General features: G+C 45.0%; 3 protein-coding genes and 1 long non-coding RNA gene across 4 annotated transcripts; 2 read left to right on the plus strand and 2 right to left on the minus strand.

Annotated features, from left to right (window-relative positions):
- The first annotated feature begins 1817 nt into the window (after positions 1-1817).
- Positions 1818-5247, plus strand: LOC127340809 (uncharacterized). The gene is made up of 3 exons (XR_007874906.2): positions 1818-2532; positions 3987-4487; positions 4643-5247. It is a non-coding gene; the product is annotated as an uncharacterized lncRNA (long non-coding RNA).
- A 25485-nt stretch (positions 5248-30732) lies between these two features.
- LOC127338073 (xyloglucan galactosyltransferase KATAMARI1 homolog) lies at positions 30733-32343 on the plus strand. The gene has a single exon (XM_051364332.2). The coding sequence runs from the start codon at positions 30802-30804 to the stop codon at positions 32224-32226; it is 1425 nt and encodes a 474-aa protein (XP_051220292.1). The 5' UTR covers positions 30733-30801; the 3' UTR covers positions 32227-32343.
- Positions 32344-37509: 5166 nt separating this feature from the next.
- On the minus strand, positions 37510-38471 carry LOC127340808 (probable glutathione S-transferase GSTU6). The gene has a single exon (XM_051366558.2). It carries the CDS (start codon positions 38469-38471, stop codon positions 37734-37736), a length of 738 nt encoding a protein of 245 aa, XP_051222518.1. The 3' UTR covers positions 37510-37733.
- A 29707-nt stretch (positions 38472-68178) lies between these two features.
- Positions 68179-68805, minus strand: LOC139837837 (xyloglucan galactosyltransferase KATAMARI1 homolog). Its single transcript, XM_071827138.1, has one exon. The coding sequence runs from the start codon at positions 68803-68805 to the stop codon at positions 68179-68181; it is 627 nt and encodes a 208-aa protein (XP_071683239.1).
- Between the last annotated feature and the right edge of the window lie 3284 nt (positions 68806-72089).

A 72089-nucleotide genomic window follows, 5' to 3' on the forward strand; every position in this document is an offset into this window, starting at 1 on the left:
TGTTTGGTAATTGGCTAAACAAGATTCATAGAAAACTTTAGCTCGCAGTCGGGTTGGCAGATGTGCTTTAGTTTGGGAAGTTTAGTGCCGAAATGATGTAGTTTTTAATAGGATTGCAAAACCAAACTTTCTGCAGGTTACCATAGGGTGGTTTTGTCAATTCACATGTGGTATTACCTACTCCCCGCGGATCAGCCGGTGCCTATGGATACTGGATTTTAATCGGCTGATGGTAGTTGCACAAGATATCTTTAGCCAGGTGGTTGAATGCATTCTAAAAGTCTACAAGATGCATAGAGAGTTCTTTTGTTTATCTTATTTAGATGGTTGATTTTTGTCGCCACTTTACGTGAACCATGAGTTGTAATACTTGAGACTTGATATTTGATACTATGCAAGGTTACCCATAGGTCTGGTCGGTGTCCCGACCACTCGCCTTTTGAGACGGGCTGGGCAAGCGAGTCCTTGTTGTATGCTTTAGTGGTTGTCTGTCTTAAACCGAAGGGTGTCACCGTATGATTTTTATATCTGATTTTCCTCGTAAACTAAATTAATGTTCTACCGATTCATTAAATTTATCAGTTCTTTTGCTAATATTAAAAGCTTGTGATCTCGCAGAAGATATTTTTCCCATGTTTAGCTTTCTGACTGACTTTGAATGTAATTAAGTAAGAGCATATGCACCGACGACCCTAATAGCACCCCCAAACAAAATTAGGCTCCAAATAAAAAAATATGCTCACACCTGCAACCCCCATACATAATCCACGTGATCACAAGCCCAATAAAAACTCCAGCGACCCCAAGAGAACCCTATGCCAAGGCATGCTATCGGCGCGTCGGCACAAGCGGAGCAACAACTCGACGCCAGATAAGGACAAACATGCCCATGCGTCAGAGTCCAATTCCCACATACCCCTCTCTCGCCTCTCCTCTCTCTCTTATTTTCCTCACCAACCACACCAAATCCTCTCTCCGCATGAGCCGCATCGGACGCCTCTATCGCGCCGCTCCGACACGCTGCTCCTCTCCCTAGCTTGGTGTCCGACGCCCTGGAGGTCGCCTCCATCCTCGAGCTCGTGTAGAGGCGCAGGTTCCCGAGGTCGAGGTTCTACTTCGGGCGCGCTGCTCCTGCCTCCTCCGTCGCCGCTCCAGATGCCTCCAACGTGCCGCTCCTCTAAGTTGCCGTCCAATTCTTCCATTTTTTCTCTTGAAAGTTGATTTGGGGACAACCGGTGTGGACAATCGAAAAAAATTACCAGCATGTGTGATCGGTGACCTCAATAAGTAACCAACATGTGTGCTGCTAGCTACAATATGGGGGACAACCACTTGAGTAGGATTCCATTTGCCTACCGTGGTAAGAGCCCGTGTTAGTTTAGGATACGTATATAACTACTATATTATGCGTGAACAGCTTCGTGTTTTGAGAGAGTTTTGGGGAGGGATGAGAATTAATTGTAGACTGACACGTTAGCGTTTTATTTGTGTCTATATGTTAGTGTGGATTTGTTTTGGTGCCTCTGAGAATTTTGGATGAGATCAGGATTTATGTGATACACGCCTACAATTTTGGTGTTCTCTTTCGTCATGCAGGGTTGCTGGTGGTCGAGCCGTGTGCCTTTAGCTGCAAAGGCGTGGGAATCCAGGCGTTGGTCTATCCTTGTGTGTTGACCCAACATCCTGGCCCACATCTGTCTAGAGCTTGCGTTTATCTTTTGTTTTGCTTGACGTGCCGGTTTAGTTTGTCGGATAGAAAGCGGTGCTATGTACCACGCGTTCACGCCTGAGGAGTTCCACCTCACCAAAGCAGACGAACCGACTAGCTCTCTCAACTCTCATCTTCTTTCTGTATCCACATCGCCGCCCACTCCGTTCGTTCATGGCCCATCCTGCACAAACCCAATCCCGGATCCAATCGATGCGAGAAGCGAGAGGAGGCAGTGCGTGCGCGATGCATCCAACCGCTCAGCCCAATCTCCTTATCCCCTTCTCTCTCTAAATCGCAGCGGGACATGGGAGCAAGGAATCTGGGAGGAGGCGAGGGTTGAGCGCGTCGCGGGAGCCTTCGCTAGGCCGCCGCCGACGAGCGCGTCATGGGGGCCTTCGCCAGGGCACGTCCGACGGCGCGAGGTGGCGCTTCGCGAAGCAGGCTCCGCCAGTCCGCCGACGACAAGTGCGATGAGGCCCGTCGCTGGAGGCTCCGCAATGACGCCTCCGAGGAGCACCTGGGGGCGCGTCGCGGGGAGCGTGGCGCCAGGCCGCCGTCGAATCCGGCACCTTGCCGCCAACAAACATGAGTCGTGAGGAGGAGGCGTGTCACGGGGAGGACTTCGCCACGACGCCGTCTACTCCGCCACAATGTCGTCGGCAAGCTCGACGAGGAGGCGCAACGCGGGGAGGGTCGCACAAGGCCCCCCTCCACTTCGCCATGCCGTGAAAAGAGGTCCGTGGAACCCGATCGCCTCGGCATATCCTCCACGAGCTGAGCGCTCCGACCACGGCGCCATCTCGATGGCGGCTCTCCTACAGGTGTGTAGCCTCTCTCTCCCCTAAAATTCTCCATACCGTCAAGATCCTTGAAAGAATTACGACCGGGAGCGCCTCGATGGCGATTTTGTGACCGGATCTCATCGCATCACCGCCCAAGTGCAGTGACCATCCATCGTATGCTGCTGCATCCACTGCGCGGTGACCACAGATGCGAACCTAAGTATCACAGATGGCAACTACATCACTGTAGTGACGGCCTCACTGACAGCACTAGAGCTACCGCACTGTGCCGTGGTGCGTGCTTTTTTGTTTTTGTTTGCTGCCCCACGATCGTCTATGCCCTCTGTTCTTCCTGCAAAAAGCCTAGCCAGGCCTGTTCTTGCTACAGGGTAAGCCAACTACACTTTCTCGTGCTCCTGGAAGCGGCATTCGAAGAGGCAATCAGAGTAGGACGGTGGTTGTTGCTTTTGCTAGGATTCTAGAGAGCCGCCTGATATGTTCTTGCTGCTTCTTCTTTCATGTTTGAGAGAGTTGCAGATCTTCGTGGATAAACATATCCGTGATGGTGATTTTAGTTCATGTATTTTGCCCTGATATGCTCCTCCGTTTAGTTGCTAGAATGCTATTTCTTCATAGTTCTTGTTTTGATGTGCAAGCATTTTTCCTGTTCCAAGTTCAGACCCCCGACAGGCCAACACCAACAACACATGTGTATTTGGCCATTGGGCTTTGCTTTGCAGTTATCCCTTCAAGTTATTTATTTATATATGATGGAAAGTGGAAATATATTTTTCGTGCAAAATGGTCAGATACTTGTTTTTGAATCTTACATAGAAGAACTGAATGGAACTATATGAAATGGAAGAACTCCAACTAATTTATATGTTCATCCTACAGCCTAAATTAGATACAGAATAAATGATTATTCTAAAATAAATCATGAGTTTGTTGGTAATTCGAGTTACAAATCTTTCAAAAGACAGAATAAAAGATTGATTACAGTTTTAGTAATAAAATGTTCCAGTTCATGCACTGATGGTGAAAAACGTTACTTTTATCTTAAACGGATTATGTAAAAATATAAATGAATTTGAGAACTGGCAATATTTGCTGTACAAAAAAACATTGAAAAGCGGAGTTTAAAAGTATGAGGTGAGAAAAATAGAAGACACAATGTTGTTAGTTAGTTCCTATTATATTGTATTTTTCTATCTGAATTTTAATTTTAAGTTGATGATTTCTTAACAACATATAGCTGCTTCCAATGGGAGTGAGCAAAGTGTTAGGATACTGCTAGAGAATAATTGTGCTGATCCATGTCCTAGATGTATGCTTTGCAAATTTGAATTCAGATACAAATTTGTTACATGATATTAAGTTCATGTTTTTTTCATATTCAGAATTTCGTATCACTGTTTGTGATTTTTCTTTAATAATTTGAATTCTAAGTATTATAGTCAGTCTCATTTGGATATCTTGCAATGTAAATGCAGATCCAGGAGGAAAAGTTCCTTTATGGAGGCCTTAAGCAGGAGCCACAAGCCTGTGGTGCATCTTCAAGCGGAGGATGGAAACGGCCTGCCTGTGGGTGACACGGCCATGTATGCACACATCGCCGTCAAGGAGGATGATGTCGCATTGCTTGAGGAGATCATCCGGCGGGGATGTGACCGCTGCGTGTTGCGGCGATAGCTGCACAACGTAGTCCAGGATGACAACATCCGGATTATTAGAGAAGATTGGTTGCGACATCTAGCTTAGTCCAAGGATGAGGGCTGCCATTGTACTCAGCAGTGGTCAAGGGGCACACCTGAATTGGCCATGCTGCACCGAGCTGAATGCCATGACCTGGCCATGATGGTGAACCAAGTTGTCTGCCTTCCAGAACTGTGGATTTGGCGTCAAGGAAATCTCTTGAAGAACAACATGGTACATAATGTGAGCATCCCAACTGCATTTGCCATCCTCATATCAGTTTGGCTGGTCTAATGGAGGTAAGGGAGTTTGATAGAATAGTCCATTTGAGCAAAAAAAAAAAAAACTTTTTATTTAATACACAATATAAATATAATACCATGATGTTATGTACAAAACTAGAAGAATGACAATAGTACATTGTGTTACTATGCTGATGCTTAACTTGATGTAGGAAGAGTCAAGAGTATGTGTGCTTCTTCACTGGCAGAATGGTGTATCAACTGTGTTGATCTTCTACTTCATTGAGTGCCTTTTTAGACATCTGATATGTAAATTATGGTTCTCCCATCATAAGCTTCTGCTAGAGTAAGGATACAGTTTATCAGTTCCTACGTAGAAACAAATTCTGGCCTACCGATTATATATTTCGTACCATACAAACATACTATACAAAAGATGGAAGTACATAATTCTTTGGCTGAAGATTGTTCACTGTTTTATCCTGAAGACCGAGATATGGCTTTCATGAGACTCTTGCCAATCCTTTGAGGCCTTATTGAGGTAGTTGACTGCCAACAGTCTGTGGGATTGAGAAATTCTATGGTCCTTAGCCTCTGGTTTGTATTTTGTAGTAAATCATTCGCTCACAGAGTTGGAAGCCATACTTAGAATGTAGATAAATAAGACAGTTCATCCATTTATAGTAGCAGGTCTTGAGCTCTGTTTTCGGTATGTTCATTCTTTTATCAGCAAAGGTGGGATAATCATCCCATTTCCTATGCTTGGCATCAAATACAGAATCTCTGAAATGCCTCTTTTAACAAACATTGTTGTTTACTTCATGTTGGCCAGCTATTTCATCAAGATACATAGATAGATATATAAATTCATTCATGTGCACAAAGTAAGAGTTCACTGTTTTAGGGCCACCTGCACTGTCGTGGAGCAGCTACGACAACTAGGTGGCCTAGATGTCCGACGAGTATGGCACCGCGTACCATCCATAGAAGCTCTGCGCCTCTGCTCCCGTTGATCCGTGGCCGACCATATTCCCCTCACGTGCGGCAAAGGCTAGATGACCAAATCAAACATTTATTCATCCTCGATGGTTTGCCCCAAAAGATCAGATCCCCCGTGGTTTGGCTCCACGCCTACCAGAGCAAAGCCTCTTATATTTCTCTTGCCCCTTTGTTCTACGCATTGTTTTGGTTAGATTAAGATGAAATTCTGAGGTTTCCTTTGGAAAACAAGTAATGGTCAATGTTCGAATGGAAGTGCAGGCCGCTAAGATGGTTAAACGGGCGCCTACCCCTTTTTACCCTGGCAAAACAAGATCACCTTGTGTCCTTAAACCTATGATAATCTTTCGGCTAACTTAGCCTCCTCCGTCCCTCCGAACCAACAAGGGGTAGTACAGGAAACCTATGATAATCTTTCGGCTAACTTAGCCTCCTCCGTCCCTCCGAACCAACAAGGGGTAGTACGGGAATATTGACCTGTTGTGCATCGACTACGCCTTTCGGCCTGATCTTAGGCCTTGACTTATCCTCCGTGGACAAACCTTGTGGAGGAAACCTTGGGTTTTCGGGGCATTGGATTCTCACCAATGTTTTCGTTACTCAAGCCGAAATTCTCACTTCCGTTTCGTCGACCCCCACTTTCGTGGTTACTTCCATCTAAGCGGAACACTCCCCTACCGATGCATTTTGACATCTCACAGCTTCGGCCTATCGCTTAGCCCCGTTCGAATCATATCTAAGCATACAAAACTACTAGATTATAGAGCTACCACATAAAGAAAAACAATACAACCGAGTCTTAAAAAAAATCAGACAACACAAATTCTGATGGGATAAAAACAATCAACTACAACCCACAAAACATTTACCACCACCAAAAAGTACAGTAAACAACCACCATATGGTGCGGCGTGCCGCCGCGCCGGTCATTGCTAGTGTTATTTATAACTAGAGGCTGGAGCGCCCCATGGGGCGCTTCCTAGCCGGTCCTCTGCGTCCTAATTATGGCACAAACCAATAATGCATTGTTTGGTGTTAACTATCAACACAACAACCGATTGGGTTTAGGAAGTTGGTATACTGCAAAACACTGAGCATGCGAACTCAAACCATAGATCTTGTATTTCCTTCAGGACCAACACGTTCAAGTTTATTAACTCCAACAACATATATTGGAATAAAGAAAAAAGAATACAGGAAGTAACAGCATCAAATTATTTGACGTCAGTGTACATTTCTTCTAGATAAGTCGAAAGTAAAAAAAAAACATGTTTATCCAGTAGAAACTCAGGTATCAAGAATATTTCAGAAGACAAACATGCCCATTCTCCAGAGGAAATTCACATATGCAGCCAAAAGCTCCCTAGGTCTTCACGCAATCTTGTCCGAAGTTCCAAATGGCAGCAGCATGCTCATGAAATGTGAAAATTTGTGCACAACCTTTTGGCCTTTCTCGCTCTGATAAATGACACTTCTTAAAGCCCGATGCAACCCATGGTTCGGATTGTATAAAAGCAAAATGGCACTGAGCTGTCTATCAACACTAGTGGAAAACAGGCCTTTTGATCCGGGTGGTTAGGGCCTTTTGTCGCGGGCGGCCAGCCGCGACAAGCAAGGCGCGATAAAAGGGTGGCCTTTTATCCCGGGTCACTTACGACCCGCGACATAAGGTCCACCACGTGGCAGCCGCGGGGCGCGCAGGGCACAGGCCCTTTTGTCGCGGGCGGTATTACCACCCGCGACAAAAGGCCTTCTACGTGGCGCGCGCACAACGCTTCTGCTTTAGGGTTTGAGGGGTGCAGCACCCCTCCCCCCCCCGCCACCGACCGCCTGTTATTTCATTTTTTTCGTTCGAAAATGAAAGTTGCATATATTTGTACGCTACTAGAAGTTGTACACATTCATTCATTATATATATATATAGATCGATCAAACAAATATTGGAAGCAGAAGTCGATTCCCCTTACACATATTCGTAGGTTCCCTACATATATACATGGAGCTCACGATCGACAAACGGTACTAACCACCGTCTATTTGGAGGTAGAACAACTATCTGGACTAAACAAGCCTTTGTTGTTTATTACTTCTCTAACCAAAAGTCCCGCCACTTCCTCCGCGATTCCTAGTGCGTGTTCCTTTGGTTGGAGTCTGTCCCGCATGAAGTCGACCTATATACGAAAATGAGATGAGTATGACTATATCAGTCTTGATAACGAAATATTGATGATAATAAATAAAGTTGTGAATGTTATTGCTTACGTCGAATTTATTTCTGTTCTGCTTCTCAGTGGTTAACATGCGAATGGACTCGCAAACGTAGTATCCACATAGATTCGTCCCTTGTGGCTGCTGGGGGCACGCTACAGGAGTAAATGTTAGCTTCTTTGCAAAGGTAATGTCCTTATGAACATTCTTCAAAGCTTGCCAAGCCCTGCCAGGCAAAAGAATGATTGAATGAGTGGATAATTAATTGATATCTCACGAAAGATAAAGCGCGGCGATGAAGGAAATTACACTTGGAGCAACTCTCTGCAAGTCCTGGAACCCGTCCAGGCCTCTACTCGATGGGTCTCTTACTTCAACTATTCCCTTATCAGGTTGAATGTCTAGTAGAATCCAGTGGAAGCTGCACATGTTATGCATATACGTCAGGAATTACACTTAACATCGAGTAAGAAAAATTGAATGTGCATAAAAGATCATTAAGACTCTCACTCGTAGTTGTAAGGAAACAATATTGAATCACAGTAAATATTGCTGCCCCAAAAACCTTAGTAGGTTTCCCCGTTTCTTCGCGTTTATGCTTCACCGTTTCAACATGTATTTTATCTGGGTCAACAAACCCAACATTGATAATATTATTACTTTTGCACTCACCGATCTTCGATCTGCAAAAGAGAACCCATAAGATATAATGAGTATATATATGCAATGAAAACGAACATGAACTGAATGAAAATGAACTTATATGTAGTTAACAACTTACAAGCAATAGCAACTCATGAGAGATTTGTCGAGGGCTTCTAGATTGAATAACTGCCAGAGTTCATTCATCTCAATATGGATCTCCTCGTTTCGGTAGTAATATTCCCATGGTATACTCGCCACGATGTACATTTTTTTCTCCTTGCATGCATCAAGGTACCACTGATGCAAATTCCGCATATGTGTTGGCAGTTTATGCAGCCGCTCTCTCGCTGACCAAGTCGGCCCCGTAGACAAATTTAGGAGCTATATCAGCGTGGGTAGTGCAGCATCTGCGGCACCAAACAATTCCTCCACGATAACTCCACATTGAGCCGCTAGAGATGCAGCTTCTTCCATATTGACATCACCACCAAGTTCCTCGTACACCTAGGGAACATTAAACACTTAGAGTGCAGGGATCGATTGTTTGGGCTGAGCACCGAGGAGGGGAACTTCCTTTCTCTTTTTGCCTTTTGTCGTTTGCTTGGCCTTGAGGGGTGCACTTGTTGAACTTGACCTTTTCTCATCTGCACTTCTAGCTGATGATTTGCTCGTGCCAGCAATGTCCTTCTCCTTGGCCTTTTCATCCTTTTTTTGGTCAATTACCTTCGCAAGAGTGCGTGTATAGTCATCCTTCTTCTCGTGTAACTCATACTGCGATGGTGTGTTCAGAAAACTAGTAGCATATTCTATTTGCTTCTCTGTGTATGGCTCGGCGCTGGAGGTTTTGGCTTATGGAAATGATCATAGTTGTGTTTCGCAACAGCTGCCGCATTTTCCTCGACAAGTAAGATCCCAAGGACGGGGGAGGAACCTTTGGTACTTTTGGGAGGGGCGACCTCTTGGGGACAGGACTCTTGAAACGCTTCCGGCTGGGTGCATTCCGAGTCTTAGTGGGCGGAGGCGGCGGCGCTGGAGATGGAGATGGACTACCGATGTCGTGGTCGACGTCGTACCCACGGGGTGATGGTGGCGACATGTGATCAGTAGGAGGAGGTGATGGTGGCCTGCGATCACCTGGAGGAGGTGATGGTGACCTGCTGGGACGATCGGTACTAGGTGCTACCCAGCCTGGCAGCCTGATGTTCTTCTTTTCCCAGAGAATGATTTCTCCCAGCACCTCTCTGAGTGTAAGCCCCCCATCACCTCCAGGGATATGGAGCTCCAATGTCTCCCACTGCGGGACAACTGAATCCACCCCGACACGAGCATAGCCAGCTGGAATCGGATTGCCATGCCATGTTGCCGGCTCACCTTCAGGTCCAAATGCCGGTAAGACATAGCCGGCCGCCACCTTAACAGAAACCTTCCTGAACACCTCATGGAGATCACAAGGTGTTGTCTCCTTGATTCCATCCAAGGGGTCGCCAGGACCGGCATCTATCATCATCCGTGTAGGAGGGGCCTCCGAGTCGGCCACGCTGCTGTCTCGTCGCTGAGATATTTCAGCGGTATTATCTGGCGGGCGCTGTCCTTTTAGTTCATTTATCTCCCGCTGCTGCTGCTGAAGCTCCCGCTGCTGCTGGTCAAGTCGGCGTTGGAACTCGGCCATCCGGTCATTCTGCACCTCCAGTGGCGTTGTTTAGCTCTCGCTCGGCTTCTATAAGTCTCCGCGTCGGCCGGAAACCCAAGCGACCACGGAACACTAGGGCCGAAGCCTCTTGTTCGTCCTCCCTTCTCAGGATTACCGAGGACAAGCGTCAGCAAGTCTTTCTCTCTATCGGGAGCAAACTTTAGTTTTCCCGCCTTTATATCTGTCGTCACTTCAATCCATTTTTGCCTAGGTACCCTAACCCTGGTGTCACTTTCAACAATGTTCCATGTCTTCATGTCATACTCACAGCCATGCGCGAGGAACCAATTTCGAGCCCTTATGTCCCATCCTTCTCGCGTGGGTTCTGGAGTGATCCCGTTCAGCTCCATCTCAGCCTCTTGTGCATCCCACTTAGGCATGGCTCTTCCGTAGCCCCCTCGCCCCGTATGATGGTGATATTTCTTCTCGCTTGCATTCTTCTTGTTTTTCACGACAGGTTCACAGCCTCCTCTGATTCTTTGTACCTCACAAATTCTTCCCAGTTATGCTCCTGCTTCGCTAGGTAGTTCTCGAATAATGGAGGCTTCTTGTCTTTCTTATAATTTTTCCATAACCGGTTCTTATACGCCCGGAAAAGTTCCCCCATCTTCTTAAGAGCCCATTTCTTCACTAGCGCTCGCTGCTTAGCATTCTCAGACTCCGATCCCAAATCTGGCAAAGTGAAATGTGCCATCAGGTCTCTGAAAAGTGTGTCCTTGTACCTATCGGCAACCTGATTTTCGGACACATTCTTCGTCTTGTTCCATTCTCTGACAGTGATCGGGACACGATCTCTAACCACAACTCCGCACTGATTTTTGAACTTCACTCCGACATTCTCGGGTACCACCGGTTGGCCTTCCGGTGATATAACTTCAATTGTGAAGTGGTCTTTCTTGGTCAACTTCTTTGCCGGGCCTCATTTCTCTATCTTATCTTCGGAGGCCTAAGAGAATACATATAGAATTGCATTAATGCCTCTATACTAATGCCTCAATACATATGTACATATAGAATTCCATTAATACCTCGTCACCGGAGCCGTCGTCGGCTTCTCCGTCACCGGAGCCGTCGGCTTCTCCGTCACCGGAGCCGTCGGCTTCTCCATGACCGGAGCCGTCGGGTTCTCCATGACCGGAGCCGTCGGCTTCTCCATCACCGGAGCCGGCTCGGTCGGCTTCTGTACCATCGCGGATTATGTCCGCGAATATGTCTTCCTGTTCCAAGTCCCGTTCGAATTGATCCATTGTTTCTGCAAAAGATTTAAATCGATAAGTAAATGTTCAAACACAAACCAAACCCTAACCCTAATCAAACACAAACCAAACCCTAACCCTAATCGGCGACACGTGTTTGCGAGAGGGAGAGGGTGTCGGCGACGCGTGTTTGCGAGAGGGAGAGGGTGTCGGCGACGCGTGTTTGCGAGAGGGAGAGGGTGTCGGCGACGCGTGTTTGCGAGAGAGAGAGAGGGTGTCGGCGTCGGTTGTTCGCGAGAAGGGAGAGAAGAGGGGAGTTGCGGCGTCGATGGTTTTCGTGAGAGGGAGAGGGGTGTCGGCTAGTGTTCGCGAGATGGAGAGGGGTGTCGGCGAGTGTTGTTCGCGAGAAGGGAGAGAAGAGGGGAGTTGCGGCGTCGATGGTTTTCGCGAGAGGGAGAGGGGTGTCGGCTAGTGTTCGCGAGATGGAGAGGGGTGTCGGCGAGTGTTGTTCGCGAGAGGGAGAGCGGTGTTCGCGAGAGTGTTTGCGTCGGTTTAATCTACGAAATTTGAACTAAGTAACTACGAAATTTGAATTAAGTAACTACGAAATTTGAATTAACTATCTACAAAAATTTAAACTAACTAACTAATACTAAATTTAATCTAAATACTAATACTAATACTAACTAACTAATACTAATTAAAACTAAATACTAATACTAATACTAACTAACTAATACTAATTAAAACTAAATACTAATACTAACTAAACTAAACTAACTAACTTAATTAAAAAACTTAATGAAAAAAGGCCGGGGCATGGGCGCCGGCCGGCACCGGCGGCCGCGCGGGGCGGCGGAGGGTGGCGGCTACCTGCTTCTCGAGGGTGGCGCAGAGGGGGCGGCGGCGGCCGGGGTGTCCCGAGGAGGCGGCGGCGGAGGAGGCGGCGGCCGGAGGTGGCGCGCGCGGGAGATCTCGTCGAGGTGGCGCGCAGAGGCGGCCCACGATGGCGGAGGTGGCGCAGAGGGCGGGGGCGGCGAAGAGGCGGCTCGAAGTGGCAGGCGGCGGCCGGAGGCGAGGAAGATGGCCGGCGGCGGCGGCGGTGGATTTCGGCAGCCTGACGGCGCGATTTCTGCTAAGGAAAATGGCCTCCGGTGTCGCGGGTGGGGGCTCCGCCCGCGGCGGTAGATATTTATACCTAGGGCCTTTTGTCGCGGGTGGGGGCTTGACCCGCGACAAAGACCCCCTTTTGTCGCGGGTCAAGCCCCACCCGCGACAAAAGGGGTCTTTATCGCGGGCCGTGGCTCGACCCGCGACAAAAGGGGGTGGGAGGGGGGAGGCGGCCGATCCGCGTGAAGCGCATCCAACGGCTCCGGCCGGTTGAATCCAACGGCCTGGAGCCGTTGGACGCGGATCAGGCCTGGACCGTTTTTGTGGTTCTGTTTTTTGTTTTTCTGTTTTTTGTTTTTCTGTTTTTTTAAATAAAAACTATTATTTCAATAACTTTTAAATGGTAACTCAAAAAGAAAAGTGTTATATATGAAAATTGATCAGAAAAATCCAATGAACATGAATATGACATCCATAGAACTATTTGCATCTCGCATATATAAATGCTGACACGTGCCTCGCCCCGCTCATTCATCTCCGGGATGCCTCCATGTCGTCGAGGGGCGTCCGGTTTCCGTGGCGTTCGAGTGCATCCGAGCGGTAGGTTCACCGCCGAGATACGCGCCGGTGGCTTCCGCCTCACCCTCGGCACGTACAACACGCCGGAAGAGGCGGCGCGCGCTTACGACGCGGCGGCGTGGCGCTTTCGGCGGCCAGGGCACGACATGAACTTCCCGGATGTTGAATCGCTAGAGGAGGCGGAGTTCCTCGCGCCACCGCCGTGCCTCGTCACCGACGAGGACCGTCACCGGCATCGCCAGGTGCAGCGCCGGATCGCCATCGCCGAGCGCGACGAGCAGTTGATGCGCCAGTGGAGGGCGCGGTCCCCCGACGCGTTCTTTGCTAACCTTAGGGCACAACGCAGGTCCAACAGGCGCCACCGTCGGGCCGTCGCCGCCTTCGAGCTCGAGAACTCGAATACAACTTGGACCGAAAACGACCCTCGGTGGGATGACCTTTGGACGGAGACAACCTCCGACGACGAGTAGAGACTAGACTAGTAATTTATCTATTTTATTGTAATTTCAATAAAGTCGTTGTCGGTTCTATTAGTTTAAATTTAGTTTATAAAGTCGTTGTCGGTTGTTTTTGTTCAATAAAGTGGTTGACACGAAATTTATTACGATTGAACTGAAATTAAAGTACAGAGCTCAACTGAAAAATAAGATACATGGCCAGATTCGAATGTTGGAGCCATTCAATCATAGTCGTGCCTAGTCCTATACACGTCGCCACTGTAGTCATCAAAGTCGCCGACGTCATCGTCGCTAGCATCGGGGTCGCGGTTGTCGAACCTCGGCGGATGACCACGCGTGGGCTGGGATTGAGGGTAGCGCAGGCGGGGCCACGATAGGCCAGGACGCTCGGAGAGTCCGGCCGCGCCACCACATCCGACGGCCGGCCTCGTTGAAGTTCGAAGGAGGCGGGCCGTCCTCCTCGTACTGCAACCGCCCTCTCACGCCGATTGATGAAGAAGCTGTCCCAAGTCGGGCTGTAGTCGGGATGCCACCGGGATTCCTCCGCTGCTCGGCGTGAGCTCGAAATAGTAGTGGTTCGTGATGGCCATCTCGCGTGGCACACCTACAGGGGATAGGAGGGACCGGTCCGCCTCCGACGCTCAGCAACCAGCCGGTCGGGACGCGGTAGCCGGGCGGGCAGGGGTAGTTCGAGGCGCAAAGCGCCTCCGCCTCCCGGGGTGTTAGACATACGATGGAAGCCATGGGAGAGAGTGATGAGGTTTGCAGATATGAGAGTCCAAGCCTACATATATATAGTGGAAAAATGGCGGGAATGCGGGAAGAAAATAGGCGGGAACGAAGTGGCGCGCGAAACTTTCATCCCGGGTGGAGGCTCAAACCGCGACAAAAGACGGGGGGAGGCTTATCTAGGAGGGCCTTTTGTCACGGTTGGTGGCTGCAACCGCGACTAAAGATGTCGGCAGGATAATAAGGATGTGTCGGTAACCTTTTGTCACGGTTGGTGGCTGCAACCGCGACTAAAGCTGTCGGCAGGATAAGGATGTGTCGGTAACCTTTTGTCACGGTTGGTGGCTGCAACCGCGACTAAAGGTGTCGGCAGGATAAGGACGCGTGGGTGGACGCACTGCTCGATGAGATAAAGCATGTAGCGCACGACGGCCTGTCGAAGGAATAAGACAAAGTAGAAGCGGTGCCGTGCCTATAAAAGGAGCATCGATACGCCTTGCCAAGCAGATCAACAAGCCAAGCACAGTTTAATCTTCATTATTACATAAATGTAGAGATTGTCTTGGGAACTATATATGAAGAATACATTATTACATCGCCATCTAGTGTTGTGATCTTCTACGCCGTAGCCATGGAGAATCTTCATCATTTAGCAAGATGCTTGGGTCAATTTTCACCGTGAAGGGCGGAATTTCTTTAAACTTATTATAATCTTCTGACATGTCTGTCTTGTCATCCACTCCCACGATGTTTCTTTTCCCGAAAGAACTATGTGGCGCTTTGGCTCCTCGATTGATGTATTCTTTTGTTGATTTCTTTTTCTTGATTTGCTAGACATGTCCTTCACGTAGAAAACTTGAGCCACCTCGCTGGCTAGGACAAAAGGCTCGTCCAGTGCACGCAAGATTGTTGGGATCCACTTGTTATCATACCGTACTTATCGTCAATATGTATAGCGCTGAGCTTCACCCATTTGCACCGAAACAAAGGGACCTTAAAAGTGGGACCATAGTCAAGTTCCCATATCTCCTCTATGTATCCATAATATGTGGTGGTCTGCCCATTCTCGTCTGTTGCATCGAAGCGGACACCGCTGTTTTGGTTGGTGCTCTTTTTATCTTGGTCGATCGTGTAAAATGTATTCCCATTTATCTCGTACCCTTGGAATGTACATATGTTTGAAGATGGTAACCTGGCCAACAAGTACAGCTGCTCCACCGCAGATGGGTCATTAATGAGATGTCTTTGCAACCAAGCCGAAGGTATTCATGTGTTGACGTGTAATCAAGGACTCGGGCTGGCCGGGTTTATTTCTCGTAAAACATTCTTATGTTTCTCGATGTACGGAGCCACCAAGCTGGAATTGTATAGAACTGTGTAGTGCGCTTGATTGAAAGAAATCTTGTCCCTCCACACCGTTGCTTTCCTTCCTAGTGTGCCTTTTCCAGTCAGCCTCCCCTCATACCGAGATTCAGGAACACCAATCGGCTTAAGGTCAGGAAGAAAGTCAACACAAAACTCAATGACCTCCTCAGTTCCGTAGCCCTTTGAGATACTTCCTTCCGGCCTAGCTCGGTTATGAACATATTTCTTTAAGACTCCCATGAACCTCTCGAAGGGGAACATATTGTGTAGAAATACAGGGCCGAGAATTCTAATCTCTTCAACTAGGTGAACGAGGAGGTGCGTCATAATATTGAAGAAAGATGGTGGGAACAACAACTCGAAGCTGACAAGACATTGGACCACATCTTCACGTAATCCCGACAAAGTTTCGGATCCATTACCTTCGAGAAATTGCGTTCAGCATATCTTCACAATGGCTAGTCGAACATTTTCTGGTAGAAGTCCCCTCAATGCAATCGGAAGCAATTGTGTCATAAGCACGTGATGATCATGGGACTTCGTGTTCTGGAATTTTTCTCCTTCATATTTACTATCCCCTTTATATTCGACGAGAAACCAGACGGAACCTTGATACTGAATAGGGCTTCAAAAAAGATCTCCTTCTCTTGTTTGGTAAGAGCATAGCTGGCAGGCCCTACAAACTGCCCTGGATGATTGCCGTTTCGTCCTTTATGAAGTTCCTGGTCCTCCCGTGCTTCTGTTGTATCTTTTGTCTTTCCATACACGCCTAGAAAACCTAGAATATTCACACAAAGATTCTTGGTCAGGTGCATCACGTCGATTGCAGAGCGGACTTCCAGGACTTTCCAATATTCTAGCTCCCAGAAAATAGATTTCTTCTTCCACATGGGCGCGTGTCCGTCATCGTCTTTCGGAACAGGTCGACTGCCTGGACCCTTTCCAAAGATAACATTTAAATCCTTGACCATGTCAAATATATCAGCACCACTACGGGGACAGGCTTCGGACGGCGGTCTGCCTCGCCATCGAAATGCTTGCCTTTTTCCTTAAGGGATGCTTGCGCGGAAGGAAACGACGATTGAACGGGTACACAACTTTTCTGCTTTTTCCCAAATATTTACTTTCAGTCTCATCTAAACAGTGTGTGCATGCATTGTATCCTTTGTTCGTCTGTCCTGAAATGTTACTGAGAGCAGGCCAATCATTGATGGTTACGAATAGCAACGCTCGTAGGTCAAATTCTTGCTCCGTGTGCTCATCCCACACACGTACACCTGGTTTGGCCCACAACTCCAAAAGTTCATCGACTAATGGCCTTAGGTACACATCAATGTCGTTGCCCGGTTGCTTTGGGCCTTGGATAAGCACTGGCATCATAATGAACTTCCGCTTCATGCACAACCAAGGAGGAAGGTTGTAGATACATAGAGTCACGGGCCAGGTGCTGTGACTGCAGCTCTGCTCCCCAAAAGGATTCATGCCATCTGTACTTAGACCAAAGTATAAGTTCCTTGCCTCGCCTGCAAAATCCGGGAACTCTCTCCCGATGTTTCTCCACTGCCGACCATCAGCGGGGTGCCTCAACATCGCGTCTTTCTTACGTTCTTCCATGTGCCATCGCAACAACTTGGCATGCTCTTTGTTTCTGAACAAACGTTTCAACCGTGGTATTATTGGAGCATACCACATCACCTTCGCAGAACCCTCTTCCGGGGTGGCTCGCCCTCAACATCACCAGGGTCATCTTTTCTGATCTTATACCGCAATGCACCACATATCGGGCATTTATTCAAATTCTCGTACTTCTCACCGCGGTAGAGGATACAGTCATTAATGCATGCATGTATCTTCTGCACATCTAATCCTAGAGGGCAGACAAGCTTCTTTGCTTCATATGTACTGACGGGCAATTCATTATTTCTTGGAAACAGCTTCTTTAATATTATCATCAATTTCTCAAATCCCGAGTCAGTCACACCGACCTCTGCCTTCCATTTCAGCAATTCCAATATGCTACCCAGCTTTCTATGCCCATCTTCACAACCTGGGTACAACAATTTGTGGTGGTCCTCTAACATCTTGTCGAACCGCAACCTCTCCTTAACCGTGTCACAGTCTCTTCTTGCATCAGAAATGGCCCGACGAAGATCATCATCAACAGGATCATCGATGCCTGTTCTTCACCTCCTTCTTCTTCATTGTCGTCCATTGCGGTATCAAAGCATTCAGAGAACATAGATCGATAATACTTCTCATCATTATCTTCTTCCTCATCGCCGTCTTCCATCATAACCCCTTCTTCTCCGTGCTTGGTCCAAACATTATAACTGGACATGAACCCAAACCGAAGCAGGTGGCTCTTAATATCTCTTGAGCAAGAGTAATCCTTCTCGTTCTTACATTTTAGACATGGACAGCACATAAAACCTTGCTTCGACTTGTTGGCCTCGGCCACAAGCAGGAAAGAATTCACGCCCTCTCTGAAAGCGGGAGCACATCGGTTACCGTACATCCATGGATGACTCATCTGCATCATAAGTACAATTATATATGTATCAGATGCAATCACCTTGCTAAAATTAGTATTGTACGGACTATGCATATATATATAGTCGAGAAAATAGTTGCTAACCTTTTTGGATCAAAAAGAGGAGAAATCTTATCAAATAAACCAAGTGGCATCCCTCTCACAAGCATTCCATCAAACACCTCTTGTGCACATGTAGAAAAAATGAGCTAGCATACACCTCCACCTTCACCACCAAGGAAAAAATGAGGTGGGGGGGGTGGCTGGCTGCTTCTATATATAGGGCGGGGACATTTTGTCGCGGGCCGTATTACGACCCGCGACAAAAGGGGTGGCCACGTCGCTCCTACCCCTTTTGTCGCGGGTCGTAATACGGCCCGCGACAAAAGGCCGCGACAAAAGCCTCCGCGCGCTCCACATGGTTTCGGGGCGACGTGGCCAGGCCATTTGTCGCGGGTGCAGGCGCGCCCGCGACAAAAGGCTCCCACGGAAGCCCTGTTTTCCACTAGTGCAAGTTTTCAGTAGCAATCCGTTATTGAATAATGGGATAGAAAATGGGTGCTACTGTTTGTTCTAAAATAATATTACTGAGCTGGCTGTCAAGTTTTCAGTAGAAATCCGTTATTGAATAATGGGATAGAAAATGGGTGCTACTGTTAGCTCTAAAATAATATTTCGGTTGTAAAACAGGAAGTATGCTTTGCTTACTTTGCTATTCTAGAAGGTATATAACTTGGAAGGCAAATCTTACCTTACAATGCCTTACCAGTAAAAGTAAACATGGGAAAATCTAAGACATGCATTTTCTATACATGCATAGTATAAAAGTAAAAGCTATAATTTGCTCAATTCTTGCACTATAATGGATTCTATCAAAAGTTAGAGCAGAAGTTGGCATATGCACATCTGAATCCGTTGAATGCATTGAAACAATATACTTGGTCAGACATATATCACTTAGTATTCAGCCTTGTCTCGGATTGGACAAATCAGGCCAAACCAGCATATATCAACAACAAAAAAACAAGCATAGTGAAAAGGAGTAACTGTGCCGAGAACGGCCATAAAGATACACATCACAAATTATGTTTCAGTATTGTTGAACCATATCTCAAGTTTGGTGATAGATATGTAAGTTATGCTCATCTTAAAAACTAATTCCGGTTGCAAAAGATAACCATTCATATTGTTTTAGCAATCTCCAGTTGCATGTCAGAAGCAAAAGTGCAGAGATAAAAAAACTATATATCCGACAAACTAAAAACAAAGATATCATCTATTTTCTATATGAGATGGTTGATAAACACCTGACCAGTTCAGCCTAAACCTCCAGATTCTTGGCACACAGCCAAATACACATTTGTATTTCTTGAAATTTCTTTGGCACTGCACAGGGGTACAAAGACTTCGAATAGAGAATAACATGGTAGAAAATAAGATGCGGACGATACAAGTCGATTCTTTTTTGCACACATGACTATTATTGACAGTTTGACTAATGCAAGACAGAACTATCAAGCTTCTTTGAATCCCCGTTGTAAGCAAGAATTTCTAATTAGTAGGCAAGTAAAAATAAACAAGATAAAATAGAAATCCTCAGGAGGACTTTGCTCATTTACCTAAGTGGATTGGCTAACATGAAAATCACGCTCATTTACAAGCAGAAATATCTATAGATTTAAAGGGACATATGTGCACATAATCGTTTTGTCGTTTAACTCATATACCACTAAAAAACCGTAAACAAAACTGAGAGGCAGAGGATGCAAAATTTCTAGAAAGTAGCAATCATGACACATATATATATCTGTAAAGAAACGAGAGAAACGTATGTGGAGAAGCCTACCCCGATGTGCCTCATCGGGTAGGGGTCTTGTTATATTTATAGTGTACAAAGTACAGTTACAATACGTATAGGAATACGTATAAAAATATAATTCTAACACCCTCCCTTAATCTCAACTAGGAAAAGATTGAGATTGCGCTTACAATGATCATACAAAGGTAAAGGGAGAGGCTTAGTAAAAATATCAGCAACTTGATCCTTCGATGAGATGAACCGAATCTGTAGTTGCTTCCGAGACACGCGCTCGCGGACAAAGTGAAAATCAACTTCAATATGCTTTGTCCTTGCATGAAAAACTGGATTAGATGACAAATAGGTAGCACCAATATTGTCACACCAGAGTATCGGATGCCGAATTTGAGCAACACCAAGCTCCTTCAGTAATGACTGTACCCAAATAAGCTCAGCTGTGGCATTACCAAGAACCTTGTATTCTGACTCTGTACTAGACCGAGAGACAGTAGACTGCTTGCAAGCACTCCAGACGATCAAATTACCTCCATAGAAGATAGCATACCCTCCCGTGGATCGCCTGTCATCCGTATTGCCAGCCCAATCTGCATCTGAGAAGGCTAAAAGCAGTGTAGAGGAGGATGATCGAAACAACAAGCCAGTGTCAACTGTGTAACGAATATAGCTGAGAATACGCTTAACTTAACGGCTGACCAATGTGGTGTGCGAGGCTCATGAAGATATTGACACACCTTGTTCACCACAAAAGACAAATCAGGTCGTGTCATAGTCAGATACTGAAGTCCACCAACAAGACTGCGGTACTGAGTAGCCTCCTCAGCAGAGAGCAAATCACCATCAGTACTGCAAAGGCGCTCAGAAGATGCCATGGGTGTAGTCACATGAGTGCACTTCAACATGCCCGCACGAGTAAGAAGCTCAAGTGCATACTTACGATGTCGAAGGAGAAGACTGCATGATGAGGGCGAGGACACCTCAATACCCAGAAAATAATGCAGTACCCCAAGATCGTTGACAGAGAACTCAGAGCGAAGCTGACTGATCAACTTGGGAATAGCAGCAGCTGTAGAACTGAGAACTATGATATCATCAACATAAATCAACAGATAGACTGTAATACCAGAATGCCGAAGGACAAACAGCGACATATCAGTCACAGAAGGAGAGAATCCCAATGACCCAAGAACAAAGCTGAGACGAGCATGCCATGCACGAGGTGCTTGCTTCAGTTCATATAATGATCTGATAAACTTGCAGTAATGAGCAGGTTTATCAGGATCAACAAAACCAGGCGGTTGACGCATATATACCTCTTCATCCAAATAACCATTAAGAAAGGCGTTCTGAATATCAAGCTGACGAAGATGCCATTTGTGAGAAAGAGCCATGGCAAGCAACAGACGAATAGTAGCTGGCTTGACTACAGGACTGAAAGTATCATCATAGTCTAGGCCATAACGCTGCTTGTGCCCTTTTGCAACAAGACGTGCCTTGTACCTCTCAATAGAACCATCTGCATGAAGTTTCACCTTGAACACCCATTGAGAGTCAATTAAATTCACACCAGAGACAGGAGGAACCAAGCGCCAAGTCTGATTAGCCTGAAGAGCAGAGAACTCAGTCTCCATAGCAGCACGCCAGTGGGAATTGTGAAGAGCTTCTTTGTAATCACGGGGCTCCTGAGTATGCTTCAATGTTGCATGAGCTGCAAGTACACAAGTCCAGGCAACTGTCCCATCAGTACGCTTTTTAGGCTGATGAATGCCGTGCCGCCGACGTATCATGGGTCCAGTCGGCGGAGGAGGAGCTGATGATGTGACTACAGGCGTTGCTGTATCTGATGTTGTAGAGAAAGGAACTGCTGTATCTGCTGCTGAAGAAGGTTCCTCGTTAGGCGTGTCAGGCGAAGGTGCGGCCTCTGCTTCTGCGTCAGGCATGGCAGGCCCGGAGGGTGCGCATGCACGCGGCTGCTGAGGCAGTGCCGGCAGCACGGATGGGCGCGCCATGCCAGTGGTCGTGGACGAGACGGGTGATACGTCTCCAACGTATCTATAATTTCTTATGTTCCATGCTAGTTTTATGACAATACCTACATGTTTTATTCACACTTTATAATGTTTTTATGCATTTTCTGGGACTAACCTATTAACAAGATTCCACAGTGTCAGTTCCTGTTTTCTGTTGTTTTTGATTTCAGAAAAGTTGTTTTACAAATATTCTCGGAATTGGACGAAACAAAAGCCCACGGCCCTATTTTCCACGGAGTGTTCCAGAAGACCGAAGAGGAGTCGAGGAAGACCAGCAGGGAAACCTCCCCATATGGCGGCGCGGGGGGCCCCACTGCCGCGCCGTGACGTTGTGAGGGAGCCCCCTGGCTCCCCCGACGCTGCCCCTTCTCCTATTTATTCCTTCATCCCCGAAAACACTAATACCGAGAGCCAAAATACCAGAACAGTTTCAGAGACGCCGCCGCCGTCTACCCTAACTCAGGGGGTTCAGAAGATCTCCTCCGGCACCCTGCCGGAGAGGGGAATCATCACCGGAGGGCTCTACATCACCATGCCCGCCTCCGGACTGATGCGTGAGTAGTTCATCCTTGGACTACGGGTCCATAGCAGTAGCTAGATGGTTGTCTTCTCCTATTGTGCCATCATGTTTAGATCTTGTGAGCTGCCTATCATGATCAAGATCATCTATTTGTAATGCTACATGTTGTGTTTGTTGGGATCCGATGAATATGGAATATTATGTCAAGTTGATTGTAGATCTATCTTATATGTGTTGTTTATGATCTTGCATGCTCTCCATTGCTAGTAGAGGCTCTGGCCAAGTTGATACTTGTAACTCCAAGAGGGGGTATTTATGCTAGATAGTGGGTTCACATCTCCATTGAATCTGGGGTAGTGACAGCAACCCCTAAGGTTGTGGATGTGCTGTTGCCACTAGAGATAAAACATCAATGCTTTGTCTAAGGATATTTGTATTGTTTACATTACGCACAGTACTTAATGCAATTGTCTGTTGCTTGCAACTTAATACTGGAAGGGGTGCGGATGCTAACCCGAAGGTGGACTTTCTAGGCATAGATGCATGCTGGATGGTGGTCTATGTTCTTTGTCGTGATGCCCTAAGTAAATCTCATAGTAGTCATCATGATATGTATGTGCATTGTTATGCCCTCTCTATTTGTCGATTGCCCAACTGTAATTTGTTTACCCAACATGTTATTTATCTTATTGGAGAGACACCACTAGTGAACTGTGGACCCCGGTCCATTCTTTTACATCTGAAATACAACCTACTGCAATCATTGTTCTCTTTTATTTTCTGCAAGCAAACATCATTTTCCACACCATACGTTTAATCATTTGTTTTCAGCAAGCCGGTGAGATTGACAACCTCACTGTTAAGTTGGGGCAAAGTAGTTTGATTGTGTTGTGCAGGTTCCACGTTGGTACTGGAATCCCTGGTGTTGCGCCGCACTACACTCCTTCACCAACAACCTTCACGTGATCTTCATCTCCTACTGGTTCGATAACCTTGGTTTCTTACTGAGGGAAAACTCGCTGCTGTACTCATTATACCTTCCTCTTGGGGTTCCCAATGGACGTGTGATTTACCATCACAAGCAGCTACTTTTCTGGCGCCGTTGCCGGGGAGGTCAAGACACGCTGCAAGGGGAGTCTCTCACACCCAATCTCTTTACTTTGTTTATTGTCTTGCTTTATTTTATTTTCTATCTTGTTTGCTTTCTTTATATCAAAAACACAAAAAAATTAGTTACTTGTTTTACTTTATTTAATTCGGTTTTGCTTTATTTATTTTTATTATTGCTAAAATGAGTACTCCCGAGAACACTAAGTTGTGTGACTTCACTGGCACAAATAATAATGATTTCATATGCACTCCTATTGCTCCACCTGCTTCTACAGCAGAATTTTATGAAATTAAACCTGCTTGACTAAATCTTGTTATGAGAGAGCAATTTTCTGGTGTTAGTACTGATGATGCTGCTGCCCATCTTAATAATTTTGTTGAACTTTGTGAAATGCAAAAGTATAAGTATATAGATGGGGATATTATAAAACTGAAATTGTTTCCTTTCTCCTTGAGAGGGAGAGCTAAAGATTGGTTGCTCTCTTTGCCTAAAAATAGTATTAGTTCATGGACTAAATGTAAAGATGCTTTCATTGGAAAATATTATCCTCCTGCTAAAATTATATCTTTGAGAAGTAGCATTATGAACTTTAAGCAATTGCATTATGAACATGTTGCCTAAGCATGGGAGAGAATGAAATCTTTGGTAAAGAATTGCCCTACCCATGGACTAACTAGTTGGATGATCATCCAAACCTTTTCTGCATGATTAATTTTTCTTCAAGGAACCTATTGGATTCAGCTGCTGGAGGTACTTTTATGTCCATCACTTTGGGTGCTGCAACAAAGCTTCTTGATGATATGATGATCAACTACTCTGAATGGCACACTGAAAGGACTCCACAAGGTAAGAAGGTAAATTCTGTTGAAGAAACCTCTTCCTTGAGTGATAAGATTGATGTTATTATGTTTATGCTTGTTAATGGTAAATCTCATGTTGATCCTAATAATGTTCCTTTAGCTTCATTGGTTGCTCAAGAAGAGCATGTTGATGTGAACTTCATTAAAAATAATAATTTCAACAACAATGCTTATAGGAATAATTTTGGTAACAACAACTATAGGCCATATCCTTCTAATAGTGGTAGTGGTTATGGTAATTCTTATGGTAGATCTGTTTTGCCTAGTGAGAAAAAGATGCTGGAAATTGAAAGAGCTACTAAGAGCTATATGCAATCACAATATGAGCAAAATCCATTGTTTACTAAAACTATGAATGAACAATCTACCTTGTTGAAAAATATAGGGAATCAACTTGAGAATTTGAATATGGAAATTTCTGGTTTGCAAACTAAGCTTTCAAATGCTGAAAACCAAATTTCATACATGTCTGAGTCACAAGCTTCTTTAATTAATAAAATGGCTACTAAACCTGTGGATAATGATAACAAAATTCTTGCTACAGCAAATGCTATTCAAGTTCGAATTGATGACAATATTAGAATGATGGCTGAATTGCATGCTAGGTGGGAAAGAGAAGAAAAACTTGCTAAAGAGAATATATAGCTAGAGTTTGGACTATTACCACCACTAGTAATGTTGATGCTTCACATGTTGCTAAGAGCATCTCCAACAGGCGCTCTATCCCGCGCTGTATCCAAAAAAGCGGCTGGTTTAGCGCGCGGGCGTAAAATTATGCTCCAACAGGTGCTCTATCCCGCGCTGTAAAATACAGCTTGGGGCAAAAGCGCTATGTCGTGCACTATATCTACCGCGCCGGAAAGAGCGCGCTGTATCCGTCGCGCGCAGAAACAGGTACAAATTTTTACAGCTCCAAGATTTAAAGCTTCTGCTGGAGGTGAATATGCCCTCACGCACAAAACATGGATAGAGCGCGCTGTAAAGTGCTTTTACAGCGCCAAGATTTAGCACGTCTGTTGGAGATGCTCTAAACCCCCTACTATCAATGGTAAAATAATTGGTGTTGGCAATGTTTCTACTTCTACTACAAAGCGTGCAAAATTGCCTGAAACTGCTTAAACTGTTTGTGATAAAAGTGCTGAAATTTTTCAAAGTGTTGGGGACAATGGTCCCATTGCTTTAGATCATAATGTTTTTGATTTTGATAAAAAAATTGAGTTTTAATTTGATGCATGTGAGCTCTACCATGTTGTTGAAGCAGCCAATTTTCATAATTCACTTCAAGGATATTTACATGATACAAAATCATTATTAGAACTATACAAGGCTTCAAATGCTAGCATATCAAAAAAACTGAAATGATCCTAGATAACATAGGTGCCTGGTCAGGCAGCTTATTGATGGAACAACAGCGTTCATATGGTGTGCAGAAAGTGCCGATCATATGACAGTTTGAAGGGTTGGGGTTGGGGCAAAGACTAGAACCCTCAAACCCAACCCTTATAATGGGTTTGAGGGTTCTAGTCTTTGCCCCAGTTTTTCAACCTCTAAAAGTGCCAAAAAATACCCATTCTCAACCCTTAAAATGGTTTGAGGGTTTAGGGGTACTACTAGTGATGCTCTAAGCCCTTAATTTAACCAGCCGCGTTGTTGTCGTGGATAACTAATTAACAACATGTATGATCAAATAGGATCTAAAGAAGTCTTTAGTTCCATTTGTTTTGATTCCAAGGAGGCATGATTATTTGAGTTTCAAAATCCTCGTAGTTAATTTATTTAAGTTATTTTATCTATTCAATGTGATGCAAATTGTCTTAGTTTTATTGGATTCTATATATTTATCAAGTTAGGGATGGATTAACAATGCATGATTATTATTCACTTTAGACCATATGATTTTTCATATTTTTGTATAAGGTGTTAAGATATATATTTGATATGAAATAATAGAGGTGATCAAAATTTGATTAGAGGACTTGATGATTTCCTATGCACAAGACAATTGTCCAGTACAAGCGGCAATATATAGGATGAGATAAGATAAGTTAAGAATATGTTTTATCTTTATTCTTCTAATGATTTTTTGTGTGTATTGGTTCACTTCTATTTATGAGTGTCACTTATACCATCCTAAAACAGAGTTTTAACAAAGATTATTTCAAAGTTTTAGCACTCAACTTGCTGAATTAATTTTAAATCATCAACTTGGGTGTAATGTCGCTCAAAATTTGTATGCATGAATACAAGCACACTTATGTTTTTTACCAATTCGAGTCTCTCAAACTAATGGATATTACACTTAATCAACCTAAACTAATATAAGAATATTTTTTAACAAGTGAACCAAAACAGGTCGAAGGTTGATGTGACACGTTGGTTTCGTGGCCACCTGTTGCCTTTCTATGGATTACTAATTAACAACATGGATGATCAAATAGGATCTAAAGGTTTCTTTAGTTCCAATAGTTTTTATTTCATCCAGGCATGACCATTTAAGTTTCAAACCCTCGTAGTTAATTTTATTCAAGTTATTTGATCTATTTAGTGTCATGTAAATGGGCTTACTTTTATTGGATTGAATATATTTATTTAAGTTAGGGATAGATTAACAATGCATGGTTATTATGCACTTTAGACCTTATAGATTTTCATATTTTTGTATAAGGTGTTAATATATCTTTTTGAGTGGTTTAGAATTTAGATAAGAAGTTTGGCCGGCATGCAAACATACACCTAATCCAATGCGAGATGGTTCATCGCTTGGGCTCGGTGAGACGCCACCACGGAGTCAAACAGGATGACTAGAGGAGGGCGTGACACCCCATGTCCGCATGACCAACTTCTTTTTCGAGAAGGGAAACATTTGAGCCTCTACATGGATCGACGTATATAGCCACATCGTAGGATGAACTACATGGTTCCTAGCTCACTATGTTCGTCGATTGGTGACATCGGTTTTGTTGAACTTCTAGGCAAGGCCGCCGTCTATGAATTGGTTTTTTTTAAATGAAAAGCCATCATAGTGGTTTATATTTATTTTGAAAACACCAATACATTATTTGAAATTACATGAACCAAAAAACCTTGAAGATCTTCCATGCAAACAATTGAAACAAGATCCTCCGCTTTGCTAGCTTAAGTATGAGCAGCCATGTTTGTCTTGTATTTGAATTGTTGAAAGACTTAACTGCAACGACTTAATTGCAACTTAACCTTGGAAAGATTTTATAATTACAACAGGGTAGTATACTGCTAACTGTTAAGAGTTGTACTGTACTATACTGCACGATATGCACATGACGCTACATGCATGGATCAAACAGAGGTCGCCACCTCATCATGTGTGTGTGAGCGCGGGACAGTCGTACGTACGGCGAAATCAGCCGCATAGAGGTTGCACGTTCGTGCCCCATATTCTCGACATGCTAAGAGCATCACTAGTAGTACCCCTAAACCCTCAAATCTGTAAAAATAACAGCTTTTTTTACAGTTTTCGGCGAGAAAAAGGCGTAGACTAGAACCCCTAAACCCCTAAAAAAAATTAGAGGTCCAACCCCTACTCCCCCTTTCAACCTGTAGAAGTAGGGGTTGGAGAGGCAAAACTGGCCCAACCCCTACTCCTCTCGTTTCGGCCGGTTGCAAAACGCGGGAGGGAAGTTTCAGCCCCACGCCCCGCCCGTCGCCCCCACCGCCGCCGGCCGCCTCCGCCCTCCCGCTCGCATCCTCCGTCGCCGGCCCCGTCGCCCGCGCCCGTGCCCTCGCCGCCGCCGCCGCCCGCGCCATGGACCCGGCTGCTCTCCGCCCTCCCGCCCGCCTCCTCTCGTCGCCGGCCCCGTCGCCGCCCGCTCCGCCTCAATTCCGCCCGGCCCCAACCTCGCCGTCCACCTCCGCTTCCTCCGCCCCGGCGCCCTCGCCCGCCTCCGCGACGCCAGGCTCCGCCGCGGCCGGAGGGCCGCATCCCGCCCGGCCCCGCCCTCGCCGTCCACATCCACTTCCTCCGCCCGCATACTCGGGCGGGGCGCCGCGTACGCATACGCCGGACCCGAGCACTCACCAGGTGACCAGCGCCTCCTCCTCCTTCCTCCCCTCCCTCTCGGATTGCTGCTCCTATAGGCTTCAATATTACTTTTCCTAGTATGGTTACAGCAAGATGAGGAAATCATGCTGGATGTAGCAACATGTGCAATGGCGTTTCGTATTTTACGAATGAATGGATATGATGTTTCCTTCGGTATTTACCCACGATGGAATTCCCTGTGTTACTACCAGTTGCATATTTTGTCTCAATTTAAATTTTGAGTTTTAATTTGACGCAGGTGAGCTCTACCATGTTGCTGAAGCCGCCAATTTTCATAATTCACTTCAAGGATATTTACATGATACAAAATCATTATTGGAACTATACAAGGTTTCAAATCCTAGCATATCAAAAACTTAAATGATCCTAGATAACATAGGTACCTGGTCCGGCAGCTTATTGATGGAACAACAGCGTTCATATGGTGTGCAGAAAGTGCCGATCATATGACAGTTTGAAGGGTTGGGGTTGGGGCAAAGACTGCCCAGTTTTTCAACCTCTAAAAATGCAAAAAAATGCCCATTCTCAACCCTTAAAATGGTTTGAGGGTTTAGGGGTACTACTAGTGATGCTCTAAGCCCTTAATTTAACCAGCCGCGTTGTTGTCGTGGATAACTAATTAACAACATGTATGATCAAATAGGATCTAAAGAAGTCTTTAGTTCCATTTGTTTTGATTCCAAGGAGGCATGATTATTTGAGTTTCAAAATCCTCGTAGTTAATTTATTTAAGTTATTTTATCTATTCAATGTGATGCAAATTGTCTTAGTTTTATTGGATTCTATATATTTATTAAGTTAGTGATGGATTAACAATGCATGATTATTATTCACTTTAGACCATATGATTTTTCATATTTTTGTATAAGGTGTTAAGATATATTTTTGAGTGGTTTATATTTTTGATATGAAATAATAGAGGTGATCAAAATTTGATTAGAGGACTTGATGATTTCCTATGCACAAGACATTTGTCCAGTACAAGCGGCAATATATAGGATGATATAAGATAAGTTAAGAATATGTTTTATCTTTATTCTTCTAATGATTTTTTGTGTGTATTGGTTCACTTCTATTTACGAGTGTCACTTATACCATCCTAAAACAGAGTTTTAACAAAGATTATTTCAAAGTTCTAGCACTCAACTTGCTGAATTAATTTTAAATCATCACCTTAGGTGTAATGTCGCTCAAAATTTGTATGCATGAATACAAGCACACTTATGTTTTCTACCACGAGTCTCTCAAACTAATGGATATTACACTTAATCAACCTAAACTAATATAAGAATTTTTTTAACAAGTGAACCAAAACAGGTCGAAGGTTTATTTGACACGTTGGTTTTGTGGCCACCTGTTGCCTTTCTATGGATTACTAATTAACAACATGGATGATCAAATAGGATCTAAAGGTTTCTTTAGTTCCAATAGTTTTTATTTCATCGAGGCATGACCATTTAAGTTTCAAACCCTCATAGTTAATTTTATTCAAGTTATTTGATCTATTTAGTGTCATGTAAATGGGCTTACTTTTATTGGATTGAATATATTTATTTAAGTTAGGGATAGATTAACAATGCATGGTTATTATGCACTTTAGACCTTATAATTTTTCATATTTTTGTATAAGGTGTTAATATATCTTTGAGTGGTTTAGAATTTAGATAAGGAAGAATAGATGTGATCAAAATTTGATTAGAAGACTTGATGATTTCCTAGGCACAAGACAATTGCCCAGCACAAGTGAAAATAAATAGTATAAGATAAGAAAAGTTAAGAATATAATTTATCTTTATTATTTTAATTATGTATTTGTGTAGTGGTTCACTTTTATTTACGAGTGTTACTTCTACCCTCCCGAAATAGAGTTTTATAAAAAGATTATATCAAAGTTTTAACACTCAAGTTGATGAACTAATTGTAAATTATCAACTTGAATGTAACGTCGCCAAAATTTGTTTGCCCGAATACAATGCACACATCTATTTTCTACCCAGTTAGAATTTGGGATGTTACATTTTATCAACCTAAACTATTATAAGAATACATTTTATAACAAGTGAAAACCAAAACAGGTCGAAGGTTCCGTAGTTGGCTTTGTTTACGGTGGCATCTAAGTTCTGATTAATTATATATATGTTGTGATAGTCTATCCAACGATCAAATTGTTGTGCATATATGCCATCGATGATGGCCTGGTGGTGGAGCGCAAGTACTAGCAGGTGCTCCTATGATTGAGGAGAAAATGTAATACCTGGACAAATATACCTGGCTGGACATTTTGACTTCGATTAGTATACAAAGCTGCAGAGCGCGATTCGTCTTGTTGCAGATCGCCTCTGCAGACTGCAGCACCAGCCGTAGAGATGATGAAGCCATTCTCGCGAAGCACGACGAAGAGAGGCGGCGTCCGGCCGTCGCCGACATTCTACGTCGTGGTGCTCTGCATGTTCTTGTGGGCCCTCATATTCTCCCTCCACTGCTCCACCAGCTTGCAATCCGGCGAAGCAATAATCAAGCCGCCAGCCATCTTCTCGTTCCGCTTCGGCCGCCCGGACCAGTGCGCCGGCCGGTACGTGTACATGTACGACCTGCCGCCCCGGTTCAACGCCGACCTCGCCCGCGACTGCCGCAGGCTCTCCGCCTCCACGGACATGTGCAAACACGTGGCCAACGACGGGTTCGGACCGCCGATCACGGGCGGCGGCGACGGCGGCTCGCTCCCGGAGAGGGGAGCCTACGACACCGACCAGTTCATGCTGGGCATGATCTTCCATGCCCGGATGAGGCAACACGAGTGCCTCACCGCCGACCCCGCAGTCGCCGCCGTGGTGTACGTCCCGTTCTACGCCGGGTTCGACGCGGCGATGAACCAGGACAACAGCGACCTGACGGTGCGGGATGCGCTGCCGCAGGACATGGCGGACTGGCTGGTGCGGCGGCCGGAGTGGCGCGCCATGGGGGGCCGCGACCACTTCATGCTAGTCGGGCGGTGCACGTGGGACTTCCTCCGCGGCCCCGACGGAGGCTGGGGCAACGCGCTGATGACCTACCCTGCCATCCGCAACATGACGGTGCTCTCCGTCGAGGCCAGCCCGTGGCACGGCAACGACTTCGCCGTGCCGTTCCCGTCCCACTTCCACCCCTCCTCCGACGCGGAAGTCATCGCCTGGCAACACCGCATGCGCCGGCAGGAACGCCAGCGGCTATGGTGCTTCGCCGGATACTCCCGGCCCAGCAGCAAGAGAACCGTGCGCGCGCAGATCATGGAGCAGTGCGGCAGGTCGAGCCGCTGCGCCATGCTCGGCGAAGCAGCGGCGACGCCGACGCCGGGGAACTACTCGCCGGGCCATGCCATGCGGCTGCTGGAGAGCGCCGAGTTCTGCCTGCAACCGCGCGGAGACGGGTTCACGCGTAAGTCCACCTTCGACGCCATCCTGGCCGGCTGCATCCCGGTCTTCTTCCACCCGGTGTCGGCATACCTCCAGTACATGTGGCACCTGCCCAGGGATTATAGGAGCTACTCGGTGTTCATCCCCCGGGACGACTTGGTCGGCCGGAACTTGAGCATCGAGGAGGTGCTGAGGAAGATCCCGCCGGAAAAGGTGGCGCGGATGCGTGAGGAAGTCATCCGGCTCATACCCACCGTGATGTACAGGGACCTGGCGGCGAAGGGCATGCATTTCAAGGACGCGTTTGATGTTGCCATCGAACGGGTCATCGACCGGGTGGCAAAGCGCCGCCGCGCCGTTGCCGAGGGACGGGAGTATCAGGACAGCGTCGATGGTGACTACAGCTGGAAGTACGACTTGCTTGAGGATGGCCAGAAGGATATAGGTCCGCACGAGTTTGATCGATATGTGGCCACGTAAGCTTGTGGAGGGATGCAGGGTGGCGATAAGGAGGCAAATGATGACGGCGCCATTCGGGTAATATCGGTTTTGTTAGTTCCGGATCGACTGAGAAATAACCAAGAGCTGGGTTAATTCTAGGCTCGTTGTATTTGCATCCTAATTACTGACTTCGAGCTTGTAATCGCACATAAGTTTGCAACCCCAACCGAAATTTCCTAATTGCACATTAATTGCAAATGAGTTGAATTAAAATTAGATGATGCCATATGACAACAAATTAAGTTAATTCTCCGTGGATCAACAATTAGTTATGCCTCAAACAATTAATCCGTTAATGATATGTTTCATGATAGGTTTATTTCGACGAGATTTCTCAAACCAATATCATGTTGGTATGTTTCACAACTTTTTGTTTCAAAAAGTTGCCAGTTGCCACCCAAAGATTTATAAAAAAAATCTCGTATTGATAATAAAATCACCGGGTGGTAACTTGTTACATAATAGGTTGTCAATTTATGTGTTAGTAATAACAAAACCTTATTTTATTTTTCAAAACAACCTAAACCGGTATGCATATACAAAACAAAGTTAAAAGAAAAGTTCACCACTGCCCGAGATTATCAGGAGGGCAGAGGAAGAGTGAGACCATGGTTTCAGTCATTGCAATAATATTCTAAAAACAATTTGAACTTCTATGTTAAAATCATAGATCACTAGATAGAAAAGGGTTTACCCTTGGCTGAATACGTGATACTATGGTGTATGGCCAACGTTCACTAGTGTAGTTTGAATAGTCATGACAGAACATCCACCACTGTAGCTTGCAGTTGACTTCTAAAATGTAGTGGTGACGTGCAATTGAATAAGACAAGGCCAATACAACCAAATTTTTGCTAGGATATGTGATGGAGAGTGATAAGCAAAGTTTGTCATTTTCCCAATGGGGACGCAATGAAGAGTGGCAACTAAATCAGAGAAGACTGGTATTACAACTAAACCCGTCTTATAGAAATGCCATGGAGAATAAATTTCGTTTTTTCGAATTTGGAGTGACAGCAAAGAACTGGAATAACGGTACAACCAATCATTGCCCTAGCAATATGTGATGGAGAGTGTCAATGAACACTATAAAAAAGTCATTACAAGCAATTAATCATGTTATATACAAATGTGATAGAGTGCCAATTTAGAAGATCATACAACTAAATTCGACGTACAAAATTACGATGGAGGATGGTGCCTATTAAAATCAGAGAGTGATCATGAGCTTGTCTTGTGTTGTACTATTGATACATGATATGCTTGGTTGCATGATCCTTCTTGCAATGTTGTGAGTCGGTGGTGTGCATACTGCCGCCCTACATTAGTGCATGCACTACTATGCAAAATACGTGCATGTGCTCACTACTAATGCATGTGGTGTATTGTTGTCACCTAGCTAGTTACATATATATCTAATCTAATACTTCCTCCATGTCGTAATATAAGATTTTGTTACAATCAATATACTTATCTATTATGTTGGAACTTAACCAAATATATCACGTTGCGAGGTCGAATACTGCCAAGTATTTAGAAACTATAAGACACGTTGAGCTAAGTGAATGGGATTTCTTGGTAGACCGACTAGGTCCCAAGTTATATCTGCATATGGGCATCCTTTCGTAGCAACTTCTTTGATAGCTTCTAGAAGTGACACGTCATAGCTGGTCTAAGGAAGGCCTCCAAGCATAACTACATGATGGAGGGCGAGCATCTACCTGACTTAGCCCTTGGTTCAAAATCAAACTTAGCTCGGTGCCAAACATAACACCCCATGAGGTTATTAAGATCTTCAAAGCGGTTTTGTCCAACAACATGTGCGTCACCAAAACTAGCACGGAACAATGCTATGAGTACGGGTAAAATCTCTTTTCGACAACAGAAGTAGGGTCCATTTTGGGATCTACTCACTGATGTCGAGGGTGCATCCATAATAGAGGCTAGACCATTTTCGATGTAACCTCATCGGAAACGGAATTCTACCAACCAACATTGTCAACGTGAGGCCGCGTTGGTGACAATAGTTTAGTTTAGACCGTGTGCATTGCATTGGGGTCACAATGTACACATTTTTTTTTTATCTAATTAGGTCCATTTGATCAGCACAAATGCACGTGTATGCCATGTGCTCACACAATAGTCAAAATATACATTAAGATACACGTCCATAACAAGCATACACATATAGCTCATGGCATTCATATACCCTAGAGAACACAATTCATATCTTCATACTAACATACGGGACTCTAATTCACCATATGTGTAAACATACATGATACCTGATATTATTGTTCACCATTCTTACAAAAATAGCTCTAAAATTCTAGATTACAAATGTAAATAAAACTATTGATTTCTAGGTCATATCAATATTACTGCAAGACGAAAGTTGCCGAGAACAGATGCAATATTGTCACCATGCAAGATTAAAGTTCCAAACTAATTGCTAAACTTCGACTTGGGTGCAAATGAGACTGGAGACCGTGACAACTCTCTAGTTGTGGTAAGAGTGAAGGACTACCCTTCTTAGGTTCGATAATACCTAGAAATGCTTGCACGAATGATAATATAGCGACCGGTGCGCTTGCGATCATCAACTACCAACAAGTAGTTTAGCCAAAATCAACTAAGATATGATTTTTCACAACCATGTTTTGAATTCCCTAAAAAAAATCACCTTCTGCATGTCTATGAGAAGCTCAGTGTGATAATACATTACCTGGTAGTAGGGAATATATTCAACACAAACTGTATAGTGATTGACATAAGTACGATACAACATAAGAAAATACACAGGTGCACCACTACACTAGCAAACGGAGTAGCATATAAGGGCATTGACATGGTACTCAGCAGCGTTGACATTTATTTATGGAGGCTGAACGTCATCCTTAATGATCTTGATTGATTCAAAAAGATAATCCAAAAGTTGATGATAATCTGGAAATTGTTCATCATCAAATGCTAGAGTTATCTCCATAGTGTTACCGTAGTTTCCCTAGTGCATGATCAAAGTCTACACAAGAAAATCAAGAAAAATGCAAAATGGAGCGATAGAAGCATTTTAGAGTGAATTTATAGAAAATGTGACATCTATCAAATAATCGTTTATGTACAAGATATACTTTTGATAGTTTTGCATGAAACTTTGAAGACACGTTAATGTTATGTTGTGGTCCACACCAATGATTTTTCTTAGATTTTTTAAATCATAACTAGATAAACCCAAATATCGGATCAACTCCAAGGGCTGAGGATAAGTATTGAGTAAATGTCTATTTGCCCTCAAAGTGGACAACCGGGTGCACAAGATTACCCATGGCACCCAAGGGCAACCTTTTATGTGTAGCAACCATGGGCGATGCCGATGCGTATATAGTTGGCGTCATTTTCGATCTAGTTGGCGCATTGGAGATTTCAGGGTTTATTTAAATTTGGAGATTGCTCGACCTTGCTCACATATGTCGGTTTGCTGTTTTTCTTTCAATTTCAAGGTTCAAGGAGTACCAGAACATATCATATACTTTGGATGGTATGGGGAAGACGACGACTTAAGCATCATCTGTAAGTGCGTTCGAATTGCTTTTGATTGCCTCCTCTTTTCGTTGGGTCCCGGTTCGGTGACAATCCATTGTGTTGATGTGTAAACGGGACTCGACATTCCTATTAGAAAATGAAGTGAAAGCATTTTCTAGGCCTAAAATTGCACTTACTAATTTCAACTATTTTTTAGCTTCTTCTCCAGCTTGGCAGCCGCAGTTAGATGCTCTCTTTCACGTTTTGGGCACCTCATTTCATACCACAGGATTAACACATCCTGCACCTAACCTCCCACCGTTGATCGGTAGCAATAACAAGTTTGTTTCGAGTATCCTTGTATCAATTTAATTTTTTCTTCATCATTTGAAAATACGCCCATGGGCGGAGAAACCAATTCATAGAAGGCGGCCTTGCCTAGAAGTTCAACAAAGCCGACGTCACCAATCGACGAACATAGTGAGCTAGGAACCATGTAGTTCATCCTACGATGTGGCTATATACGTCGACCCATGTAGAGGCCCGAATGTTCCCCTTGTCGAAAAAGAAGTTGGTCATGCTTGTGTCGCGCCCTCCTCTAGTCATCATGTTTGACTCCGTGGTGGCGTCTCACCGAGCCTAAGCGATGAACCATCTCGCATTGGATTAGGTGTATGTATGCATGCCGGCCAAACTTTACCATATAATTTTTTTGTCATGACAAAAAAATTATCACCTCGCTATTTGTTTACCTATTGTACCTTTTCTTCCTCCTAATGTTGTCCAACCTTTTGCCAATCACAATGTTTATGTTAGCTAAATAATAATTGGTAGGGGAGAGAGAAGACTTTGTGGTTCTTTTTTTCCTAAAAGCACCATTAATCTATTAATAATTATCAAAAAGTACAAACATCATAAGTAATAAAAATTATAAATAGGTCCTTTGACCACCTAGCGACCACTACGAGCATCAAACCGAAGGTGCGCCGTTTTCCTCGGCATCCCTTGTCATATTAGTGCTTGATGTAGTAAACAGATGGAAAGTCGTCGCACTAAGACCCCAAAGGACCAGCGCACAAGAGCAACAACGATTCAAAACCCTGGACCAGTACCCCCACCAACGAACATGAAAATGGACCAAATCCTAGCAGATTCACCAGGCGCACAACTCCATGTACTCTTTGCCAGTGCTAGCTGCACCACCAAAGCAAGCATAAGGTGGAAAAGGATCTTAATCTGACTTCAGTATTTTGTGTTGACGCCTCACCACTCTGAAGAAGATGCCAAGACTATGTATCAAAATAATGAAAACCTACCCACTCGTGAGGGTTCGTGGTCTGCCACATCTCCAAAGGCCCGTGGGTCGCCTAAAACGGAAAAAACTAGATGGCTTTTGATTGCCTCCTCTTTCCGTTGAGTCGTGGTTCCGCGACAATCCATTGTGCTGATGGGTAGGGGAGTTCGTAGTTGTACTTAGGATGGATTTTTTTTTTGTCAAACGGGACTCGACATTCCTATCAGAAAATGTAGTGAAAGCATTTTCTAGGCCGGGCTAAAATTGTACTTTCTAATTTCCACCAATTTTTAGCTTCTTCTGCAGCTCGATCGGCAGCCGCAGTTAGACGGTCTCTTGCACGTTTTGGGCACCCTCATTTCATACCGCAGGATTAACACATCCTGTACCTAACCTCCCACCGTTGATCGGTAGCAACAAGTTTTGTTTCGTGAGTATCCTTCAATTTTCTTCTCATTTAAAAATACGCTCATGGGCGGAGAAAAGTGAGCGACGACTAGCTAGACAAGTTCCAAAACGTGTTGCATCCTGTGTTGATAGGAGTACTTGACAGGGACTCGCTGGAGTATATACACATACACTATACACACACGTGTACACTGCACCGATACATCATCCTGCTGGCCACGTCGCCATGCCGGTTCACGATCTCAACCTGCTAATCAGTAAATCACTCTGCAGCTTTGGCGGCGTTCTTGGCGTGTATCATCCTGACGTAGCCCACCACCCGGTCCACGTCCGGCAGCACGGCCCTGGCGACCTCGAGCTCCCCGAACCGCTCCAGCCACGCCGCCAGCAGCGGCGTCTTGTCTGCATCAAACAGCCTCAGGCCTGAGACCTTCTCCATCGCGTGCACGTACGGCGCCACGCCGCCGAGCACGACGTCGACGTAGCCGACTCCACCGGCGCCGCCGAAGAAGCAGCCCTTGCGACCCCCGTCGGTGCACTCCCTCAGCCCCCGCTCCAGACCCGGCACCGCCGCCGCCACCTTCCCCATCCACTCCGCCCTCTCCTCCTCCGTCCCCGCCCTGAACGCCTTGTCCCACGGCGCGCCGATCTCGTCGTCCACGTAGGCCGCCCAGAACCGGGCGACGGCGCGCTCGTGGGGGTCGGCAGGGAGGAGGGAGAAAGCCGATGACGTCGAGCCGCTGCCGGCGACGAAGACCTCGTCGATGTACTGGAGAATGACCTGGGACTCGCAGATGGGGCGGCCGTTGTGTAGGAGTACGGGCACGGTCTGGTGGACGGGGTTGGAGCGGAGGAGCAGCTCGCTCTTGCTGCGAAGGTCCTCCTCGACGTAGGTGTAAGGAACGCCGTTGAGGTAGAGGGCTAGCCGGACCCGGATCACGTACGGGCTCCCCCAGTGGCCCATCAGCGTCACCTCCTCTCCTCCTCCTCCTCCGGCCATCTCCTGTGCTCTAGCTCCGACCAGCTACGTGCTCGTACCGTACGTGGCCTGCAGTTGGGCTGGGGGTGGTATGCTTGGATCGAACATTATATGTGTGTCAGCAGCCCAGGAAGAAGATTCATTGCCAAGCAAACGATGTCAAGTTGTCAACTACAAGCATCAAGGTTCAGACGAAGATAAATTAGAGAATGTGTTTTCCACGATATCTGGTCGATCGATGCGTCGAGGCAGCTGTCTATGCTCAGCTCATCATATGACATTTCAACCATCTGATTGGTTTTTTGATTTTTTTGCTTTGTATTATCCCGATTATACAATGTTGCATGTACTGTATATGTTTGGATTGGATAACAAGGCAAGCTTGGAGTCAAACTGGCTCATGTGATTTTGAAGGGAAAAAAACTGGGACACATGGTGCTAGATTAAAAGGTTTAGCATATTGGTGCCATCATAAGATTTTTAAAAGGTTTAAGGAGTTTGGTTTTCGAGAATTAGAAGGTTAGGAGTTACTGCAAGCAACTTCTCGTACTCCATCCGCTTCAAAATAATTGCTAAACAATGGTTGTATGAGTACAAGAAAAACACTTGGTCATCGAACAAAAAATAGACTACGAGCTCTAGAAACCATGCAACCGGTTATGGATTTCGCCTCTAGTTCATCCTATGGCTCCCATCTTGAGCCTCCCTGAGCCTGAGCTGAACCACATGATTTTGCATTTGGTTATGTTTGGATGCTGGCTAAAATTCACCCTACCAGAGAGTTGGACATGACAAAAATTATGCTCTTCCTTTAGACAACTGTCAATTATTTGGCATGCCAGTACCCCTTTGGTTTTCTCATCCATTTGTTTCCGTAATGTTGCCCAGTTGGTAGTTGACAAGACCTTGATTAAACTGTTAGCCCTCAGAAATTTTCGTAGGATAGAACAACAATGTTTTTCGTACAAAACAAGCAATTTTTCCTTTTTTTTAAGTAGAAGACTATTGACCATCTTATTAGCAGGAATTGGCATAAAATCGTTACAAGTGACCAATATCGTCAGGGAAACCACATTGTGCACCCTTCCCGACCTTGCCACACACACAAAGCACATACACACAAGCCATCAAGAAGAAAAACAACCATCGATGTTGCTATTAGTTGCCATCGTCATCACTCTCCACCGGGAGCTACTATGCGCCGAGCTGGTCGGTGGGGGCGAACACACCGCACACCCCACGCACGCCCCGACGTGGCTTACTGGGCCCGGCCCAACAGAAACAGGTAGGATTTTCTTTTTTCGTTTCTTTTCTGTTTGTTAATTTTTTTACTATTTGAATATTTTTGAAAAATAAAAATTATCAAAATCTGAATACTTTAAAATTTAAAATTGAGCACCTCTGCTTTGAACAATTTTTAAAAGATTTTCGCTTTTTTAAAAATACTTTTGAACAATTTTCAAATTAAACAAATTTTAAATTTGAACAATTTTAAGTTTCAACAATTTTCTAATCTGAACAATTTTAAGTTTAAACTATTTTCTAATTTGAACAATTTTTTAATTTGAACAATTTTCTACTTTGAACAATTTTCGATGTGAACAAATTTTAAATTTGAACAAATTTTACATTTGAACATTTTTTAAATTTGAACAAATTTTAAATTTGAACATTTTCAAATTTTAAACAATTTCTGAATTTTAACAAATTTCATATTTGAACGGTTTTCAAATTTGAACGGTTTTCAGATTTGAACGGTTTTCAAATTTTAACATTTTTTAATTTAAACATTTTCTCAATTTAAACAATTTTAAAAATTAAAATTTTTGAATCTGATTTTTTTTAAACAAAACCGAAAACAGGAAAAAGAAAAGAAAACAGAAAAAGAAACCAGAAAAGAAAAAAGAAAAAGCAAAAACGAACAGCACAGGCTAAACAGAGCCAAATGGGCCTGGCCCATACCCGACCAAGGGGTATGCGGTGGCCGGTAGCCACCGACCTGGTCGGTGTATAGGTTTTGCCCTCTCCACCAGCCCCACCAGCCCCACCAGCCAACGATTCCGACTCTTTAGCTTTGACAACGATTGACGTAGCGCCGCAACGGATGCCCAATCCGATGTCAGCCCCTGTTAAATAGTCGACCCATAACGTCAATGCATAGGCGGTCTTGACTTCAAAAATGAGCTTCATAGAAGAAAGTTGCACTACACCTTGCACCGATGAAATCCACTAGGCAACTAGACATCCCCACACAAGTATAGCTGATTAGGTGAAACCCTTGCCAACATGCCATCGTGCGACCCACAACCCATCCTTCAAAGCATCAGGGTAGGACGACGAATATGAACCAAAGAAATCACACAAGGCAGTCGATGACAAATGACATGCCACGACTCTGATCCGCTCACCACTATAACTGCTGCACCCACGTACATAACGCCAGCGGATATAGAGTTGCCGTACGTCTTAGCATCAACACCAGACCACCCTCCACTGGTTCCTCTAGCCATCACGAACTCCAAGCACAATGCCCCACAGGGTAGCATCGCCGAAGCACCGTCATCGGCTTGCCCAACCGTGACGCCTCCAAGAAAGGTGATGGCATGCACGAAAGTCACAGTTATCGGCTAAAGCCAGAGACGGCAAGAGTAGGAGTTATTGTACCTCCAAGGTTCCAACCCATAGCGGATTAAACAGATGTGTTTAGCCTTGGTTTGCCAGCCAAGATTTATGGTAATTCATATGTGCTGACTAGGTCGGCACATACCCGGCGCCGCACACCCCCTTTTGCGCTAGACCCATAACTAATTTTGCTTTTTTTTCTGTATGATTTTTATGTCTCTCTTTTCTATTTAGTTTTCTTGTAAGGTTTTCTTTCGTCGTCTAGTTTTTGATTCCGTTTCTATTATTTATTATTTCCTAAAATTCCTCGGATACAATTTTTTTAATTTTAAAAATGTTCAAAATTAAAAAAATCAAGATTTTAAAAAATCATGATTCAAAAAATGTGAGATTAAAAAAATTCACGAAAAAAGTAAATTTATAAAATGTTTAAATTTAAATATGGTCAAATTTGAAAACATTGAAATATCAAAATATTCAAATATTAAATTTATATAAATTTAAAATTTGTACAAATATTAATTTTTTCCTTTTTTAAAAATGTTGAAATTTTGGAAAATGATGAAAATTTAAAATGGCTAAATTTTAAAATATTCAATATTTCTTATATCTCCAGATTCTAAAAAGCGCAGTAAGAAAGAGGAAAAAAAACAAAAAATAAAAATAAAAGAGAAAAGAAAAGCCAGTGTGGACCGGCCCAACATATCCGCCTGGTTGGTTTGTGGCATGTGCTCCAGATCGATGCTCATGACCTTGCTACAAGTGTAGTTAATAATGTTCAGGGTAGAAGTGTTTGGTTTCTTAATCCGCCTAACGGAAAAAAATGCTGTAGTTCCGTGTCTGAAGTTTAATAAAGGCGGTGTCGTGTGCTCAAAAAATAAAGTGCTCCAGACCGATCGGCTTATGGAACAGATCATCTAACTTTAAGGACCCAAGTCAGGGAAGCTACATTCCTCTAACTTCCCTTCTTCACATTCATATTAATTATTATTAAGCTCATTTTGATCTAAATTAACTTGCACAATTTATATGTGCGCTATCCATTTGCAGTAATTACTAACAATCAAAATTATGACTGGCACTTTTTTAATTTTAAAAACTTACATAAACAACAATTATGTACAGTGATTTGCTCTAAGACAAGCTCTACAGTGCTTGCCACACCTCCGTGACTTTGCGTCTCATTTTACACTAGACTAGGAAGTTTGCGGCGCGGCGCACGCCGTGCCCGTGCTATTTACGGTGTTGCAGGTGTAGTTTGTGTTTGACAACAGTTCAGTTATATGCATGTTGGTGGTTTGTTGAATAGTTTGAGAAGGAGAGCTAGATGGATCTGTTTGAGAAGAGAAGGGAAGCTAGATGAGTATAATGAAAGACGCAGACGCTAAGTGAAAAAAAGATGGGCTAGCAGCTAGCTTCATGTGTCTGGATCGTGGGGGCTTTCCTAGACTGGACCCACCGACCGACACACCTACAAGAACAGTCCCCTCTTCACACTTCACTTTCCCAGCTCGCGGCATCCTCTCTTAGCACTTCCCAAAGTCGTTCAGCAGCCGTCTCCCATCCACCGCAAGCTCAACCCGGCGGCAGCGTGGCAGTGATTTCATCTACGCCCCCATCGATTTCGGTTCCTCGAGGAGCTGAGGCTGCCGATGATGTCTTAATCTCGGCGCTACCATCTTCGGCCGCGTCGGGGCATGGTGACACGCGTCCACGCATCTCCTCGGAGACCCCTCGTCGACTCCAGACAAAAAGAACGGAGATGCACATGACGCGGTGGTGCCAGGTATGCAACATGTTCGTCTTTCGAGCGGTACTGATGTTCAATCTTTTTCATATGCGTTAGCTGAATAGGTCAGACTGCTCGGAGTGCTATGTCTTCTTGCTGCATGCTCAGATTTGTTCCTTTTGTTTGCTCAAATCAACTGAAGCTTCATTTCGATGTACTGGAGGATGACCTGGGACTCGCAGACGGGGCGGCCGTTGTGGATGAGCACGGGCACGGACTGGTGGACGGGCTTGGAGCGGAGGAGCAGGTCGCTCTTGCTGCGAAGGTCCTCCTCGACGTAGGTGTAGTGGACGCCCTTGAGGTAGAGGGCTATCCGGACCCGGATCACGTACGGGCTCCCCCAGTGGCCCAGCAGCGTCACCTCCTCTCCTCCTCCTCCGGCCATCGATCTCCTGTGCTCTCCGACCAGCTAGGTGCTCGTACCGTACGTGGCCTCCGGTTGGCTGGGGCTGGTATGCTTGGGCCGACTATTATATGTGGGTCAGCAGCCCAGGAAGAAGATTCACTGCTAAGCAAACGATGTCAAGTCGTCAACTACTCCTACAAGCATCAAGGTTCAGAAGAAGATAAATTAAAGAATATCTGGTCGATGCATCGAGCCAGCTGTCTATGCTCAGCTCATCATATGACATTTCAACCTTCTCATTGGTTGTTTGATTTTTTTTCTTTGTATTATCCAGATTATAAAATGTTGAATGTACTGTATATGTTTGAATTGGATAACAAGGCAAGCTTGGAGTCAAACTGGCTCATGTGATTTTTAAGGGAAAATGGGGTCATCTATTAAAAAAGAGAAGATATTCTTATGTTTTATTAGGTTGATTAAGTGTAACATCCCGTAGTTTGAGAGACTCGGATTGGGTAGAAAATAGAAATGTGTATCGTATTCTTGCATACAAATTTTGGCCAAGTTACACCCAAGTTTTTTTTTTTGCGGGTAAAACCAGAACTTTATTACTCAGGAAGGGTTACAGAGCGGTCTAGATCTAGCAACTGAAGAGCATCTTCAGGTCCAGACCCTAGCCATAATGCATTACAGTGTTGCAATCTTGCAAAGTTTGCAAGAAAGTCACTAACCCTAACCAGGGATCGATGTACTTTTATAAAGACACATTGTCTATTCTGATTAGCTAAATTCCTAATCTCATCCACCCAATGAAAGAAAGGTGATCTATCTGGAGCTAGAGAATTAACTGCAGCAACTAACTCAACACAGTCTGATTCAATGATGATTGGTAACTGTGACTGATGAAGCGCCATTTGTAAACCTTCGGCGCATGCTCTGAGCTCCGCTTCGACTGGTGCATGGCAGTCCTCCAATGTGTGACATGCTGTAAAGATCGTAAGACCAAGTTCATCTCTCAACACCATACCAGCGCCAGCTAAATGATCTTCCGCTTTGAATGATCCATCTATCGATAGCTTGACCCACCCAAGTTAATGCTTAAGAACTAGCTAGTTCATCAAGTTGAGTTTTAAAATTTTGAAATAATCTTTGTTAAAACTCTATTTTAGGAGGGTAGAAGTGACACTCGTAAAAAGTGAAGCAATACACAAACAAATCATTAAACTAATGAAAGGTAAAATATATATTATCTTATCTCAACCTATCTATTGTCATTTGTGCTGGACAAATGTTTTGTGCATAAGAAATCATCAAGTTTTCTAATCAAATTTTGATCGCCTCTATTCTTCCTTATCTAAATTGTCTTGTGCATAGGAAATGCTAGGTATTTCGAATAGTAGATGTTGAATTTTGTGAAAACTTGGACAAATTTTATCGGATATTTTATTGCAGAAAAGTGAGATCCTTGGCCGGATGTCGCGCAATGTAATAAGATATGTCCCGATTTCTGATCCCACACACTACAATACTACCTCCATTTCAAGGAATAAAACGCTCTCGTTTTACGTGTTTTTTGTTTGATCAAAAATTATTTTAAATAGAAAAAGACTGTTTGTATGAAATTAGTATCATTAAAAAGTGATTTTCAATACGAATCCAACGGTACTAATTACATATAATATAATCAAGACTTTATTGCTTATTTTTTATGGTCAAAGTTCGTCTTGGAATACGCGTCCACCTTATTCCTTGAAACGAGGTAAGCGAGCCCTGTCAATTTTAAATGTCGAGGCAGGCCGCTACTCGACGACCTCGCGCTCGCCCAACAAATAAAAGTTGTTAGAGATAACTGCGTCGGTAATTCTACATATCTGACTTTTTTTCCCGCGCCGCATCTGAACTAACACGTGCCCATCGCCCCATCGTATGCAGCACCACACCAATTCGCCTCGATACATTTGATGGCCCAATCTTGAATTTATTTAATTGACATTGCACGAAATTGTTCTTTGTATAAATTGTGTGGTAGACATATTATCCAACTATTAAAAACATCCCTAAGAAATCGAAGGTTATGATCTGCTAAAAATAATGTGAATAATCATGTGTTTCAGCTGACACCAACCGACACAGGTCTCGCTGTACATATCTCTGAAAACAACCTAGTTATTAGGGGCCCCATAGAGAATTGGATAATTTTAGAAAGACTAAGAACTATACATGCAGGCTGCTCTCATTTGATTCAACAGGTTCAATGTGAGAAAACATGAGTTACCCAAAACTTTAGAAATATATGACCAACTTTTGCGCAAGAAGTCGAAGGCACATCTATGCCACTGTTGCATGCAGCCTCAATATTGACAGTGAAGGTCTGGGAGATAAACAGTCAACAAATGAGTAAATAAGGAGCAGGGAGTACAACCTAACAACCTTAGATGAAGTAGGAAGAGATGTACCTCGTGAACTTGCAGACAATGTGACATGCTTCATAGAAAAAACTGCAGAGCCAACGAATATTTGAGTAAAATCTCACGAGTTAGTGCTTCATATAATGAAACCAAGCCAAACCCATTTGCAAAACTGACTTGCACCCGTTGTATGCACTTGTTGAGTCTATCACATCCGATCATCACGAGATGCTGTCTCTCACTGCTAGTCAGTCGGCCGCGTTCCATCGATGCTCCTCTTTCCTGCACAGACGGCCATCTTTCCCCGAATACCTGTGCCCAAACATTTTCAGCACCCCCTATACATAGCAATGACACACCTGTAGAGGTGCGCCATGCTAAAAAATTCTTGGTTAAAAAGAAATTTGGTAGGCTAGTGGCGCCGTCGCCAAGCGTCCAAAGTCTTAAGTTGCGAATATTCACGCGATGTGTGTAGTGCAACCCTATGTGTGTTTCTAGCATTTTATATGGCTACAACAACACCCCTTATAAGGTGCTCTCTAGATGCTCCCCCTACCGAGGTGGGACTAAAAAATGGGTCTGTTTGTTTCCTACTGTGACCTTGCCTTCTTCACATGTCCGTAAAATACTATTAATAATGATGCATCACGTGGATGCAACCATATAGGAGTAGTTGGTAAATTGTACGGTTCTCCTCCTGGAATGGTCCTTGTGTACAACTAGTTTAAATACAGCTAATCTCCTCGACACGCTAAATTATGATGCATGCATGATGTGTCTGGCTTACATGCGTGATTAAGCCCAAACCCGTATCGCGTACCACATCAAACTTGTTTGGTGTCTTCGTGTGTCTTGTAGCATGTGCATCTTGTAGATGAATATGATTTTTTTTGTATTAATTAGCTTAATTGTTTGTTTGTATCATGTGCATCTCGTAGATGAATATGATTTTTTCTATTAATTAGCTTAATTGTTTGTCTTTCTTGATGACCCTTTAAGCCGTCTTCGAGCATGTTGCGGAACATGATCCTGGCCACCTTTGGCATCGATGTTGAACCGTCCAGGAACGGGGCCGCCGCACGGGAGCCTACGGGAACATCCCAACCCCTAGGCGATCACATCTTAACGGCGCATGCAAGGGGTGCCGATGAGCTCAACACTGTTAGTTATCCGGCAGTAGAGGATGCACACGACACGGCCGTCATCTTAGTGTTTCACCGGACAGGCTGGTCATGTTGGTCGGCGTTGTCTTGTCCCAACCATACTTTCCGAACTCCGTGCTTTTTGGAGTGCCTAAGAGCATCTCCATCAGCGCTCCCCAAATGAGCACCAGCAGCACGTTATGGTGGTCGTCGGCACCTGCTCCCCATTTTGGGGAGCGGTTGCACACACCAGTAACCTCAAAGAATCCCCCAAAATAACTTTGAACAAGCAACCGACGGAATTTCATTCAAAATTACATAAAATATAATGAAACTTGAACTTCAAACTAGACTTAATCCTAATCTACTAGCTGGAAGTTGGGGCACACGACGTGCATGCGTCGTCGCCGTTCTTCTCCTTTGTCGCAGGCGCGAGATCTCGACGGCGTGCTGGAAGTTGGCGTCGTTGACGTACTCGAGTTGTTCTTCATGCAGCCTCCGAAAGCGCTGCGCGTTGAAGGAGGCTAGGATCGCTGCCTGCTCCAAGTCACCATGGACATGATGCTCCTCGCCCCACTGCATCACCTCCTCCACCGTCTCGGCTTCTGCGTCTGCTATGACTGCCACGTTCCACTCATCGAACTGGGAGTCACCGGAGTTGAAGTCCGGTAGCTCGAACTAGGCTGGGCCACATGCTCAGGTTGCAGCGGTTGTGGCAGCGGTGGTGGTTGCGGCATTGTTCTGGAGAGGAGAGCGTCGGTGGTGGAGAGGAGAGCATAGGTGGTGGAGAGGAGACGCTAGTGCGGCATTATAAATAAGCCGAGCCAACTCGTCGTAGAGCACCCGAGGTGTCGCAATTACGGTGGCGTCTGCGCGTGGAGAACTGGTGGCTTCATCAGCAACCAGTGACAGAGCAGACATGGTGGGCCCGCGGATGAAATCCGGCGTGGTGCGAGGCACCGGAGCGCTCGTTCGGCAGCGCATGTGGTTGGCAGCGGTTTTGTTGGTCGAAACGGCGCCCGCGCTTTATTAGGCGTGCCAGTATGAGCCCAATTTTACTGCCGGCCCCCAAATTGCTATTGGCGGCGCTATTGGGCTCCCCAGTGGAGATGCTCTAAGCTTACCCGGAAGAAAAGCGTCGCGGCGGGAAGTGGAGCACAGTCCGAGATCATGCTGGTAGATTCTTGTTTCGAAATTAGGGTTGTTTTGTCGGTCATCTTATTTTAAATTAAACCAGATTATGTTCCATTTTCATGAGGCTCGCTGATTGAAAGAAAATCATAACAGCTAGACAACACGTGCATATCCCTGATCGAAATTAAACCAACCTCAAAGCTAGCTGATGAATAGTTGCCGCTGGGAATTTGTTGGTGTACTACAACACGTACATCGGTTGGCTTGGCAAGCAGCTCCATTGGCATTGGCATCACTTCCGGCCGTGGGAGGTACTGTTCTATTGTTTTGGTTCGTGACTACAGGCTTCCCCACTTCGTGGCTCGTCGTGCCTACCTGTTCCTCGCGGCCAGCAAAGATCAGGCACACCGTACCATGGCTATGGCAGCAAACATCTTATCATTGTGCATCAACTTAGGGCAGTCACAATGGGTTGTATCTTAAGCATTAATTGAAGTATTAGATACAGCCCTATCAATGCATCGTATCTTAGTTATGTTTTGAGATCAAAGCTATGAACTTAACTTTGTGACCTATGTGTGGCAACACACTAGTAGTACTACATTCCAGCCTTGCTCAGCTGCTTGCCTGCGTACGCTATGGAACTCCACGATTTGCAAACACAGCTCGTGATTTGCAGGTGCAACCGCTAAATAATCTAATGCTGGTGGGTCGGGGCATCATGGATGGAGAACAGGCAGCAACAACGCCGGCACGCCGCTTGATGCACGACGGCCGAGCTCATGCAGCCAGGTTTCCTGCGCGGCCTTTCTTAGCCTCAGCATCAGCCACGCCGCTCGCATGTTGTCTGAGATTGCCGTTGCTAGCAACTGAGCTCGTCCGCGGGCAGCGAGAAATGATGGGACAGCCAGCGAGCGACGATGGGGGCTACCGACGGCGACCAGCGGGCGGACAAGGAGGAGCAACGCGGCGGCGGGCGGACGGAAGGAGTTTCTTTTTGAGAGAGGAGGATTTGGGAAGACGCACTGGATCCCTGTACGCATTAATGTTCCTTGTTCCTCGAATCGGGTGACAAGAGTCGTATCGTGACGACAAGTACAATAAGTTTTAGTCAGCTGGCTACAAGACCTAAAATAATATATTTGTGTCTAGTTGGAGGAGAGAGAAGAGAAGAGAGAATGTAAGTAAGCTTTTATGCAAGAGCTAACTCTAGCACGTGCTCCTAGACAAGTTGTGTGAATGAAATGTGGGTCATCCATTAAGAAAGTAGTATATTCTTATAGCCAACTATTATACTTGTTAGCTACATATAGGCTATGATGACATGACATCTTGCTTATAGCCAACAACCGGCTATACTATTGGAGTTGCTCTGAGGACGATAAGATGGTGCTCTGTCTTCATTAAACGAGCCTCCACGTCAGTTCTATGCTTAGCTGGCAGTGATAAGATACGGTACAAGTGGGGACGCCCTTAACTACTACTTACTCGTCGTGGTAGGTTTTTTTAATTGAGTACTACAACCATCGATTGTTCTTCCTTTTTGCTCTAGCTACCTATTAACTTGGAACCTAGAATATGGAGCAGGCTCAAAGGCCGGTGTACAAAGGATTAGCTAGGTATGTGATTGCTATGTGGTTCATACATGCCTCTGCCGGCAAGGAGGTCGGTGTGGCGTCACCCTTGCATGAATAACTAGCAAGTACTAAGGGTTCATCTTCCTCGGCATGTTTATGCCGCACTTGGTTTACGGGGTTTATTTTGCCCATTGTGAGATACATTTCACGTTTGTGTGTTGCTGCAGTTAGGGTTTTCAATTTTGGTATATGAGAAATTCCACGACCCACCAAAATCTAGATAAATATTTTGGATATTTTTGCCCAAATATGTCAAAAATGAATCAAATTTGATCAGGTTTAAATTTTATCTAAAATATCTTTCAATCAAGTCCAAAAAATGTGATAATTATATTTTCGAATTCCACCAAACAATTCAAGCTAGGCATAAGCTATATTGTTGCAGGAATAAGCTAGCTTCTAAAGTGTTGTACCTCGGATGGATCAATCGTGTACGGTCCAAGTCTTCTCACTGTATCTACTAGTACTCCAAGTGGACATGGCGCAGGCCCCACTCACGAGCACATGCAGTGGTCGTCTCCCGCTCACCACGTCATCAATCTGCACCAAAATATAGCATGCGCGGGAAAAAGGCCGGGCTAATTTTCTCCCATGTAAAAGTGCTATGTAGCTTAGCTGCCTCGACCAGTCGACCAAGTGCATGTTCATGTGTTGAATAGTACTTCCGTGGTTCCGCCCTCACGCAAAAAGTGTCGGAACGGAACGTTGTTAGTATAAATTATTTTTGCATTTACACAACTGGTACTTCTAAATCAGAACAATCTAGTCTCTAATCGATTGTTTGATCGATCGCCTCTCTCATAGCCATGCCAAGCGGCCTCCCGCGCTTGTGTTCATGGCCTCACGTCGGTAGCCGCCCCTCCTCCATCACCCGCCTTGGCTGCATGCCGTTGCAAGGCAGCTCCACTGATAGATAGATCGATCGACTGCACATTGACCATCTCTGCTCGCCTCGTCTGCGAGCTGAGCATCTCGCTCAGCCACATGCCTTCTCACTCGGTTGCACTCTCCTGCTCCATCGCACGTGAGAGGCTTGCCAGCAGCACGTCGCGGCGCTCGCCTATCATTCCTTCTATGCTAGCTCTCCCTCCTACGACTGTGCCGCTCTGCTGAGGAAGGAAGCTCCCTTCGTGGCCAAGAGGAAGCGTAACAATCAAGTGCACGCTCCACCGACAGCCTGCACCTGCATCATGTCTCCCCCGCCTTCAAGGGCTCACAACGTCATCTGCACCAAAGGATAGCATGTGCATGCAGGAAAAAAAAGACCAGGGTAATTCCATCGTAGAAGTGCTATGTAGCTCAAGTGCCTCGGCCAAGTACATCTGCATGTACTGAATAGTACTCCATATGCCCCAGAATGACCTTTTGAGAGAGCATCTATCTCTCTAGTCATGGACGTCTGTATATAGTTCTTAGGCAGAAATATTATTGTATTGCTAGTTAGAAACTAAATGTGTTATTCGTGAAGTTGTTGTACCAGATAAGTGTACTAGCTTTCTCAATAACAAAAAAGATAAGTGTACTAGCTCGAATAGCACACGGTCTATTGGTTTTGGTTCATTGCATGTTGATTTGGAATCCTAGGGTCCCTAGGATGACATGGTTGCTTAGGTATTTGCACTTTATTTGTACTAATTGAACGCACCATTACCGATTATAAAGCACCATCTTTTAAGATGACGGGATTATAAAATTGGAAATATAAATTTCCCATCAACAAATTGGAAGAGTAAAGTCCATAAATGACACAAAATATCACTATAGAGTGACCATAACTAACATCACATTACTTCGTCTTCGTTGTCACTATTGCGTCGCCGTCCACTAGGAATCACATCCCCTAATCGCCATTTACGTGACATGCATGGATCGTCTATCACACGCTAATCCTTGATGTCCTGGCCTTGTCTCTCTCTTTCCACCCGCGATTTTATTCACTGCGACTAGTATTACCGTAAACGTTGTTTGCCATATACTAAGACTCATATTATCATAACCTCCCTTTCCTTGACACTCACGGCTTGTCTTCGACTTGCTAAACGTATCCATTTCCTTTTTAATGTGCAGGATAGTCTCCATGTTCATCATCGCTCCCTCGCCGTTGGTCACTCGGCTCTTGTTACCATAATCGCTTGATTCCTAAACCCCAAAAACCCTAAACCTTAAATCATAAGCCAAAATCCTAAACCATAAACCGTAAACCTATCACTAAGCCTAAACATTGAACCCAAAACCTAATCTTAAACCCTTACCCTAAAACCTAAAACTAACCCTAAACCCTTACCCTAACCCTAAACATAACAATTTATTTCTTAACGTAGTAGGCTGGTCTCGGTGGTAATCATCGCTCGCTCGTCATTGGTCACTTCAGCTAACAACTCCTTCCTTGACATGAACGGCTCGTGTCTAAGTCAATAATTAACCCTAGCTACTACTTTTCTTGATGTGGGAGGCTCGTCTCCATGTAGGCCATCCACTCTGACTCGTGTTACCAACCATCCCTCCTATGACACTCACGCAATGCCTACCAAAGACTGGATTAGTGGCATTTTAAGATCGTTGAAATCTACTCCGTTCTTTGCCAGCTTGGGATGATTTTACTCGCATGATTATTATTTCATGCACATTACATGTACTTTTACTGAATGTGCATGCATGATACTTTATTACATATTGTAATTCTACAGTGAGGAAATAGTTAATAACTATTGTTTTACATGTTTGTTGCATACTCTTTATTTTTGTACTTATAAACGGGTGGTGTATAACGGCTGTGGTGCATTATTTCATGTGTATAACTGTTGATATAACTAGCAAAAGCAGGCGCACATGTGAGAATTTTAAGGGCTCAAAGGTACATGAACTGGTTAAACGGCCAATTGTTATTTTTCTTGCATATTTCTAGCAAGATGTTAATGGCTAAATAAAGGGCGAATAACAGCGTCCAATTTATGCGTATTGCGAGTATGTGTGCATCGACCAATGTTACAACTATAACATTCGTATAGTACATTATCAGATTCTAACATGTAGGATAAATAAAGGAGCAACTTGATATATGCACATTAAGGATGAAAATAGTGCATATTGATAGTGTGATTGGTCTCGCTCTTATTTCCCCCTTCCTCTCTCTCTCTCTCTCACTCTCTCTCTCTCTCTCTCTCTCTCTCTCTCTCTCTCTCTCTCTCTCTCTCGCTCTCTCTCTCTCTCTCTCCCTCTCTTGAGAATCGTTTCCTCCCTATGTGCATATCAGTCTAGGTTTCCTCCCTATGTGGAGCAGAGAGAGGAGGTCGCCTCCCTATGTGCATAGCAATATAGGTTTCCGTTTCTTTTCCCGTGTGGAGAATTGCTTCATGTCGGTGTTTTGGGGAAGACCAGATCTTGGCAGCCGTGCTCCTCTAGTTGGAGTTGGTGGAGGAGAAGAGGGCCACCGTCTCTTCCAATAAATCTGCGTTCTGGTTTGGTGGCTAGCGAGATCTGGAGGATTGGAGCTCCATTTCATCTTCCTCTTCATCCTATCGTGGTGGCAAGGGGAGAGGAGGTGATGGGGCTATGGTCTTCTTCAGGTTGTGCCAACCTTTGCTGCGGTGGCGCGTGCGGCGACTTCGAGCTCAACCACGTGGATGGCATCATCGCCTCTAGGATCTATTGCCGGCAAGGCGGCCATGGTTGTACCACCGATGTGGAGGCCTTTCACCGAGTCTGCTGTTGCAGCTCGGCGCGTCTTTTCCACCAAGTGGTTCGTCCCCGGCGGCTTGGAGGTGCCTAGTTGCGGCGGTTCTTCGCCGGAAGAGGGCTTGCGAGCATCCTTCCCTTGTTCCTCGGCGGCGACGCCTTGAGGACGCTGGCGATCTGTGGCTAGGATGCCCGAGGACCTGATTGCTTTTTCAAATTTTCTTCTAGGGTGTTTTTTTTGCATATGTACATGCCTTATATTCAAATACTAGGTCCTTTAGGGAGAGTGTTGTAAAGGGCCTATTTGCACTTTGTACCTGCCACGTGTTACTTGAATGAAAAGCCACCGGTGTCATTTAGACCCCTCTGTTGTTCAAAAAAAAATAGTGTGATTGACAATATGAACGCGATGTGTGATACGTGGTGGCTCGACACATCAAACAGGCTTGTTACAGTTCAGCACTTCATTACATATATAGATATAAATCGTCTATGGCCTACTAATTACTGAGCCCATGTCAACCACCACCCCGCCGCACGCCGAGCTCATGTCGCCCACCGTTGAAACTGCTCCTGGGAGCCGCCGCGCGCGCTGACATAGGCATCCCAAATGGGCCTGCCGAAGATAGTACCCGGGGTTTACTGAAGGCCCACTACCCGAAGAATAAGAAGATTCGGGAGCCCAAGATGTATTTAAGGAAAAATAGAGTTGTAATAGGAAGTGTTATTTGTAATCTTGCGGGATGAGTTAGAAACCTTCCCGGACTATGTAACTTGTACTACACGAATCCCTCGGCTCCGCCTCCTATATAAGGGGGAGTCGAGGGACGAAGAGATCATCGAATCATTGTTTACAAACCCTAGTTTTCATAATCGTCGAGTACTTTTCGGCTGAAACCTTCAAGATCTACTTGCCCTCTACTTCCAACTAAACCCTAGCCTACAATCCATAGGCATTGACAAGTTAATACCTTGTCAATTGGCGCCGTCCGTGGGGACTAGAGGCGTAAGGATCTGATCTCGATGGCACGTTCAAGATCTTCGACATCGTCAACCGCAAGCAACGCAATGGATCGAGGTAAACAGATCGCTGCTGGTCCTGTCGATTTTGTTCCTCACCCACCCTCCCGTTTGGATGCATATGCGTATCTGGCGGAGCCCATGGAGATGACGTTCGGAAGGTTTCACTTTCGCGTCGAGAAGGAAGGATCGTATCGTGTCGAAATTCCGATTTTGTTGGGATCGTCGGCGGTCAATTCCGATTTTTCAAGCTATACATCGTCAACCGAATCAGGAGAAGAAGAAACTTCGTCGACACGTTATGTCAGCACCAGAGCAAGAGAGAAACTCGCCAAGATCTTCAACGACATGTCGTTCGAGTCATCTGCGGACTCATATATAAGCAATGGCTCAAGCGATGTCGACAGTTACGACTTCATCGACAAATCTATCACAGTGGGCAAGGTCTTCATCAATCTCAACGATGATGTCACCAAACCCAACATAGATCTGAATACAAAATATCATCTGATTTATGCCATTGAAGATCAAGAGGAAACGTCTGAGGCTTTCGACGATCTGGGAAATCCATACGTCGATCCCTCCAATCTGCGACAAGGCCTGGGCAATAAATACGTCGGGCCACAGCCGCGAGACAGAGTTCAACTTTCGCAAGCAGCGTGGGATAGAGCCGCGAGAGCTATGAACGGTTCAGAACCAATGGCCACCACAGTCACACCAGAGGAATTGCAAGCATATCAATATAGGCTCGCACGAGCCGCAAGAGAATTGGAAAAACAGACAGCTGAGTTAAACAGAAGAACGGAGGCAGCTTCTGCATCCAGCAGGAGAAGGGCAGATCTAAGTCAACAATCTAGAACTTCGGGTGATAGCCACAGGGAGGCTCGGAACAGAGCAAGATCAAGGTTGCAACATATACCCGAAGCAGAAAGAGAGCACTTGGTCCAAAACCTAGACATGTCCTTTATGTCGATAGATACAAGAGGAAACATCATCCCTAAAACACCAGAGGCTGGGTATATGGCGACACATGCTTTTATCCTCGCATCTAAACCACCTCCAGGCGATCCAAGGGAAACATTATACAATATGGCGATAGCAGGAGTTGGAGCTATGGGGACAGCGTTTGTATCAACGCCTCCCGAAGGAGCGGCAAGGCAAAATAGTCCACGACTCCGCAAAGCAAAGAACAGCGGCAGCCCCTGAAGGACCAAGTGGAGCAAGAGACACGGCAGCACAGGCAAGGGTCAACAGAGCGCGGCAAAGCAGAAGGGAACATCGGCAATCCCCAGAGCTTAACGACGAAGATATGTGTGGCCTGCCGTGTTTCACGAGGAGAGTCCGAAAAACTTGAGTCCCTTCAGGGTTCAAGTTACCTGACAACTTCAAGAAATTCGACGGTCTTCAAGATCCAGAGGATTGGCTAGTTGATTATCTCGAGACGGTGAAGCTCACAGGAGGAACCAGGGCAACAGCTATGCAAAGCATCCAGGTGCATCTAAGTGGAGCCGCACGATCTTGGATAAAGAAACTTACTCCAGGATCTATCGACAGCTGGGAAAGCTTCGAGGACGTGTTCGTCAAGAACTTCAGGTCCACGTGCAAAAAACCTGCGTCGTTAGAGGAGTTGAGAGCATGTCGATAGAAGCCAGATGAGCCAATGAGAAAATATATCCAAAGGTGGAACATCATCAAAAACTCGGCAGAAAATATATCTGACGAGAGAGCAATAGATGCGTTTGTCGCAGGAATCAGGCGTGGAGATTTTGTCGAGGACTTGGGAAGGACCAATCCAAAGACATTATCCGCGTTAATGGAAATAGCAAACAGATGGGCAGATGGAGAAGATGATGTTCACAACAAACGGCACAGGTCGCCAGAGGAGGACCGTGGTCGAAATTATCAACCGAGGCGACGTTTTCCTCGGCAGTACCCGAACTATGACGCTCCAGGACAAATTTCGGCAGGTTTTCGGGCAAACACAGGAGGAAACAACAGAGATGATTATCAGAGAAGCAGTGAGCAGCGAGGCGATAACAGGGATGATTCTCGCAACAACAGGCAAAACGGCGGGCCTAGGTTCCCAAGGCCTTTCGTGTGTCCTGAAGAGATGATGAATGGGCCGTGTCAGATGCACTTTTTCCTCGACAGCAATGGAAAAAGACAGTCAGGGCACTTGCAGAAAGATTGTCGTAATTTTCAGGCAATGCTAAGGTATGCAGAGCACGCTAACGCGCGGACAGCACAGAGAAATCCTCGAGAACCCAGGAGCGAGATTCACTTGCCACCTCCTCCCGCGATTACAGACGACAATCGACATCAGCTCAGAATAGCGGCAGCACCTCCACCACCACCTTATGTTGATCCTAACTCCAACGGAGCGGTGTCGATGATTCAGAAGGGAAGGCCATCCAATAGAGCTCAGAAAGTAATCTCACGACAGGTGTTTATGGCAGAGAAAATGCCTCCACCGATAGTCGAGTATCTTAATTGGTCAGGGCAAGATATTGGCTTCACCATAGCAGATCATCCGCAGCAAGTTCCTCGACCAGGGCAATCAGCACTTATTTTGCCAGCAGTTATTGCGGGATTTGATGTCTCTCGAGTGTTCATAGACAGCGGCAGCAGCTTAAACCTTATGTATGCAGATACATTGAGGAAGATGAACATATCCCTAGCGAACTTGAAGCCAACAGACACAAGGTTCCACGGCATCACACCAGAGAAACCAAGTTATCCATTGGGGAAGATCAATCTCGACGTTCAGTTTGGAACCCGAGAGAATTATAGAATCGAGAGGCTGGAATTTGAAGTCGTGGATTTTCCGTCACAATACCACGCTCTGTTGGGACGACCAGCATATGCTAGATTTATGGCGGTGCCACATTATACATACCTATTGTGGAGGTTGCCTGGACCAAAAGGACCAATCACAGTCAAAGGAAGCTTTGCCTTAGCCGATAAGTGCGATAAGGATTTTCACCGGCTATCAGAAACTTTCGGGATGCAAGCTGAGTACCTGGCATCAAGGAGTATGACTGACTACGACGTGCTGCCAGACGTTGGAAGGCCAAACAAAGAATCAACTTTCAACACCGAGAAAAATTCTAAGGAGGTGCAGATTCACCCGACAGACCCAAAAAAGACGACATCCATCGCAAACGACATGAACCTCGCATAGGAAAGCGCGCTCGTCGAGTTCCTCCGTGAGAACTGGAAAATCTTCGCATGGTGTCCAGCTGACATGCCAGGAGTACCCAGGGAACTTGCCGAGCACCACCTAAACTTGGATCCATTAGCGAGACCAATCAAACAACCTTTGCGGAGTTTTTCGGAACCAAACCGCAAAGCCATGCTGTCAGAAATCGATCGACTACGAGAAGCTGGTTTTATCAAAGAGATATTCACAGAAGCCACATGGGTAGCAAATCCTGTGTTGGTGCCGAAGAAAAACACTAAGGTCCTTCGCATGTGCGTCGACTTTACGTGTCTCAATAAACATTGTCCAAAGGATCACTTTCCCCTCCCGAGGATCGATCAAATTATCGACTCCACGGCTGGATGTGAACGTCTTTCCTTCCTGGACGCATATTCTGGTTATAACCAGATCAGATTGAAAGAAGAAGATGAAGTAAAGACCGCGTTTATTACACCTTACGGCGTGTTTTGCTACAGAACAATGCCCTTTGGTCTAAAAAATGCGGGAGCAACATATCAGAGGATGATGCAGAAGTGTTTGGCGACACAGATTGGGAAAAACGTACAAGTATACATCGACGATGTCATCATAACATCAAAAAAGGGGACAACGCTGATCGAGGATCTCAAGAAAACCTTTGACAACCTTGACAAATTCTGCCTCAAACTGAACCCGACGAAGTGTTCTTTTGGCGTTCCAGCAGGAGAACTTCTGGGGTTTCTAGTTTCAGCAAGAGGGATTGAAGCAAATCCCGATAAAATACAAGCTATCGTAACAATGAGGAAGCCAACAAAGTTGAAAGAAATACAGCAGTTAACTGGGCGAGTCGCAGCTTTGAGCAGATTCGTCGCCAGGCTGGGAGAAAAAGCGTTACCATTTTACGCTCTAATAAAGCAAGGAGATAAATTCCAGTGGAACGAAGAGGCTGACAGAGCTTTCGAGGATTTGAAGCGCACAATCTCGACACCACCAATCTTGGTGGCGCCGAAGGAAAAGGAACCTCTCCTGCTGTATATTGCAGCCACGCCCCAAGTGGTGAGCACGGTGCTAGTTGTCGAAAGAGAAGAAGAAGGAAAACTCCATGGAGTGCAAAGGCCAGTATATTTCATCAGCGAAGTTCTGTCGCCTTCCAAACAACGGTACCCGCAGTACCAAAAACTAGCATACGGAGTAATTGCAACGGCAAGGAAGTTGCGCCACTATTTTTCGGCACACCCGATAATAGTAGTCAATGAAGCACCTCTCTCAAATATATTGAACAATCCGGAAGCTACAGGGCGTGTCTCCCTTTGGGGAATAGAACTTTCCCCTCGGGACATCACGTATGAAAAAAGAAAGGCAATCAAGTCGCAAGTCCTGCCAGATTTCATTGCAGAGTGGATGGAGCTACAAAACACGGGACCCCCAGATCTGTCGAGAACCTGTACTATGAATTTCGATGGGTCCAAGAGAGTAGAAGGAGCTAGCGCAGGAGTAGTACTTATATCACCTGAAGGCGACAAGTTGAAGTACGTCCTTCGGATGACGTTCCCTAACGCATCTAACAATGAAGCAGAATATGAAGCCCTCATACACGGGATGAAGATGGTGAAAGCTTGCGGTGCAACTCGACTAAAAATCTTTGGCGACTCACAATTGGTGGCTCAGCAAGTTATGAACCAATGTGATGCAGTCAATGATAGCATGATGGCATACAAGGAGGTGTACAATGAGCTCGAGAAGCTGTTTGATGGATGCGAGGTAAATCACATCAGTAGATTGAGCAATGATGAAGCCGACGTTCTCGCAAACATCGGGTCGCAGTGCCTCCCAATCCCGCCAGGAGTATTTTGGGAAGAAATAGCGGAGAGATCCACGAAGCCAAAAAAGGTGCAGAAAAAAGCAAAAGAAGAGAAACCTTCGGCACCCCTCAAAGAAACCACGGAGGATGAAGAGGACCAAGAGCTTGTGATGATGGTACAGATTCCTTGGATGCAAGCGTATATATCATACATCCTCAGGAAAGAAATACTCGATGACCCAGTTGAGGCAAGGAGAGTTATCCGACGATCTAAAGCTTTTACAGTGATCAAAGGGGAATTATACAAGCGAAGTATATCAGGCATCTTGCAAAGGTGCGTCACACCCGAAGAAGGAAGAATAATTCTGAAAGATGTACACGAAGGAATATGTGGCCACCACGCAAGTAGTCGAGCTATTGCAGCCAAGGTTTTTCGGGCAGGATTCTACTGGCTGACAGCAATCGAGGACGCCAAAGAAATAGTAAGAACTTGCGACGCGTGTCAAAGGTTTGCCGCAAAACCTCACTCTCCAGCAGCAGAACTAACACCAATACCATTGTCGTGGCCCTTTGCCCAATGGGGACTTGATATGGTGGGCAAGTTGCACAAAGCTTCGCCAGGAGGATATGAGTACTTGCTGGTTGCTGTCGACAAGTTCACCAAGTGGATAGAAACAAAGCCGATAAATTCACCAGATGCAGCATCAGCAATAAAATTCGTGAAGGACATCGTTTTTCGATTTGGAGTACCTCATAGCATTGTCACAGACAATGGCAGCAACTTTACGTCAAAAGAGTTCAAGGCATACTGTGCAGAGGTAGGCATCAAATTGCACTTCGCGTCAGTTGCACATCCCCAAACCAATGGTCAGGTCGAGAAAGCCAATGGCATCATCTGCAACGGTATCAAGAAACGCCTATTAGGACCACTGAAAAAAGCTCGACATACCTGGCTAGAAGAACTACCAAGTGTGCTATGGAGCATCCGAACAACACCAAATACAGCGACACAGGAGACTCCGTTCTTCCTTGTCCATGGAGCAGAGGCAGTACTGCCAATAGAAATAGAGCACGACTCCCCCAGAGTCACAGAGTATAATGAAGAAACTTCCAGGAAAGCATTGGAAGACGACGTCGACGCACTTGACGAAGCTCGAGACGAAGTATTATCAAGGGTAACCAAATATCAGCAGGACCTAAAAAATTACCACAGTCGACGTTTGAGACCAAGATCTTTTCAAGTTGGAGACTTAGTTTTGCGACTCAATCAAGAACGCACTGAAAAGCTCGAATCACCATGGTTGGGGCCTTATGTTGTCACAGAAGTCATCAACGGAGGCGCATACAGGATCAAGGACAAGAAGACGGGGGTTCCCGAGAAAAACCCCTGGAACGTAGCACAGCTCAGGCGGTTCTACGCCTAGAGTCAAAATATAGTCCTCTTCTGTAAAAATACAATGTACTGAAACGCCCGCGAGTTTTCAGACGCACTCTTTTCCTTTTCGGGGCACCGAGTGGGGCCGGAAAGGTTTTTAATGAGGCGGGCTCGCGGTGCTGCAATATAATAAAGATAGTGGAGATATATTTCTTATTCTTCGACACGCTCGGGGGCTCAATGCCTTCAAGTTTTCAAAATACATACAATATAGACATATTAGACTTACCAAAATATTTCGCCTTGGTACACTAAATACCTCGCCAAATATCGGAAGCTAATAAAATCATAAATATAGTGTACGCGCCAAAAAACTTATTGCTTTGGTCCAAGAACCTCGCAACAAAAATATAGAACTTTGACACCACGACACTCGGGGGCTTTCAACCCATCAATGAAAAAACAGAGATATCTTATTATGACAGGAGGAAAAATCTTCGAGATGGAAAAAACAGTACAGCTCTAGCCAGAAGGCTCGGGGGCTCCAACAATACAGAGCAGTTTACAATATACAACAAATTTCTTCGGAAATCAAAAAAGATACAGACATAATGTTGTCCAATATAGTACAAATCAGTCAAAACCTAGAATACTATCTATGGACAAGCCTCTGGTTGTCTTATGTTCAGCATAGGACCCCTTGATGAAGAATTCTGAGTCCATCCGAAGGAGTTCATCTATCATCGATTCAGCCACAGGAGTTACCATCTCATTGATCGAGTCAATATCATTTTTTTGCCGCGATTTCTTGGCCAGGCAATCAACAACAATCTTCGTCAGGTCTAATTTTGGATGGCAAATATTTATCATAATCATGGCGAACCTTGCTCCAGCAGTCAACTGAGCTCGCACAAAATTATGAATGCGAGGAGCATCTCTGAAAACCTCCAGCAATTCAGGAAGAGTCTTTGGAATTTCATTCCGAGGAAACAGAGTTTTGTAAACAAGGGTTAATGTTGTCGTGCAAAAATTGAGAAATTCGCGCACTTGGCAAGCACGATCTTGAAACCTGACAATTTGCTGGGTTCGTTCAGGGGAGGCCCAAAATAAACAGCCATGGTTAAGGGAAAGATTGACGAGAAGATTTGTTCTCTCGAGTAATCTTCGATCTTCGGCGGCAGCATCAAGAACTGAGCCTATTAAAGCGACAAGGCAAAAAATTTGAAGGGGGGCACAGTAAAATAAAGAGGAGGCATTGCGAGGTTGGAAAAACATACCTAACATATCAGTGCTAGCCTCCAACATTAGCTCGAGCATGCTATTTTCTCGGGTAGTGGCTCCTTTTGCTTCCAATACAGCAGTATCCTTGGCAGCCATAGCCTCTTTGGCTTGTTGGAGGGCAAGTTTTTCTTGTTCGGATGCTCTCCGAGATTGTTCCATCATCGCAAGAGTTTGTTTTTTCATGGATTGCAGTTGCTGTCGAAGTTCTTGCAAATCTTCTGATGAATGTTTGCTTGAAGAACCTTCGAGGGGGTTATCATTGATTAGCATTTTCTTCGAGAAGGACGAAGCAGGAGAAGCATCGACAGAGCAAGGATTGGTCGAATAGTTGTCAAATATTAACTGGAAAAGAAAGCGCCAAGGATCAATGATAGTGCCAGAGGGAATTTCATTAATTTCTAGAAATATTTACATAGGCATTACCAAAGAAGTTTCTCCTAAAGGACTACCAGGATAATTGTCGCCACACCTAAATTGGCGACAAGAGCAAAAGGAACAGAGAAAGAAAAAACAAAGAGGCATGCAACTAGACCTCCGGCCTTGATGAGCTAGGAGTTGAAGCTGGTTTGATCCCGAGATGGGCCAAGATTTTCTTCGTGTTGGGCTTCGCTGCCTTAATCAACGACCTCCATCTTGACTGCTCTATCTGATCGGTGTTGCCAACCTTCATCCAATCAACAGTTTGTTGGCTGTCTGACAACTGTGGCAACAAAGGTTTCCTGACAGTAATCTTCATGTTTTCCTGGCGCATCTTCAGTCCAAGGTCCTCTGATGAATTGAAGCTCTGGGCAAGGGCAAGGAAAGTCGGGGGCTCCTCTTTCTTCGGGAAGAAGTAGGAGAACAGCGTCGACAGTCCCGCACTAGCATTCGCCACGCCTTCACGAATTTCGGATCCATGAAGCTCCAGATAAGAAAGTGCGTCAAGGAGAGGATCATTGTCGGGATTCTCCAGATCAAACTCTTGGTTTGTTTGGCCTGCCACAGGAAATAAACGTTGGTCAAAAACAAGAAACAACAAGTCCACTAAAAAATAGAAGGGATCGATAATATTACCTTGAATGCGTCGACTTTGCGATTTCAGGCGCTTGAGAATCCCCTGCTCACGAGCAGCCTGTGCGGCTTTGTGCTCATTTAAAGCAGTTTCAGCATCCTCAAGTCTCTTCTGCAGATTCTCGACACTAGCAGCTTTTGCTTTGGCTTCATCAGCCTCTGCTTTGGCTTCGCTAGCAACAAGTTCGGCTTTCTTGCGGGCCGCTTCACTTTGCTCTAGTTTTTGAGCAAGTGCGTCGGCACGTTTGTTGGCCTCTGCAAGTTTCTCTGTCGAAATAAAAAAGAAAAAAAGAAAGGTCAAAAAAGTTGCGACAAATGACAGGAGCAAGAAGTCAAAAACAACAACAGCAAGAAAGTTATTACCTTCAGCTCTGTTGGCATACTCACGATACCCAATGAATTGGGATCCGATGAGGATAAGCTCTTTGATCATGGGCTGTCAAAGAAGAACAAAGAAAAAGAAATATTGGTATGAAAAAAGAATGAAGGCGTGAAAAAAGCAAAATAGAGGAAAGATAGATATTGGCAAGAAAATGAAAAAACTTACATCATCCAAGAGCAGCGTAGAAGAGCTGCCCAATTGAGGAGCAGGATCCATAATCGTTTCAATCCTTGTCCTTTTTGGTGAAGGAGCAAGGGGGCTTGCTGGCGGAGTAGTGGTGACGACGTTTCGTTGAGGAGGCGAGGATTCTTCTCCTTCAACTAGCGTGTCCGAGGCAAGTAAAGTATGTGACGTGCTCGTCCGAGGAGCCACGTCAACAGTTGGTATTTCTTCCTCGTCATCACTGTGATTAAAAATCGACAGCATAAAAAGCAAGACAAGATAAACATTTCGAGTACAGAAATAAGGAGAAATAAAAATGACTTACGAGCTGACGAGGGATTCAAGATAAGGATCATAAGCTGCCTTCGGATGAGAAGGGTCAACTTCTTCGGCTTTAGAAGTGCCGGAATCTTCGACATCATTCCTTTTCCTTTTGCCTTTCGGGGAGACAGCGGGAGGAGGAGATTGTGCCGACGCAAGATTTTCGGAAGAACCCGCAGATTTTCGAGAATCCACGGGTTCATTCACAAAAGATGGAGCTTCCTGATTGTCATCAGTGACAATGGCCCTTTCTTCGACTTCTCCACCTTCAGGGAGAGGAGGAAGCGAGACAAGGTCTGGATGATTCTGTGCAAAACAAAACAGGGAGCAATGTCAGAAATAAAGTTACAAAAAAGATAGCAAAGTAACAACAAGACAATTAGACAACGATTACCTCGGGAAGTGGATTGGCGGCGCTGAATGGCGTCACTCGACAAGAAGAAGGGACAGCATCTTTTTTGTTGAGAGATGAAATTTTTCGGACAAGTCTTTCTAAATCCTTGACCTCCAAATTCACCGACAGCCGATCTACGTCCTTGTCGCCGGCATATTTCCAGAGAGGATGCTTGCGAGCCTGAAGCGGCTGCACCCTAGTTCTAAGAAAGTATGCAGTGATTTGGATACCCGATAACTCCTTGCCGCGAGTATTTTGTAACTCGTGGATACGAGCCATCAAGGTTTCTGTCGACGCCCTTTCTTCTTCGGTGGCCTCCGCGTCCCATGAGCGGCGGCGCAAGATTTTTTCGGCGCCATCAAAAGGAGGGATGTTGTCTTCCGCACATCCGTGGTTCTCCTCCTGAATGTACAACCACTTCTTGCGCCATCCTTGAACTGAGTCAGGAAGCTTGACGTCGAAGTAGTCGACAGTGGGACGAACAAAAATTACAACGCCGCCTATATTATAGGCGACATTGGGCGAGCCATTGCGGCGGCAGAAGAAAATGCGCTTCCATAGCGCCCAGTTAGGCTGGACGCCAAGGAAGGCCTCGCACAAAGTGATGAAAATGGAGATGTGGAGGATTGAATTCGGCGTGAGGTGGTGGAGTTGCAAACCATAGACAAAAAGAAGTCCACGGAGAAAAGGATGAATGGGGGCGGAGAGACCGCGGATGAGGTGGTCGACAAAACTTACCCGGTACCCCATTGGAGGGGTTGGGTAGCTCTCCTCGCTGGGGAAGCGCAATGCCTGGGGTTTCTTGGTGATCCCCTGTTTCTTCAGCATGTTGACGTCTTGAGTGGAAATTTTGGATCTTTCCCACTCCGCCGTTCCGAGATCCATGGCGGCCATGGAGGATTCCGGCGTGCTGTGCCTGGTCAATCGGCGAGTTGGCATCAACAATGGCGCAGGATTCGCAGTTTGGAGGTGAGGAGCTCAGGAGGTTGTGGATTGCAAGGGGAAATTTGCAGATGAGAGAAGGAAGACGGCGCGGGCGGAAGTGTCCAAGGAGGAAGAAGATGAATTTATATAGGGGTGCGGCGAAACGACGAACCGTTGGATAAGGAAAATGTGTGACAGATGATAGCCACGTGGCATCAAGGGTAAAAAAGTAATTCCACGTCGCGGAAGTTAGGGTGTGTATGCCAGAAAAAGCGGAGGACGTATGTCCCCCACTTGCACGACGTGTCAAGATAGTGGATTAATTGGGCCCGCATGGCGGTGAGAAAAGGCTTGTCGCAAATTTTTGACAGGCAATCGTGGCTATCGTCAGCAACAACGTCATCTTGACAGAAGGAAAAATTCGACTCAACAGCTTCATAAAAGGCGACATGGAAAAATAATGATTGAGCCTTTGATCAAATACAAGTTTTTGATCAAATGCTCGGGGGCTACTTTGGAAAAAAGAAAGAGATCTAGAAAGACAAAATAGAAGTGGCATGAGCCTATGACCAAATACAAATATTTGTTCATAGCCTCGGGGGCTACTCCCATCGGGAGCGCTGTTCGCGCACCCGAGAAATTGAAAAACTTCGGGAGATAAAAGGAGAATATAGCGGCATGAAGCGTGGAGCCTACAACCAAGAACAAGTCCTTGGCTGTAGCCTCGGGGGCTACTCCCATCGGGAACGCTGTTCGCGTGCCCGATGAAATTAAAAAAGAAAGAAAGAAAGAGAAAAAAGAAAGATAGAAAAGCAAAAGAGTCTATTTCGAGTTATAACTAACTCTACATATACTCCCATCGGGAGAGCAATATAAGTCATCTTTGACTCGATAAAATGTGCCATTCCAACAGCCGAAAAAGCACTCGACAATATATTCTCAGAACGCTAAAGTTGCGATCAATTTCTGAATGCCGCAAATTTGCGAAGGTAAGACCCCAGATCCGTTCTGCTGGGCGTGGCATCGCCGAAGACTGCGCTCTGCTACTTTTATCCGTATCAACAGATGCGAAGAAAAATCCTAACGGACGCGTTAGGTACCCGATAAATTTTACTGGGACTCGACAGAATGGTAAGACCTTAAGCGGCGCCTGTCGAAGTTTACACCAGTATCCCGAGGTCATGTCCAGGGACGTGATCTTGAAGTAGGTTTTTGCGGATTGCCACGAGAGCAGTTAACTAGTACCTGATCCGTCAGATGAACTAGCCCCAACTACCATTATCCCTGTACAATATAGAATTTTATGTGAAGAAATATAGGAAAGTTGAAGCTGTCGAATAAAAATAAACAGCGGAGATTTTCCTTGACTCTACGATTCAAGCAAAATCTCGGGGGCTACTGACATAGGCATCCCAAATGGGCCTGCCGAAGATAGTACCCGGGGTTTACTGAAGGCCCACTACCCGAAGAATAAGAAGATTCGGGAGCCCAAGATGTATTTAAGGAAAAATAGAGTTGTAATAGGAAGTGTTATTTGTAATCTTGCGGGATGAGTTAGAAACCTTCCCGGACTATGTAACTTGTACTACACGAATCCCTCGGCTCCGCCTCCTATATAAGGGGGAGTCGAGGGACGAAGAGATCATCGAATCATTGTTTACAAACCCTAGTTTTCATAATCGTCGAGTACTTTTCGGCTGAAACCTTTGAGATCTACTTGCCCTCTACTTCCAACTAAACCCTAGCCTACAATCCATAGGCATTGACAAGTTAATACCCTGTCACGCGCACTGGTACCGCATAGTCATCACGCCATCGCCAAGCAACCACGCCGACGCGCCCTACCCGCAATGCATGTGCCCTCACCTTCAGTGAAGACCAACGCCTCCGCGACCGAACGAGGGAGCATGGGGCCCCGTCGCCGCCGGGTCTTTGCCCGGCTACGTACGCCCTCTAGTGGCGGTGAGGATGAGGAGGAGGGATGCGGAGGGACGGGAGGGGCCTCCACCAGGAGCTCCCATGTCGCCCACGGGAGCAACACATGAGCTAGGGTTTTCTCTCCCTTTTTTTCTGTGGAAGATCTCAAAAAAAGTACAGTATGAAATATAAGAAGCCATAGTCTTCGATCTACCTACAAAGATACACACACAGACCATTAGCTACTCCAAATAAGCAGACATTAAAATACAAACACTTTACCCATGTACACAAATTAAAAAAACAGGATACTTCCATATATCATTTAACTATTGAAGTATATATGTGCATGCATTAACATAAGCATAGAAGCTATAAAAATACACGGCACGAGTGCATGCAATGACAGTGTACATAATATAAATGTCTACACCAAGATGATCTACAGTACGTAGTATGGAAGACATAAAATTAATTTCTGAGACGTAAGGAACTCGGTAGTATTTCATTGCATAATGGGTCATAGAGCCAATATGCTTTACCTCTTGAGTTGTTAACAGAAAAATATTGCATTGTGACAGCAGCAAACTAAGAATTATTCTCTTAAGTTCCTACTCTATAACAACTACATTGCGTCATGCTGAAGCACATGCTTTTGAAATAGGGTCCACTGAGAAGGTCAGCTCCTTGGACACCTGCTGAGTACGAACCATGAAAGAAATAACTCAACTCAATGTTACAATTGGATGATTAAGATTGTCTTTGGCTCTTTTAGCACATCATAATTGACACTGCGACCTAGAGCACAATGAGGAGGCTTCGATCCGAGCTCGGCGGAGAAGGATTGGATTGCGTTCATATTTTCAGATCTAGGGTCCTTTTTACATATTCTGAGAACTTGGTTGTAGTCTTTCTTTTTATTTAAGGTTCTCTTCGTAGTCTGTAATCGCACCGACTAAATATAATGCAGTGTCTCTCGGTCCTTCGTGACCGTTCTATGTTCAGATAAAAAGCCCCATGGACTTGCTACTTTATTTGAGTACTTAGTAGTAATAGTAATGAAATATTGAAGCATATATTAGCTGGACATCAGCGATCGATCGGCTCGGGCTTGATTGGCTGGAGTGAGAATTGTGTTGGCTGGAGCCAGCCTGGTACGTGGACGGTCTTCTAGCGGGACCATCGAGGGGAACGCTGGTCACGGCCCCCCATGGCGCGCCACTCCGGTCGCCGCACCAGCCAGTCCGCCATGTCCTGCGGCAGCGCATCCCGCACCGTTAGGTCGCTGTTGTCCTGGTTCATCGCCGCATCAAACCCGGCGTAGAACGGGACGTACACCGCGGCGGCGACTGTGGGGTCAGCGGTGAGGCACTCGTGCTGCCTCATCCGGGCGTGGAAGATCATGCCCAGCATGAACTGGTCGGTGTCGTAGGCTCCCCTCTCCGGGAGCGAGCCGCCGTCGCCGCCCCCCGTGATCGTCGGGCCGAACCCGTCGTTGGCCACGTGTTTGCACATGTCCGTGGAGGCGGAGAGCCTGCGGCAGTCGCGGGCGAGGTCGGCGTTGAACCGGGGCGGCAGATCGTACATGTACACGTACCGGCCGGCGCACTGGTCCGGGCGGCCAAAGCGGAACGAGAAGATGGCTGGCGGTTTGATTGCATCGCCGGATTGCAAGCTGGTGGAGCAGTGGAGAGAGAATATGAGGGCCCATAAAAACATGGAGAGCACCACGACGTAGAATGTCGGGGACGGCCGGACGCCTCTCTTCGTCGTGCTTCGCGAGAAGGGCTTCATCATCTCTACCGCTAGTGCTGCAGTCTGCAGAGGCGATCTGCAACAAGACGAATCGCGTTCTGCAGCTTTGTATACTAATCAAAGTCAAAGTGTCCAGCCAGGTATATTTGTCCAGGTATTACATTTTTCTCCTCAATCATAGGAGCACCTGCTAGTACTTGGCCTCCACCACCAGGCCATCATCGATGCCATATATGCACAACAATTTGATCGTTGGATAGTCTACCACACCATATCATAGGAGCCACTGCCCACCGGAAACAAGGCCATCCAGGGAGCCTTCGAGCTGTTTTGGTGTTCACTTGTTAAAAAATACTAGCAAAGAAAGGCGCGGCGGCACGCCGCGCCCTGAAGGTAGTCGGGAGTTGAAGAATAAATGATAATTTCATGTTAAATTTCGAGTCAGGAATTGAAGAATAAAGGATGTTTCTATGTTAAGCTTCGTTCTTTTAGGGATGTGGAGGTGTGGTAGAAACATGGATTAAGCAATGTGTTACATTCAGAAATCAATAGACTATTGTTCTGCATTTAGGACTGACCATTTTATGTTGCAAATACGCTCTACTTTACCATGAACCAAATGGACATTGATCACAGGAAATACAATAAGAAAAAGTTACATAGATTACAGCCTGCAAGTTCAATAGTATCACACATAAGAACAAAAATGGACCGTAAGGAAAATTTTATATAAGAACACAAACAGACCGTAGTATCGCACATAATTAGGCATAAGAACACAAACATGAATACTTGGAGTTTTTGGTGCCTGTAGAGTTTAGATAACTGACCTTGAAGTACAAGTGCCGCCAGTACTCTTTTACTAAGACGATGTGTATGCTTTTTTGTATATGGTCTGGTGAAGACTGTATAATCTTAGATGAGGGGTATTTTGCCTATGTACTGATGTGATGAGTTTTTATGCATTATTTAGCATCTTGATCACCAGTTCAGACAATACAAGAACTGATTGTCTAAGACTAATTTGCAGGACCAAGACGATGCTAGAGCAACTGAATTCAGATATGTGCAAAATGACAACTACAAATATTCAATGCTCAGGCTACATGCGAGAGTGTATGCGCTATCAGAGAACACTATCTAGGTAATAATGCAGTTATATTACATGTACTTTCCAGTATTCATGTCTGTGTTCATGTTTTCACACTTGAAAGGTCATGTTTTCAAAAAATTCAAGAGTTCATGTTCACCAAAATTTGAACAGAGTGTCAGGGCCTATATTAGGTAAAATGTTTTCCTGGTTCTGACATAAAGCAATGCTCCTAAAGAAGAATTTAAACCCTGATCTGAATTGCAGTATCATGCACATGAATGGTTTAGGATAAGGATCTTATGCAAGCTATAATAGCCAATTCAAGCATGAGAAATCAAGCAATGATGTCACAAAGTTGCGACTTATGAGAGAAGGCAAAATAGTATTGGAGAAAGTACTGGAATTAATATGGTTATTTCTTGCTATGAGGGTAACCAGTTGCTCCTGTGTCAAGGGGAGTCTCAGACTAAAATGGTGGTTCCGTGAGCTCTGTACGTTTTGAAATTTTCATAAGAGAAGTAGCAGGCAATAGTGCGACCATATCTATTACATTTATCTTAAAAAGATGAACCCATGGGAATCTGTGAGACCTAAGTAATTAGTTCAAAATCTTGCAGTACATAACCAAGAGGTACGCTATGACACTTCAAAGTTACACTCGCTGTAGCAAAATTTTGATCAATCTGTGAGAACTAAGTAATTAATTCAAAACCTTGCAGTACATAACCAAAATGTAGGCTCTGACACTTCAAATTTACACTTGGATGTTGTAGCAAAATTTTGATCTCTCAGGAATCCAGGGATGGACACGTGCATTACTCCTCATATACCCTAGTTAGCTGCTTGCAAAACCCTGAGACATGTAACTTCCCGATGGAGACCAGAGTAAAGAGCACCTAGGTTCATAATTTACCTGTAGAAAGAAACACATGCAAAAATGACAACTCAGAGATAAAATGTTATAATCCACGAACACAATAAAAATTGGGGAATGTTAGACATTCGCCAGCATAGACTCGCCGTTTCTCTCCTCTGATTTGAAATGATTTTTTTGCAGAATAATTAGATCTAAAGGGACAAATTCACACAAATGACACAATTTGCAAGAATAATGTGCCAAAGGCAGACCTTTGCACTCTGTTACAAACCATGCCAATGGAACACTGGTTCTTCAAGCTCACGCAGCCAAACACGATGCAGGACATGATTAGTCGCCATCTCAGTATATTTTCCACGGCGCCCCTTTACTGACAATGTGTTAACGCATATGTAAGATCAGAAGGTAATTACACACAATGTGAAGAACAAGAGACCAAGTTACTTGTCTATCAGTAAGTCTGAACCTAACAGTCCTACATGAATCTATCTCAATCAAAATCATCCAAGCATATGCATCATGAAATCAATCATCATGCTTGTTCTACACACAAAAATCCAGTACACTAAATCACCACATTATAAATATAGGCAAGATTAATCTCAGTCGGTACTTGTTACCGAATACAGACCCACTTTTGCTCGATGGGAAGTGTTTTAAGTAATATATCAAAATATCTACATACTTCAGTTTAGCTAATTCTCTTTAATCCTAAAACATCATCATGGTATAACCGTATTAGAGGCAAACACATAAAAAATTTCCCTGAACTGAAAGAAAGAGAAAAATATCAGGTTACTTACACAAATAAAAATGGCATACCTTACATAATGATTTTCTATCGAACTATGAAAAAATCTATGATGTTATTCATGATATAATCAGATGGGTGAGAATTCACTCCTAGAGATGATCATTTTGAGCGAATATAGTAGTGTGTTCATCAGGACAACTTGCAAACTAAGGCAAGGAAAATACCTTGGTACCAGGGTGTTGTTACTTCGTTCTTGTTGTAAGGTAAAACTTGAAGAAAATTATGTTTATTGAGGCCTCATGGGTACTTCAAGGCAAACAAATTAGGAAGCAGATGCTCAGACTTTCGTACTGAAAGCACAACAATTGTTACCCAAATAATATAACATAGATACACGGTTGTAAAAAACTACGCAATGATTTCAAGGTAGTGATGTCTACGTTCCCCCTCCTTTCCTGTAGACAGTGTTGGGCCTCCAAGAGCAGAGGTTTGTAGAACAGCAGCAAGTTTTCCCTTAAGTGGATCACCCAAGGTTTATCGAACTCAGGGAGGAAGAGGTCAAAGATATCCCTCTCATGCAACCCTGCAACCACAAAGCAAGA

Source organism: Lolium perenne, chromosome 3, assembly GCF_019359855.2.
Source record: "Lolium perenne isolate Kyuss_39 chromosome 3, Kyuss_2.0, whole genome shotgun sequence".
Lineage (NCBI taxonomy): Eukaryota > Viridiplantae > Streptophyta > Magnoliopsida > Poales > Poaceae > Lolium > Lolium perenne.

What these genes read in the sequence shown, in the direction of transcription:
- LOC139837837 (XM_071827138.1), bottom strand. Translation starts at nt 68,805, where the DNA reads ATGATGAAGCCCTTCTCGCGAAGCACGACGAAGAGAGGCGTCCGGCCG.
- LOC127340808 (XM_051366558.2), bottom strand. Translation starts at nt 38,471, where the DNA reads ATGGCCGGAGGAGGAGGAGGAGAGGAGGTGACGCTGATGGGCCACTGG.
- LOC127338073 (XM_051364332.2), top strand. Translation starts at nt 30,802, where the DNA reads ATGTTCTTGTGGGCCCTCATATTCTCCCTCCACTGCTCCACCAGCTTG.